The sequence below is a fragment of the Lytechinus variegatus genome, chromosome 15 (assembly GCF_018143015.1).
Source record: "Lytechinus variegatus isolate NC3 chromosome 15, Lvar_3.0, whole genome shotgun sequence".
Lineage (NCBI taxonomy): Eukaryota > Metazoa > Echinodermata > Echinoidea > Temnopleuroida > Toxopneustidae > Lytechinus > Lytechinus variegatus.
In genome coordinates, this window is record NC_054754.1 from 2,379,995 (window position 1) to 2,452,083 (window position 72,089).

General features: G+C 36.0%; 2 protein-coding genes across 6 annotated transcripts; both read left to right on the forward strand.

The window, feature by feature from the left end:
* Positions 1 to 5,550: 5,550 nt before the first annotated feature.
* LOC121428446 (neuronal calcium sensor 1-like) lies at positions 5,551 to 22,898 on the forward strand. Of its 2 annotated transcripts, none has more exons than XM_041625058.1 (8): positions 5,551 to 6,024; positions 11,174 to 11,252; positions 11,636 to 11,660; positions 12,163 to 12,211; positions 12,989 to 13,078; positions 15,367 to 15,445; positions 17,160 to 17,326; positions 19,260 to 22,898. In XM_041625058.1, the coding sequence occupies exons 2-8, from the start codon at positions 11,189 to 11,191 to the stop codon at positions 19,356 to 19,358; spliced, it is 573 nt and encodes a 190-aa protein (XP_041480992.1). In that variant the 5' UTR covers positions 5,551 to 6,024; positions 11,174 to 11,188; the 3' UTR covers positions 19,359 to 22,898. The 2 variants fall into 2 exon arrangements, with proteins under 2 accessions (XP_041480992.1, XP_041480991.1); XM_041625057.1 differs by lacking the exon at positions 5,551 to 6,024 and adding an exon at positions 10,297 to 10,631.
* A 1,827-nt stretch (positions 22,899 to 24,725) lies between these two features.
* On the forward strand, positions 24,726 to 48,756 carry LOC121428557. Of its 4 annotated transcripts, none has more exons than XM_041625262.1 (8): positions 24,726 to 24,807; positions 33,315 to 33,495; positions 37,806 to 37,988; positions 38,708 to 38,820; positions 39,347 to 39,547; positions 40,719 to 40,821; positions 43,287 to 43,388; positions 44,508 to 48,756. In XM_041625262.1, exons 1-8 carry the CDS (start codon positions 24,775 to 24,777, stop codon positions 46,631 to 46,633), a joined length of 3,042 nt encoding a protein of 1,013 aa, XP_041481196.1. In that variant the 5' UTR covers positions 24,726 to 24,774; the 3' UTR covers positions 46,634 to 48,756. The 4 variants fall into 4 exon arrangements, with proteins under 4 accessions (XP_041481196.1, XP_041481197.1, XP_041481195.1 ...); XM_041625263.1 differs by having other exon boundaries at positions 43,293 to 43,388; XM_041625261.1 differs by lacking the exon at positions 24,726 to 24,807 and adding an exon at positions 29,695 to 29,866 and having other exon boundaries at positions 43,293 to 43,388.
* Positions 48,757 to 72,089: the final 23,333 nt, after the last annotated feature.

A 72,089-nucleotide genomic window follows, 5' to 3' on the forward strand; every position in this document is an offset into this window, starting at 1 on the left:
CGTAAAAAATCTTCAAAATTATGTCCTGCCAAGCTAAGGCATTTGAGCAGAGTCACAGACCTTCAAACCAGCAACAGCTACCTATTCTTCTGTTCTTGTTCTGTGCAGGAACAACCCGCTTATACTTAGAGCTAATACAATATATACACTCCTACACTCGTCTTCCTCCTCTTATTGTTGCTCTTATTTTTTCTCCTTATTTTTTCCTTCGTCCCCGCGGGCCCCCTTTTGCTCCTTCCACAAAAAAGTGGGGGATATTGTGTCTACCCCATTTCAAATAGTGTGTGTGTGTGGGGGGGGGGGAGGGGGGATGCGTCTTTATTTTTATTTATATGAATTGTGATTGTCAACTTATTGTTTTGAAAGAGGAAGAAAATAAAATATTATTAAAAAAAAAAAAAAAAAAAATGCGTCTGCCTGTTCCCCGAGGGGATTTGCGTAGTGTGTGTGTGTGTGTATTTGAGTTTTGTCAGACGTGTATCAATCAGATATGATTATTTACGTCTGGGACCGACCTTTAACGTCACCATCCGAAAGACGTGACCAGGGCTCGAACCTCGAACCTCTGCATAATTTGTAACTTCCACACAGCTTGGATTACAGGCGCACGCCACAACGCCCAGTTGTGGATAGGTAGGCCTACCTATCCCCAATTAATATTAGAGAACATTGTATGAGTGTACGTGTGACCATAGGCGGCGGAAGCGGGGGGACGGGGGACAGATCCCCCTCTAAATTGTTAGCTGATAACCATTTTTTTTTGCTTGTCAATTTTGTTTCCTCGCTGCGTCCCCCTAAATTCATATGGACCCCCTAAAATGTGTTTGGTCCCCCCTTAAAATTCAGGTTGATGACCTTTTTTTACCTTTTTTTTGTTGACCTTTTTTTTTTTTTGCTTGCTTGTCAAATTTTTAACCTGTGTCCATCACCAAATTTCAGGTGGACCCCTCCTAATTTTGTTGGCTTCCGCCGCCAATGCGTGCATGTGGCTGTGCATCTCTCTAACGACTCTCTCTATATTTCTCTTTGGCAGCAGTTTAGGGCCATGGGGCACGCTCCGATCCTCTGACCAAAACTTGAACACACTTTGATTTATGACAAAAATGGTCAAATTGACCGGTTGCCAAATATAAAAAGACCCCCCCCATAATCTGAAGATCAAATGTAGCTTTTTTCCGGCAAATTACAAGAGCGCCATCTAAGGCAATAAAAGCAGAAGACAGGAGCTTTGTCTCGATTTTTCTTTTGACGAGGCCTGAAAATCGAAAAAGTTTAGGGTAAGAAATGCAAATTAAAGACTTTAATGAAGTTTCACAGCAATTGTGCAATTAACTGTTAACCATATTTTCGAAAGTGGCTAGATAATCTACCACAGATCGTCTCCAGCGCCGGCGTCTAGTGACGTAGTGTCGCGTCTGCTGCTGCAGGCTGCAGTGTGAAGGGTGATTGTAGTTGTCCTTGCCGCTGAGCTCCGGCAGGGTCGAGTCTGAGCGTCCCGTTTGATGTGCACTGTGCGTTGTCGCGATGTCTGAAAGTGAACAGAGAGAGAGAGCGGGGGGGGGGGGGGGGGGGGCTTGGAATGTGTCCAATGACCCAGTCTGCAGTCATTTTCTGGTTGAATGATGCCCTTTGTATGTGCAACCATTCACTTAACTCAAGGCTCCACATTAACTTTTTTTGGTGGTGGCCCGTTCGGGCCACCAAAACCTTCAAATAATTTTTTTGGTGGCCCGAAAAATATAGAGAAAAACATTAATTAAAAATGAATAAGACAAACTTCTGAAATATTCTGCAGTCACTACACTATTCTTTGTACATCTTGTATGTAAATCGTGCTTGCTGTTATTTTACTTTTCTTATTTTGTGGTAATATATGAATTGTTCTATCATTGTAAATATAAAATGATTGAAAGACAATAAAAGAATTGTATTGTTCTTAGGTTGTGTGAACTTTTAATCTTCGTAAAGGCACACACTCATAATTGTAAACTAAATAAATAGTGCATATAGCAAACTCAGATAGAATAGATTTACAAAACAATGATTTTTCCTTTCTTCCTTTTTGATCGTAAAACCTAGATTATGCAGGTCCCAAATCAAGTTTATTATCTCTCTTCCAGCATATTATAGCAGGAGAAAATCACAGAAAAATATGCTGCAGAATTAGAAAAATGTATAAAAGGGGGAAATAAACAAAAATAATTTTTAGAATAGTATATAGAAAAAAAAGAAAAAAAAAATGTAAAATGAATAAGTGAAATTAAACAAAAGAAAAAATGAAGAAAGAAAAAACAAAGAACAGGAAAAAAAATTGAGAAAAAAAAGAAAATGTAAGAAAAATGAATAAGACAAAATTATCAATAAAATGGGGAAAATTATTATTATTCAGTAGAAACATATTCTTTAATCAGGCATATTCAATGGGAAGGGGTATAAATGGTTTTATCACTGTAAAAAATGAAAGAAAAAACTAAGAAAATGGCAAAAGTTATCTGGAAAAAAACAGTGAGAAAATCCCTTCCCTATATTTGACAAAATGATGGAAAAAAATTCACATTTCATATCAATGAAATGCCTTCCCAAAGTATTTACTTCCTTAAGAGTGGTTTAAGAAGTCATTTGTAAACAAGAAAGAAGCTGTCTATTCATTTTTGGTTAGAAGAGACACAGTTTCGAAATAATCCAAATATCAACATACATGCAAAAGTACATGTGGGACTGTGATGTACTCATCTCCGTGTTTTATGTGCATTACTTTAATGCATTTGGAAATGGGTCTTTTTGAGTCAAAAGAGAGGTCATAATTCCTCCTTTTAATGCTTGCAAATAATCAGGTTCCAGTTATATGGACTGGATTGTAGAAGGGCATTTCATTGGTGTAAAATGTGACTGACGTAGATTTTCAAAGTTCTGAGGAAGACTTCTTAGCAGTAACATTTCGTATCGCAGCTCCCCGAGTCTGAATAGTCTGCTAGCGCACAGCTAGCTGCAGTGGTTTCATGCATGCCAAGCTCAGCCAGACAGCCAGCACGGTCGGCTGAATAATAGTTAAGTGTATGCTAGTGGTAGGCCTACATACTATCTTTGTGTGTGTGTATTTGTGTGTAGATTAACAAAAAAGGCGCATGACGAATTGGTTTGCAATTTGAACTGTAGAAAGTTGATAAATGCATGCAAAATCGGGAGAAAAATTGCGCTACTTTGAAAATTATTGGTTGCCCGATTCGGGCCACCAAAACTTAAATTTTTTCCAATAATGGTTGCCCGAGATGACTTTTTTGGTGGCCCAGGGCCACCGGGCCACCGCTAATGTCGAGCCTTGCTTACCTTTACACATGATATTCAGGGATTTTGAACATGCATTTAAATAAATGACTGGAATAACGAAATTCAATATTTTGTCCACCATTTAATCTAGACCTACATCATGTACCCTAGGCCTACATCGTTTTCATAAATGTTCAGGATCTATGTATTGCATGAAAAAAGTTTTCATTTTCAGTCTCACACATTAAATGCATGTAACTATTTCCCTTTCACACTTTACAGTCACCTTCCTAATTGAGATTTCTTTCACTTATCGCTCCTGCATTCATCACATTACAATTGAAGGGCAATCAAATCGTTATTATTATTTTTTATTCATAATTTTGTCCTTGCAATTTTAAAAACTGACCAGGGTCCCATAACACAAAGTTTAGCAATTTATAATCATAAGCTTGATTTTCATGATTTCTGGAAATGAGCAAAAACATGTTCTACGGTCATTGCTAAGTTTTGTGTTACGGACCCTAGGCCTTGATCAGCTCAACCTGTTCAGACAGTCTGTGTGGGACGAGAGAAGACAAATTGTAAGGCTTTGGGTAGTAATTCTAATTGATTTATCTTCAGTATTTTATCTTATCTGTTGACTGGTTCAGAAAAAACATTCTCTGAAAAAATTGTTTACAAAAACAGTTTAATTTGCTAAAGTAATAAAATATATTCATGCCAAGTTCTTTGCTCATTTAGTGTTGCATGCCAAGGGATTTCTGACCCATCATGAATACTATACCATGTCATGGCATGATAGGCCTACTCATAATACTTTTGTGTGTATTAAGAAGAAACCCGAAACGGAAGAAAAAAAATTCTTTGTCTTTTAGCAGTGGCCCGGGGCAACCAAAAATGAGAGTTGGGCTGCCAAAATTCTATAAATGCCAACACTTGGTTGCCCTGTTGGGCTACCAAAGTTTTGATAAATTGTAATGTTTTCTATTGTTTTAGGGCCAATAAATTTGCTTTGCGGGCTACCCAAAAAAAATGAAATTGATGTGTTTGGTGGACCGATTGGGCCACACACAAAAAAGTTAGTGTGGAGCCTTGGTTACTGCAGCCATCTCTAAAATCCATTATATCAAAACAAAGTGATCAGAGATTTTTAAAGATAATTTGAATTACTGTAAGCTAAATTGCAGATCAATAGAGAATGCAAAAGGCAATTGACACTGACAAAACAAAGGGAGAAAAAAAATCAAATTTCAGAAAGCAAACTCAATATGGTTGTATGCAGAAGTGAGTCACTACTGGTCACATGTGAATTTAAAGGACAAGTCCACCCCAACAAAAACTTGATTTGAATAAAAAGAGAAAAATTCAACAAGCATAACACTGAAAAATTCATCAAAATCGGATGTAAAATAAGAAAGTGATGACATTTTAAAGTTTCGCTTCATTTCACAAAACAGTTGCACATCTCGGTCGGTATGCAAATGAGGGAAATGATGACATGACTCACTATTTCTTTTGTATTTTATTATATGAAATATGAAATATTTTGAATTTCTCGTCATTGTCATGTGAAATGAAGTTTCATTCCTCCCTGAACACGTGGAATTTCATTATTTTAACATTTTGTGCTTCAGGCAAGGAGGTCTTAATCGTCAAATTCGTAAAAATTGAAATATTGTATAATTCAAGCAATAAAAAACAAAAGAAATAGTGAGTGAGTGACATCGTCGACTCTCTCATTTGGATGTAACTGGCTCGTTCATATTATTATTTTGTTAAAAATAAGCGAACGTTTGAAATGTCATAACTTTCTTATTTTACATCCGATTTTGATGAAATTTTTAGCATTGTGCTTGTCTGATTTTTCTCTATTGATTCAAATCAACATTTTTCTGAGGTGGACTTGACCTTTAAATCATACATGTATTTGATCGAAGCATGCAGTAGTCATTTGAGACTGAGGTTTTAAAAGTTAAAAAGTGTTTTACCAGCATTATAGTTGTAGATCATTTATCTTCTCTTTCTTGTCTTTCTCCAGTAGCATTATTGTGAGAGTGGATGAAGTAGACCTCTTCAAGACAGCTGCGGTCACCATGGGTAAGCATAAAGATCATCCTGAGACATTCAACCATGCTCTTCTTCACTTGCTAGACCAATTCCCTGGCTTCGCTGACATCTTTGACGAAGAGACCTTCTACTGGACATTCTTGGTCTTTGTGCTGTCAACGTTCCTTCTAGCTTACTACCTCTCCCGCAACATCACAATCAAGGCTGTTGACTAGTACGGGAACACTTCAGATTACATGAGCTCTTTTGCATATTGAATGTATTGAACGTGAGAACGTATTCAGGGATTGATTGCCGTCTGCCCTATTTTATTTTTGTGTAAATCATTAGGACATGTCAAGAGATACATGTTGTAGATTGCTGTCTGCCCCTAAATTGACAACTCATTAGGACATTTCCGAGGGACTGTTAACTATTTGCCCTTCAGTTTTATTCGCTTTTGTCGAGACATCATGGACAACCTTTCGTGCAAGGGAGGATGGAAGAGAAACTCTGACAGTTGACACTGTCCTGCTGGGACCATGATACAGCTGTGCAATAAAAGTGCTACAAAGACACATTTTCGAACAACTTATGAACTGGAACTATCTAAAAATAACAACAGAGCCCTTTGCAGAGGACGAGATGACCTGACATTAGATTGGTTGATTACTTTTCTACTAGTACTGACTAAAATAACAAAAGTTGGTAGGTACATGTATTTTTCTAGTGAATGTACATGTATCATAGACGTAAATATGTAGAACTTGAAATCGTACTATAGAATCATTTCTTAAAAGGGCAAGTTCCCCCATCAAAAATTGATGCTGAAAATTTCATTGGATGTGAAATATGATGAAAGTTATAACATTTTCAAGTTTTGCTCATTTTTCACGAAACAGTTACTGATGCACAACACATTTATCCAAATGTGCATGATACCACTCTCTCACTATTTAGTAAATGAAATTTGACAAAGTAGTAAATGAAATTTAAAAAAGGAGGATCTTTATGAATTATGATTGGTTGCTACAATCCCCTTAATTAGAATCAAACCATGTTTAATTTTAACATAAATATAATGAGGGATAAATTAATTTCATATACAAAAGGAGTAGTGAGTCAGTGACGTCATCGATTCTCTCATTTGCATTCCCATCAGGGAGCGTATTACAGCTGTTTTGTGAAGTTCAGCATTACTTTCATACATCATAACTTTCTTATTTTACACCCACTTTTGATGAAATTTTTGGTGTTATGCTAAGTTGATTTGTTTGTGTTATTGCCTTTTTCCTAGAGAGGACTTGCCCCTTGTATTGGTTGCATCTTTCGTGGAATCCATTTATTTGTAGCTGATCGCGAATACTTTTGAGCCATCCAAATTTTTTTTACAATCGTAATGATTGCCACGACTGACCTCAAGATCTGATTATGAAAAGTTGAAGACCACAGTCTCAATCTTGAATCAGGACAGTGGGAACTACCCTGCTTCTTTTAATGACATTATCTTGAGTCCTTACAAGCCTAATTTAATTTTAAATCCTCCTAAAAGTACGATTCGGTAATTCATTACTACAATAGATTATATGATTGTGTGTGGCTGTTTGCCCCAAATGATGGTGTGGATATACTGAATTTGATAAATTTAGTGATTTTATTGAAAATTTTCTGTGATTCGTTTTGGTGTCATTTTATTTTACAAACATGTTAATTCGCTTCTCAAGCATGTAATGGACAGACCATGCAGGTACAAGTTTGATAGATGAAGTGTTCAGAGGACCCTTTTTAAAGAAAACTGAAAATGTAATATAAAATATAATGATTTATTTATTTTTTCTTTATATTGGGGTAGGGGGTGGGATGGGTTTGGTTGGGTCTATCAAAATGCCTTGTTTATAGAACAAAGCCTTGGCAGAGTTTTTGTTTGATATATTTTACACAATATTAAGAGGCTTTTATCATTTAGCCATGCGGTGTAAATCAGAAATCGGAATAAGTCAATTGCAAATTAAGCTCTCCTCCCCCTACTATACATGTATCTAAAGCACAGAGTGTTCATGTAGCTTTGCATCTAGGGTCGAAGGTGCAGTGGGATGGAAATGCATTTTCTTTTCACAAGAGAGTAACTTAAAAGTGCAACCGGCCTCTTACCAGTTTTACATTATTATATGACAATTACACAACAAAGGCAAGAGTGAAGAAAGATGTGCTACTATGGCAACAGCAGTGTACTTGAAAAACAGAACCATGATTGTATAAACAAAGTTCAGTGTAAATTCAAACAAAGTTCAGTGTAAATTCTAGCAAAGTTCAGTGTAAATTCTACCAAAGTTCAGTGTAAATTCGAGCAAAGTTCAGTGTAAATTCGAGCAAAGTTCAGTGTAAATTCGAGCAAAGTTCAGTGTAAATTCGAGCAAAGTTCAGTGTAAATTCGAGCAAAGTTCAGTGTAAATTCTAGCAAAGTTCAGTGTAAATTCTACCAAAGTTCAGTGTAAATTCTACCAAAGTTCAGTGTAAATTCGAGCAAAGTTCAGTGTAAATTCTACCAAAGTTCAGTGTAAATTCTAGCAAAGTTCAGTGTAAATTCTAGCAAAGTTCTAATCTGAGGCTGATTCTATTGTCTTCCTTCATTTACTACCATGATAAAATTATTAATCAGTGGTTGTCACACGGTACAGTAAAACTGTTCTGTACGTGCAATATGAATGGAAAGTCAATGAAATTTGTTATTTTTATTTAAAGCTAAATGATGGTAGTTGCGGTAAAACACTAATTTCGTGAGAAAGTCTGTAAAACCAAGGTTAAGTATGACTATATCATCGTGGATCTAGATCTAGTACAGTTTCATTAACTGAACTTTGTGAAATCATAAAATCTTTCAGCTGAAATTCGATCACACTGGAGATCGCCAACACAGATAGGCACGTGTGGGACAGTGTAATATTATTGCTGGAATAAAGAGCCGACGGAAGTGACCGAATCCGCGCTTATTTTGCTTATTTCTCAGCAGTTACACAATTTCTTCCAGAATCTTTTGGCACATATTTTCTATTCATATAAACAAACACTTTGGTGGTCATTATATTAGATTCTGTAAAAGTCATTTTGAGATCGTTACCAGAACTGGAATTTATCTTTAAAGATTACATGTGCAGGCCTTCATGTACATGTTGGGTGAAATATAACCACTCTTGCTCTTTTCATAGGCAATAAATATAAATCTGGACTTTTGCCTACATGTAGGAAACACCAATCACTTAAACCCTATCTTAACGGGGCTATTTCAGACCAGTATATAGGGGGGGGCCCAATTTGACCCCCCTCAGATCTCGGCTGCTGATCAAGCGATTGCCACGAAAATTTGCACGCGCGTAGAGCTGGATGTAAACTACAAGACTGTATGGTAATATAAAAAAGAAATCAATTCTTTGTATTTGTAATTAATTAATTATGCAAATTATAAACGTATAAAATTTGCCCTGAATTATTATTTTTTTTTTATGTTTTTGCCTTTAACTCAATTTATATAGCTACCTGTAGTAGAATGCTAATTTTTGGTTGGAGTATCAATTATTATATTTCTGACAAATATCTTTAAAAAATTGCAAAAATATGATTAATTTCTTATATATTTTTGTGTTTTTGTCTCACCTGCATAGCAGAGTGAGACTATAGGCACCGCTTTTCCGACGGCGGCGGCGTCAACATCAAATCTTAACCTAAGGTTAAGTTTTTGAAATGACATCATAACTTAGAAAGTATGTGGTCCTACATGTAGTTCATGAAATTTGGCCATAAGGTTAATCAAGTATTACTGAACATCCCATTAGAGTTTCATGTCACATTACCAAGGTCAAAGGTCATTTAGGGTCAACGAACTTAGACCATGTTGGGGAATCAACATCAAAATCTTAACCTGAGGTTAAGTTTTTGAAATGTCATAACTTTATTATATGGACCTAGTTCATTAAACTTGGACATATAAAGGTTAATCAAGTATCACCAAACATCCTGCATGAGTTTCACGTCACATGAATTTTCATGAAAAGATATGAATTTAAAAAGGGACTTTTTGGATGGCCCTCCTGCCACTCCCCTGCCCTGCCCCCCCCTCCTCCGGCACCCACATGACCAAGGTAAAAGGTCAATGAACTTTGGCCGAATTGGGTGAATCTGTTGAATTACCATCATAACTTTGAAAGTTTATGGATCTGATTCATGAAAATTGGACATAAGAGTAATCAAGTATCACTGAACATCCTGTGCGAGTTTCAGGTCACATGATCAAGGTCAAAGGTCAATGAACTTTGGCTATGTTTGGTTTTTTTGTTGAATAACCATCATATCTCTGTAAGTTTATTGGTCTAGTTCATAAAAAGTGGACATAAGAGTAACCATGTATCACTGAACATCTTGTGCGAGTTAAAGTACATGTAGTTTTCAATGTCAACACTGCTATGTTGAATCACGTGATGCAGGTGAGACGGCCAGAGGCATTCCACTTGTTTCATTTTTTTCCACATTCAAAGGGTCTTTAAAACAAGGACATGATTACAACTGGAAACTTATTTTCACTAATTGTAAATTCTGAGCTTTAGATCATACTGGAATTCTCATCTTTAACTACGTGTAAATAAAAAAACAGGTTTTGATTCTGTGTGTTTGGTTCAGACCCCATTTATCCAAGCTGAACAATTCATGTATTTAAATGAGGACCTTTCTACAAAATATTGAACACATTATTTTTTAGATAGCCAGGATTCAGTCAAGCTATGAATTCATGGAAATAAGTCCCTCTTCCTCAAGATATCTGGAGCACAGTGTTGAGGTAAAAGCATACAGCCAAGCTACAGGGTATGAATAATTCATGTATGCAAATTAGGGCCTGCCCCTTCCTAAAGGCATTATCTTAGGTACACAAAGCAGGGTAGCCAGGCATCCAGCCAATCTCATCTCTCTATTCCCTGTACCCACATACTTGATAAGATCAATTATATTCCATGGAGCAGTCAGGAGCGACCATTGTCTGGCTTCTCATCCTTAACACAAACCGATTGATCGCAAGACAATTGTCTATCTCACTGCTACTGCAATACCAAGGAATCCCTATTGTGTAAACTTGTTCTATTGTACACAAGGCTTTACCCCTGCCTTTAGCGATCTGCAACAGACAACAGTTACATGTACATGTAGAAGTATCATACTTTGCAAAACGTGTGAAGAGTCTGTAGATGTTGCATCAAATAGCAACAAAGGGTAGAGATCTTGTTGTGTTTGATTTTTCTTAGTATGTGAGGACAGCTTTTGCAGATTTGGTGAGATATTACACTGTAGCTATAAAACGTTATTTGTTTAGTGCTTTGTTTTTGCTTGTTCGGTTATCTTCAAGGGTTGTCTTTTGGGAGGTTTAATTGTTTGTGAGTGGTCATGTATGTTTTCTTAAGAGTTAATGAGATTGCGTGTTTTATCGTATTATGGCAAGTCATTATACATGTACATGTAGCTTTGCAGTTTGCCTTGCAGTTTGTAAGACATTTCTATTCTGTTTTGTGTCTGCTTCAAAGATTAAAACCACAAAAATTATGTAGGAAATGATTTTGTTTAAGTGATTGCGCACATCAGCAATTAACCTTTTCCCGAGTTAATTTGAAAACCTAACTTGGGAAATAACTATATTTGCATACTGTGTAAAGCTTTTGTCTCTGAAAATCTCTCCTAAAACCTAACTTTGTGACCTTGTTCTCTTCTCTTTTTTCTTGTTAAGAATTATTTATTATAAATTGATACTTTTGTCTGTATTTATTTCCATGTGACATGTAATCATTGAAAATGTTTTATATTTTCTCTAAAATTCCAGCTGGACTCTTTGAGCATGGGGAAGCAGACCAGTAAACTAGCAAAAACTAATCTAGATAACTTGGCAGAAACAACACATTGTAAGTCAACTTTTGCCCACTTTCAATATTTGTATTTGTTTCATTGCTACCATTGGAGAGTGACGTTCCAACAAAAAATTTTAGCTTGTAAATTTGGATTGCTTGGATTTCTTAGTGAAAACCTTTTTTTTTTTGCTTTTCAAATTTTTCCTCTGCGAAAATGGCCCACCCGGGCCCCCTTTTAGAAAATCTTGGATCTGTCCCTGATAGAAATGAGACAATTCTTCATTACTTTATTTTTTGTCTTTAATTTGTAATTTAAGGTAATGGTAAAAATGTACTTACTTTAATATGACCCAAGTAAATTTGAATACCCACCCAGGGTAATTTATAATCGTGAGAATTACAGATTAATATTTATGCTTTCCTCTTTATTTCTACAGTCAGTGAGAAAGAGATCAGACAATGGTGAGTAAATAGTTATTGAACAAATTTTAAAAATGTTATTTACTCAGTATTAATAGTTTATCATTGCACTATTTTTTTTCCTTTTAGCAATGGGCCCTAGTTCAAAGATTTAAGATTTTCAAGATCTTAAGACTTTGAGATACAGATGTGACATTTTTGGCATATTCAAATCAAGATTTGGGGAGCTTACATGTACATGTATTTACTAAAAAAAAAAACCCACAATGATACCAGCAACAAAACATAGAATTTGATGAATTGAATTTGCTTGGTTATGGTATATTCTGGCAGAGGTTCATCAAGTGATAAGATCAGATTGTTAGCTATTGTTTCCAAGCTTCAAATTTGCTGAGATTATGATTTAGCAATTCTTTCCCTATATACATCTATTACCATCTGAGACATTTCCATTACCAGAATGAGTGTTTTTATTTCAATAATGCCACCCAATAATTTCGCTTGCATTTTTTCAAAATTCTTAATTTTTTTATTCATATTGTAGGCATGAAGGGTTTACCAGAGATTGTCCAAATGGAACCCTGAATAGACAGGTCAGTAGTATATTCAAGAAATATAAACTTAGTAGTGGATATAATTAGAATGTGGCAGACTGAGTCACAATTCACATTGGAATCTGCAAGTTTGTTTGGTGTGCCAATGCCTAATCGATGAAAAATGAATTTATGTTTCTGCTTGTTTTATCCTGATTCATATACAAAAATTAATAATGATATTAATAACAGTATATTTACCCAGGGAAGCCACTTCAGTTCCGAAAACTTTTCTCCCAGCGGGTCCTGCTATTATTCTTTACTCGGCTAAGCTAGGCTACCTATTCAGGTGCACACAGCTTTTTGAGGAACTACTACCTGCCGGTGAAACTTAGCCTGTGAATATAAAATTAAATAACATCACATATGAATTCTTAATCTTCTTTACCATATTCTTTTTCAAAAGCTTTAAAGCAGAATGGGAATAGAATTCATTTGATATTCCCTCAAAAAAATGATGGCTGTTTCCCCAGAAAGAAATACAGTATATAGAGAATCAACCTTTCTTATATCACAGATAAATTCTTGGTCTTCTTGATCTCTGCACCCTTGTACTGTAGCTTTGATACTGATTTTTTTATCATCTAAGGTTAGCAGGTATGCATACATGTATGAATTGCATATTGTACAGGTACATTGTATATTCTTGCTTATTTATTGTATCTAATTTTTTGTTTGAATTAACTAAAACCTTTTTGTTGAACATCATGTACATGTAGTGAGCACTGTTTAATTACAATATATTTTATTTATTATGTTTGCTTTTATTTTCCTCAGGAATTCCTTGAGATATACAAGCAGTTCTTTCCATTTGGGGATGCCACCAAGTTTGCTTCATACGTCTTTGATGTCTTTGACGAAAATGGGGTATGTCTTTATCCACAATACAAGTCTGAAATTTTTGAAGAAGTTGTTCCCATGAAGTAAAGTTGGTTTAGGAAGAAAAATATTCAAAAGCGAATCTGTGTAAAAGTCACTAATTAATCAGACAGCAATTCTGATACAAAAACTAACAGACAACCCTCTTGTGATTTCGATTGAATGTGGTTATGAACCATTCATTCAATTTTTACTATTCCTTTTGTTAATAAAAGCTTATGAAAATGGATTAAAAACACATTTTTGGGGAAAAAGTTTTGCTTTTTGAAATTGAAAAATTTTGTGCATACTTTTGGTGAATTTTGTGAATATTTGCAGGAAAAATTGTAAGTTTTCAAAATAACGGAGGGGGGGGGGGGAACTGGCCCCTGCCACCCCCCCCCCCCCCCCCCGTTGTATATGGCCATGTACATGTATTCCCTCATAGCCATTTGGGGCTTTATTTGATTTTGTGATAGTATACATGAAGATGTACATGTATGCATAATTAAGCATGGGTTAGAGGTAGTTCAAAGAGATATTGTTCAAAGAAATTGATCTCTTTGGTTGTGTAGATAACATATTTGTAAATTATATTCCAAATGCACATGGGATGGTTAAGATCTTGGTGGGGGGAGTCTGCATATAATTTTTACTCTGCTCTGTGTTTTTATTAACAGCAGAGTTATGCTTTGTTTTTTTTTTAAGCCTTTATTCCACTTCGTTGAATTGCAATATCCACATCTTTACCTGTATAGAGTTTTTAAAAAATTGTGCTGAATTGATCGTATCTGGAATGGTATAACATGACCTTGGCAATTTTCCCCCCTGAAATGCTGAAAAGATCCCTAGAAAATGGAAAATATCCATTCGCTGCAATGTTACAGCTCTTCCAATGACACAGATTTAGGCAGTACATGTAGGTTGGGGAAAAGTCGTCCAGAAAAAAAGATACTTGACAGAACCCTGAGTGTTAACTCCATCATACATGTACATGTAGTTGTCTAATTACAGGTGCACTGCACTTAGATTTTATCGAAAACTGGGGCCTGGCATGATATCATAATAGTATATCAACCTTCATCCAAAGATTAATTATTTTCCCGAGGTCACTAGTGTCATTAAAGATGGATATACATGTATTTCATGAAGGACATTCATATTGTGTTAATACTACATTGTATGTTTCCAAAAAAAAATTTAAGCAAGGGGCTATTAAAGGGTAATTTGTCCCCTTCAAATAGCCACTACATGTACATGCATATATGAGAAAAGAGCCACCAACCCAGTATCAAATGATATTTCTGCCCTTAAATCATGCTGCATATTGAGTCTCTTAACACAATACATGTAGGTGGACTTCTAAGCATGTTCCATGAAGTAGATAATTTTTGCACTTTTTAATGTTTCAATCCCCCCCCCCCCCCCCCCCCCCCCCCCCGGAAACAAAACCCAGCCACTGAAAACTGCCTTGAATTTAATAATTGTCACACAAACAAAGTACTTCAGAGACACACAAACGACACTAACAGAGTCTTCGGTTGAGCTGGAGATAATAAGATTGTGTCTTTACGGACAATTAAAGTGGTTGCTAGGCAACCAAGGTTTATTGAAAATCTTTCCAAGGGAAAGCTTGTATAAGGGAAACATTTATCATCTTGAGTGGTAATTTTCTTTTGAGGCTGTGTATAGATTATAAAGCCAATCATAATGTTACACAAGGATCTCTTTGTGGTATGCGTGGGTGTGGTTGCGTTTCCAAAGGTTAACGGAAGTATAATTTTCTCTGGACATTGTGTGTTGAAATAAACTCTGTTGCATCATATGAAAATTTATATTTTCACATAATGTTGGCATTAGGCAACATGGAAATTTCTCATTTATTAATGCAAGAAAATATACATGTAACTCATCCACAAGCTACATGTATAGAATATTTGAGTTTCTACATAAAAATGAAATTCAAAAGAAACAGCGAGTGACACCAATTGTTGCATGTCAGCTTCGTACGCTTATAACTGTCATGTGAAAAATAAGCAAAGCTTTGCATTGTCATGCAAATTTCTAACATGTACATGTACTTTAATCAGATTTTAATAAAACTTTCATCATTTCATGTACATGTTCATTTGTTAGATTTTTTCTCTCTTGATTCAAATTGATATTTTGTCGGCAGACTTGCCTTTTATTAAAGTTAATAAAGTATTTAAAATATTCAATGTTTTTATCAAATTTTTCCTGACTACACAGTGTTTTTTTGGTTGTGATGTAATTTTTCTTTTGTTTGTCATGCTCAGGATGAGGAGATTGAATTTGAGGAATTTATTCAAGCTCTGTCTGTCACATCCAGAGGGAACATTGATGAAAAGCTAAATTGTAAGTTCATATTCAAATTTTGATTATAATTACTTTCATCACATTCTTCCTTTTATTTATTTAAATTCCACCGTTTTACTTTAAGATGCTTGATATGAAATAATATTAACTAAAAATGACTCTGATAATGTATCTCCTTTAGTGCATGCACAGTAGAAATAGAAAACCTAATTAATTTTTGACTACCGGTAATTTTTTTAATTCTTACTGCAAGATTAAAATGTTATTTTTTTAAAACTAATGAATGAGTTGGCAACACTCATACTCTACAAAAATGTGGTTAACTTCAGGTTAAATTCAGTAACACATTTTACTAGAATCATGTTGCAAATAATATATCAAGGGCTTAAGAACAATTTATTTTGAAGGGGGGGGGAGCTGAGCCAAAAGTTGAAGGCTGAGCATGCATAAAATCACAAATTGATGGTCATTGTCATTATTTTATACAAAACTGAGTAAATCCCCTCTCGTTTTCCTAGCCTTTGTTTATTAAAGGGGATGAATCATTTGGAACAAGTAGGCTTGTGTCGAAACAGAAAAATCAAAGAATAATGTGAACAACTTTCCCTTTGATGGACTATAACATAGCCCCAAAATGTCTCTTTGCTTTTTCTTATGGTGATACAAACTCTTTATCCATTAATGTATTCTTTAAAAATCTGTATTACATGCCATCCTATAGAATATGCAGAATACATGATCTAATGAAAGATGTGATAAAAGAGACAGTTTAAGTGTAATATATACTAAAGTAATGGGGAGAGTTGTTCACAAGTAACATCATAAATCTTTGTTACATTGCCAATGTGAGGATCTCCATAGCATTAGTGATCGCAATATTCAAATGCTCATAACTTTCTAATTATTTGTCCAATTTTTCTCAAACTTTTGTTGATCAGTTTCTTTGATTTTTCTGTTTTCACACAAGTTAACTTGTTCCAAAGGTTTCATTCTCCTTTAACACTTGAGTGGTCATTGGAATGAATGATGTTCTTCACTACACCACCAGGTGAGTGTTTCATAAAGCTGTTCGTAAGTTAAGAGCGACTTTAAGAACGACTGGTGATCCTTTCTTGTGGTAAGTGGTATATACATGTACATTGGCGATGGTTAAGCGCGTAAGAAAGGTTCACCAGTCGTTCTTAAAGTCACTCTTATCTTACGAACAGCTTTATGAAACGGCCCCCTGGTGGGTGTTTCATAAAGCTGTTCGTAAAGTTACGCACAACTTTACGCACGACTGGAGCATGTTCTTAGGTCATAAATCAATTACTTTAATACCCCTGGGGGTGTTTCACAAAGATTTAAGTATGACTTAGAGTCGCACTTAAATACCGAGTTGCGTACAGTATGAAAGGCTTGACCGCATTGGTCAGATCGTGTCATGAGGTCGCGCACTAATGCGTATCTATCAATAAGATCGCGCGTTGCATATCATGTACGCGTCCGCATTTAAGTGCGACTTAAGTCATGCTTAAATCTTTGTGAAACACCCCCCTGGTGTGTGTTTCATAAGGCTGTTTATAAGTTACCAATGACTTAAATTGTGACTGGTGACCCTTTTTTGCACTAAACGATATATCCCTGTGTATCTGACTTTAGCACCTAAGAATATGTTCCAGTTGTGCGTAAAGTCGTGCATAACTTTATGAACAGTTTTATGAATCATCGCACCTGGCATCATGGCTTTAATTGATAACCTCTCTCTACCCAGGGGCTTTTCGTCTGTATGACCTTGACGGCGATGGCAAGATCACGAGACGAGAGATGCTCTGTATCGTAGAGTCCATCTATCAGATGGTGGGCAATATGGTCCAGCTTCCTGAAGATGAGAATACACCCGAGAAGAGAGTCGACAAGATGTTTGCTCTCATGGACAAGGTAAAAAAAGTGATTTTATGCAGTGGTTTTCAGTTTGCATCCTTTTTCCATCAATACAATGATCTTGAATCAATTACGGTATTCATTTTGATATACCAGGGGAAACGATTATGCTGCGGCACGGTGATTTTTCCCCCAATATTATCAAACGAGCCCTGGAAAATGAAGAAACAGCCCCGGAAAATTTCTATTCACTGTACTGTAATAGCTTATCCAAATGTTGCAGATTTTGAGAGTAGATTATAAGGAGTAGCCCCTGAAAACAAGAGAAAAAGTGTTTGCCTGCCCACTTTAATAAACGATTGCAAATAAACATCTTGCAGCGAACAAATACATATCAAGCATAATAGCAGTGGGATTACAAAAAACACAAAATAATGGCTTATCAAAAATTGAACCTTGGATTGTGTGTATTTGAAGGGGGAAAAGCACATCATAATAAAAGAGTTGCAGAAGATTCAAGGGAGGATGGGCAAATATATAAAAACTGAAGTATATTCTCATCAAAATGTTAAAGGGGAATGAAACCTTTGGAACAAATAGGCTTGTGTAGAAACAGAAAAATCAAAGAATAAGAATAAAGAAAGTTTGAGAAAAATCGGACAAATAATGAGAAAGTTATGAGCATTTTAATATTGCAATCACTAATGCTATGGAGATCGTCCCATTGGCAATGCGACAAGGATGTGTGATGTCACTGATGAACAACTTTCCCTTTGGCGGACTATAAAATACCCTCAAAATGTCTCTTTTTGCTTTTTCTTATGGTGATACAAACTCTCTATCCATCATGTATTCTTAAAAAATATGTATTACATGCCCTCATGTAGAAAGAACACATGATCTATGGATAGATGTGATAAAAGAAGCAATTCAAGTGAAATATATACTAAAGTAATGGGGAGAGTTGTTCACAAGTGACATCACACATCTTTGTCGCATTGCCAATTTGCTATCTCCATAGCATTAGTGATCGCAATATTCAAATGCTCATAACTTTCTCATTATTTGTCCGATTTTTCTCAAACTTTTGTTGATCTGTTTCTTTGATTTTTCTGTTTTCACACAAGCTATCTTGTTCCAATGGTTTCATTCTCCTTTAAATATCTTTATTAAACAAGGCAGAGCTTGAAGAATTTTAAATGCGTTCATTCTGTGGTGGGGCTCACTACTTTTTATGCACCACTGTGTATGCAATCAAATTGCAAATTTCTGTTGTAAGTGTACCATTTATAGATCAAATTTAGCTGTAGCAAAAAGGATTAGACTCCTTGCCTGGAGAAGCATATCTTGAACCCGTCTTTAATACAAAGAGTTACGATTGATCCAATCAACCGCAACTATGGAAAGCTACTGACGTCAACATCTAAAATACATGTTTGTACAAAATATTTTCTAGATCAGAGCCCTGTCTTACAAAGAGTTGCGATTGATCCGATCAATCACAACTATGGGAAGCCAGTAACATCAACATCTAAAATTACATGTTTGTTCAAAATATTTTCTAGAAATGATGTATATTTAATACACTCACTCTTTTTTTGATAATATGCTTCTCTTTGTATTCAAAGGACATTGAGCAAATTTTCTAAGGAACAATTATGACATTGATGGATTTCCATATACTTAAGATTGATGGGATCAATGGTAACACTTTGTAAGAAGGGGCCATGATGTATATTCATACATGTACATTCACTGTTTTCTTGAAAATTCAGTATGCTTCTTTCTTTTCTAAGGACATTGCACAAATTTCCTGTAGTAGAAATTATGACATTGATGGATTTCCATATACTTACCATATACTCTTTGTAAGAAAGGGCCCAGAAATCAATTGCAAGACTGATTCAGAATCCCAATTGATTGTGATTATCTTGTAACACTCTACTAGTAGTACTAATAGTATCATTCATTTAAAAAAAATCATTTGCAGAATCATGACAGTCAGATATCTAAAGAGGAGTTTTTAGATGGCTCCAGGAAAGATCCATCCATCGTTCAAGCTCTATCGCTCTACGACGGCCTTGTGTGAACCAACCCTGACCTGTACCATCATTCGTCACGTGAGGGCGTCTTACATAGTGTGCTAACATTCCTTGTTCATCAAGATCAGCGGAAATCACAAGGTGCTATCATATTTCAAAAGCATAATCGTCACTTTTAAGTGCTGCGCTACTCGTCTAAAGTCACTGAATTGTTTTATACGGTGCATCCCGCATACAGAGGATACCCAGGTTTTCAGTTTTCTTCAACATAGTCTTTCATTTATATCATCATGAGATATATATATTTTTTTCTTCTGCATTTGGATGCGTGATATGATATGAATACATGTAGTTCATACATAGATAAGCAAAAACAAGCTTGGAATTTCAATGCCAAAAGCCCCAAACCAAGTTGCATGGAAAAAAAGGTCAAAATTTTTATAGGATTCAGTGACCTTGTATAAGAAATGGATGGCTCATTACCCTACATTTTTGTATCCCATTGTAAAGTTTTTTGAATTAATGAGATCAGATTCAGATTCACGTCTTAGTTTCTGCCTAGCCGTGTCTGGTATGATTCAGAATTTATTATTTGTAGTCTGTCATGCAAAGAATTTTGGTTAAAGCATATTTAATGATTGTGATATCTATTTGTAAAGACAGGTTTCCTTTTTGCAGAACCCACTATATATTGTATTATGAAACAAGGCGGTGGCTTTGGAATAACACTGGTCCAAGTTTTGGTAAAATCTTCAATGCAGGATCTTGTTTAATATAGAGTAGAATGAGGTTCAACATATTTTTTTTAGCTGAAAATTATCATGATGACATATGATCTTGAAGGGTATGCAACTGCATTATTATGACTATTACAGAGCTACCAAGTCTCATGCATTATGCGTGAGACTCAAGCATTTTGGACTCTTGTTCATCCCCTCAAATCTCTGTCTCACGCAACTATCACAGCCTATCCCCATATACATTGTACACAATGTCTGTGATCTCACTCAGATTCACAGAAAATCTCACGCATAGCTGGTCTTTGAACTTGGCATCTCTGCTATTATCATGCAGTTTCAATTTTAGGTCCCAAGATCATATAAACCTTGCAATTAGTTGCAATATAAAGAAAAATATTTGCTGAAAATACAACTGATATTTCACTTGTAAATTTCAATTTGAGAATGATACTTGCAGTTCATTGCAAATAAGTCAGAAATTTTTAGTAACGGATATTTTTGTGTGATGATATAAATAAAAGTAAGATTTGTAGAAATTACAGTCATATCCTTACCTGATAGTTTTTTTTTTTAGTCTCAAATTTAAACTTATATTTGGTGATTTGGAAATTATACTAATAGTAACACTGATAACAATATGCAGCATTTCTAAATTTTAACTTTTCCATTATGGCAACTTCCATGGTAACCTTCATTTTGATTGGCTGCAGAGCCCTGTTGCCATGGTAGTTGCCATTCTGGCAAAGTTACAACAGTTGCAACTCTTAATGAAATGGACCCCGAGTGTTTGAGCATTCTTACCTGGTAACCATGTTATGCAACAGGTAGGGAGTGGCAAATGTAGAGAAACATCTAGCAGCAGGACGCGAGATGTGCTGATAGGATTTGAACCCCAGACCTTGTGATTCAAAGTCCAGAGACTGACCCACTTAGCCACAGCCATTACATGTAGGAGATAAGCTGTAAAGATAATCCTTACTCAAAACTGACATTCATATACATGTACATAAATAACTTATTATATTGTATATCAAAGTATTCACAGACTTGCACAAATCATATACACAAATGCATGTAAGTTATTGATATCTATTGTCAAATTGTATTTTGTCTGCATTCCTTTTGCAATGATGAATTGTATTCTTGTCATTTTATTCCCCTCCTCTTCTTATGATGGTCATCATTTCCCCTTCCAACAATCTGCTGATTGAATATTCTGGAGGATTTATGTGAAGCAAGTGCCTTGGAAGTACTATTGTCATGTCAGTCAGTACTTTTGTTTTCTGTACTGTTCAATAGTAATATTATTTACTGGTTAGTTATGTAATAGATACATCTACCCACTCTAAAAATGCAGTTTAATGCATTTCTATATTGCCCCTACTCAGCCTTTCTGCCAATGTTTTGCCCTCTTTTAGACTAGTCTGCAGGCACAGACCCTGATTGAAACTTTGATCAGCAAGTGTGCCTCCACACAAAGACTAGCACATACCAAACTTGCTGTTTCAATTCAAGGGCCTTCAGTACACAAGGCACGAGTAGGCTGCACATTCAGACCCTTAATTCAAGTGAAGGGTTTGCCCAGCAGACTACTTGTAGACTATCAGTTTTTGATAATCGTACGTATTTCCCCAAAAGTTCTTATTTTGTCGACTGTTTTCATACATGCCATGATATTTGTATGCCATTTTGATACATTTAAATACGATATGTTCATTTCTAATGCCAGAATGTGATAGTCATGAAAATCAATTTCACTCCCATCAACATTCCGACGACCTTCAACTTTTGTTGTATTGAAGTGTTTTTTGCAGACATGGGCCCTATTTTATATAAATTGGATATGATAGCAACTTGCAGGAATATCAGCTTCCATTGGAAGAGCCAATCAAAGAGCAGACTCTTTGCTGTTGTCATGGTAATTGTCATTCCAGCAAGTTTTGCTATCATAGCAACTTTTAATGAAATGGGGCTCGGGGTGATTTCCCCACAGGAGGGGTGCTTGTATCTCTGGATAGATTTGGTTATTTGACAAAAAGGGGTATTTCTTTCCAAAAATTCATATATATTGCATCCCTCAATTCAAGGGAGCAGGGCACTGTCACTTTGAAAAGGATAATACTTCACATAAAAAGGGAATATTCAATGAACTGTTCTTGAGGGGGGGTGCCTATTGCGCCCGATCCATACGTCATGCCCTAAAAATAGACACTTGTGACATTTATCTTACTTTGAAGTGAGATTGGTATTTTTGCTCTCAAGAAATTCATAGCTGGCCTGTTGCATAAAAGTTACCATTATGGCACTTAGCAATGCAATGGTAACTTGCATGGAATCCTTGATTTTGATTGGCTGTTAAGTGTCGTTACCATGGTAGTTACCATTGGATGGCAAAGTTACCATAATAGTAACTTTTATGCAAAGGGCCCCTTATCTTGCCTCTTTTTATTATTTCAAACTCTCAACAATATGTTGTAGACTTTTCTGCATGCATTTGACTTTGATCATTCAGTGTCGTTTCGAATTTTCCAATTTATCCATAGATAAATTATTATTGCATCTTGTATTTTATGTTTTCAACTGTAAATGTAGATTTTGACAAAATCACTTTTTGATAGTAGCACCCACAGTGGATGGCTAAGATGTATAACAGTATGATCTTAGTATTCTTTTTTCTTTTTAAATCATATGTTCTATGAATGTGAATTCATTAACCTCATGTATTGTTATTATGCATAATTATGTGTAGTTTACATTAGCAAAATGACTTGTGTGTAATAACAGTGTGAAATTTGTGTGCAATTTACTGTTTATTGTTTATTAATAAATGACAAAGTATGACACTTACATGCAGTTGGTCACAGAAGTTTGTATTGATCAATTATTATAATAATAGCTGGATTTATAAAGCGCTTTTTGCCTGAGGATACAAAGCGCTGCTATTATTACCCTGGCTTAAGCTCGAGCTACCATCACTGGCGCTCGGTGCATTCAAGGAAATAATCCTGCTGGGTACCCATTCACCTCACCTGGGTCGAGTGTGGTACATTTTGGATAAACTTCTTGCTGAAGGAAAACACGCCATGACGAGGATTCTAACCCATGACCCTCTGAAAGGCGAGTGTCAGAACCACTAAACCACAGCGCGCCCACACGCCATTATGAATAATGGCTTTATTTATAGAGTAAGTTGATGGTGATGATGGTGGTGATTATGGTGATAATGATGACTATTATAATATCAAGAAGAATGGCGATGTTAAAGTTAAAGAAAATGTTGATGGGTCATGATGCTGAAATGATATACAAGAGTAGCATGCCGGTGAAGATTAAAATGATGGTGATGACAGTGGAAGTGATGAGACTGATGGTGATGATATGATGATGATGATGATGGTAATGATAGTGATGATGAGGAGGATGATAATAGTAATGATGGAAGAGATGATATTTGTGATGATGATAGTGATGAGAATGATGTTGGTGATGGTAATGATGATTAGGATGATAAATGTGATGGTGATGATGATATGATGATGATGATAATGATTATGGGGTTAATGAGGATGATAATGGTAATGATGATTGGGGTGATTAATTTTATGGTGATGATGATGTATTGGAGTAATGGAGCAAAAAAAAGTTGAGGAGGCAAACGACACAGCATATCGCACAAATTTATAAAAAGTTGTGAGAGAGCAAAACTGTTCAACATCATATACAAAGATCCAATATTGTGATAGGATTTGACATAATATTCAGAAAAAAATCATATTTTTCCCTTCTCTCTTTGCCTTTCTTTATTTTTTCTTGGTTGTGAAAAATTGGGGAGGGAGGGGGGGGGGGCAAGCGCTCTAATGCCCCCATCTATACGGCTGCTAAAATATTCACTGATATCTAATTTTATGGCTTGCCTTTGACTACCTGCACTCCCCCCTGCTTCCCATTTTTTTCTTTTCTTTCTTTCTTTCAATTCGGTCCTTTTCCCCCCAAGTTTCTTATTAATCATGACAATTAAAAGTGATGGTGGTGATGATGATGATCGACGTGACAACGATAACGCTAATGATCAGGGCCGGATCCAGGATCTTCCAGGGGGGGGGGGGGGGCAAAATTTTGACAAAAAAGTCTTTATTTTTAATGGGGGGCACACTTCTATTTTAACAGAATTAAAATTTAATTGTTCCTCTCAAAGGGAGGGAGGGGGGGGGGCATGGGCCGGCTTTAATTGCCCCCCCCCCTGGATCTGCCAGTGCATGCTAATGCTTATAAAATGATGTTGGTGATATTGAAGATAGCACTGTCCATGATGATGATGAACACTGTGTTCACTGCCTATACATATTTACTAATTTCTTTCTTTATGTTTTGTTCTTCATAACTTTCTGCCTTTTCCTTCATTTGTTTCTTGTTCCTTTAGTTTTTATATTCCTCTTTCATATTCCCTTTATATATTTTATTATATTATATGTTTTCTCTCTAGTTCTCATTTTTCCCTATTCATTATTTTTACTGATAGATTTGCTAGTCTCATACTCCATGCAAAAAAATTTTGATCCGTTGAAAATAGTCAAACAAACCGCTGCCTAACTTATAAGACCCCCCCCCCCCCGACGTACCGTGCACTGAAAATTTAGGTAGATTTTTCTTTTTCTCAACGATACCATGAATAGTGTGGCATGCGATTCCAACCGTCTATGCTCAACCCGATGAAACATAAACAATGGCGTCAGCCCAGCCGGAGGTCATTTACAAGGTGATTTTCACTTAATTTTTTAATGTGATTAAGTTATCGCTTTATCTGTAGCTATTATCATTATATTAATATGACATATTTTCTACGGATATCTTAAACTGCAAGTCCTTTGCAAGAAAAGAATCATGTGAAATAAGTGTGAAATGCGTGTTGTTTACGTTCGGAGATCGTGAGATGTGTGTGAGGGTGTTTGTGCATGGAAGTGCACCCAGAGCGCCGGGCGAGTGCAATTGTTGGGATACGGTGCTTGCGTACTAGTCGCGCGGTGAAAACAAGCCCCCGGAAGTGAGTCAAACAAGACGTACCGTAAGGGCACTAGTATTCAACCCGGCATAATTCAAAGATTTTGACATATTGCCAAAAATATTTAGAAATATGGAAACTGTCTTAATTTCATACCTTTGTTATTTCCAGGGTAATCTGTTGTCGGTATTTTTTTTATCAATCTGTCGACTGTATGCGCGTAGGATCGAATTATGCGCCGATGGCCTTTTGCACTGAATTGCACTAGTATTCAACCTAGTGAGGATAGATAGCAAATCTCAAAAGGGTTTATATTGCTAAATTAGATCTAGATCTATGTAAGTCTCTGGCTTTGATTAATTCCCTGTTTGGTCTCATCTCAAATGGTCTAGTCCATAGTCGATTGGGACAAGGGCAAATTGAGAGACAGGGCCATCTTTTATTGCTAGGTTGAATACTAGTGCAGACAGGTTGAATACTAGTGCAAAAACCCGTCGCTATGTAATTCGATCGTCCGTGCACACAGTCGACTGGTTAAAGAAAAAAATAACGGATAAAGAAGCACCAGCATTTGCGCTTGGAAATAAGACAGGTCTGAAATTCAGGTAAATTCCATATTTCTGTATATTTGAAGAAACTCTAAAAACGGGTTGAATACTAGTGCCCTTACGGTAGTGGTGATTAGGTTTTAGTGGAAATGAGGGTTTTTGTTGTAACTTTAACATGCTCAATGCTTACAGTCACACTCACTATTTCGCTTGTGCCTGGGCGGCCCAGGCAGTAGACAGGAATAACATGAATAACCGTCTTTTCTGGGGATTTATTCAACAATTTCTGACATTTTACTATCCATGGCATGAGTGAGCCAAGGCATTTCAGCGGAACAACCAAAATACAGAGACTGAATGAAGCTTTTGGTCTACCCAGGCATTGCCAGGCAGTTGCCCTGATGATGGAACTGACACTGCAATTAAAATCAAAGACTTTGTCTTTGTCCTACTACTATACTAGCCTAGGTTATTTTAGCAATAACAATTTACTTCATCTTCATTTGCATGTACTTACAGTTGGCCGCCGCGCCATCTGTTTCGAGGAGTTTTAAAACATTTTGATTTTTTTTCCTGGTACACATGCAGCCGCCAATACAAGCTGATTAGGGGTTAACATTAAATTGATGCAAAATCCCCCCGATGGGGCTTGTCGAATTTTTCTTTTATTTCATAAAAATATATAAAAAGAACTGGACCAATATTAGGGATTATTTTTGGCCTGAAATGCACCAAAAGGGGTAAAATAAACTTAAGAGAAAAAAAACAGTGACTTACTTCGGCTGTCACGCAACTCCCACTTCCGTGGTTCATCCAAACTTATAATACATATGGCCATTGAGTCCCCTGTACAGATTGAGCTAGAACTTTGGTCTCTTTAATTGGTGAATGGAGCCAACGGAGTTCAGCAAAACAACCAATAAAACAGAGACCGAAGATTTTAGTCTAGTTTAGCAGGGGCTGTGTCTGTGAATAGGTGATGTGTTGTCTGTTGAATGGGTTTGTCAAAGTGCGGGGGAGGGGCCAGGAGCTGAACATGTTTAGGATCTAAGTACGTTACAATGTTTCACATTTTTGTTCACATAAATATCTACTGAAAAAGTGTGTGTGTGGAGGGGGCGGGGGCTCTCTATAATAAAATAGCCTAAATGTGAATGATCTTAAAGCCAATCGTAATATTAAGAACTTTTGATTTCAGTTCTGACTGTTGATGTTCTATCCCGATGTATGACATCATGACCACGTCCATGGTATGATCCATGATTGATAAACATGCACAATGGCACAAAATATATTTTCATTACTCTTTTTAATCTACTAACCCTATTAAACAATAAGGACCGATTAAAGCATAGAGAAGGGTGATCATGAGGTGAAACTCAACTGAATACTTATGAGAACTAAAGGCCATGTGGAATGGAAAGTTACTTGTAAGAAGCATGACTGAAGGGAAAATGAATGAGAGAATGGAATGCAATGAAACTGGTGAAGTGCTCTTTCTATGAGATTAAGACAATGTATGGGGATTAGTGGAGATGGAATGAAGGATGAGATTAAGGCAATGTATGAGGATTAGTGGAGATGGAATGAAGGATGAGATTAAGGCAATGTATGAGGATTAGTGGAGATGGAATGAAGGAAGAGATTAAGACAATGTATGGGGATAGTGGAGATGGAATGAAGGATGAGATTAAGACAATGTATGGGGATTAGTGGAGATGGAATGAAGGATGAGATTCAGACAATATATGGGGATTAGTGGAGATGGAATGAAGGATGAGATTAAGACAATGTATGGGGATTAGTGGAGATGGAATGAAGGATGAGATTAAGACAATGTATGGGATTAGTGGAGATGGAATGAAGGATGAGATTCAGACAATGTATGGGGATTAGTGGAGATGGAATGAAGGATGAGATTAAGACAATGTATGGGGATTAGTGGAGATGGAATGAAGGATGAGATTAAGACAATGTATGGGGATTAGTGGAGATGTAATGAAGGATGAGATTAAGACAAATTACATGTCAATCAATTGTGAAGATGGAATCAAGGATGAGCCCATTAGGATTTAAATAAACAAATTTAATGGTGTAAGCGATGAGGAAAGCAAAATGTTAAGGCTCATATTAAACTAAATAGAGCAAATTAGGTTCTTTGTTTTAATAAGTAATGCATCTAAACATATATTGTCATTTTCCTAATACCGATTTTGATTTTTGTATATATTCTGGTTGTCTTGCCTGGAAATGAAATAAATAAACAAATTTGACCATTACACTAGTACTTATCAGTAGATCTACATGTACAAAGAAAGCACTTTTAGTTACCGTAGTAATGATTTTAAATTCCAATGACGAAGCAAACCAGATCTACATGTATTAAAAAGCTATTAAGCTTTTTATTAAAAAAATACCTTTACTTTGTTAATCTATTCAATTTAAAAAGCCAAATTTTGCAAAGCCAAAATTTGATTAATAGTTCAGGGAGTCTTTTTTTATTCTCTCATATTTTTAAAATCTACATTTAAAAAAATAGTTATGGTGGTGGCACTGACTTTGGCCAAGTAATAAACCAAACAAAATATTTCCTTGTCCTAAAAGGGAATATGAAGCATTCTGTCACTGATAAGTCAGTATGGGATTGGTTTGGTGTATTTTTTGGGATGTATCCACACTTGCCAAAGCCAGAAAGATGACCTTGCAGTGGTATTTTTTTTTAATTTGCAAGTTTAATACCCCTAAAATTATATACTGATACTGTGCCTCTAGTTTTGTAGGAATTTCTCCAGATTACAGACTGTCAGTGATGCGAGAAGAACTCTTGCGAAAAGTGTTCTGTCACATTAAAAAACTAAAAATCTTGGTCAGGCTAAAGTGAATTCATGAAAAAAAATAAGATATTTTTATTTGAAAAAAAAATAATTGCAGGCATTTTTTTCTGAATGGGCAGATGTTAATATGGTCTAGTCTACATGTATCCTGGATCCTATAACAGTTTTTCAAGGCCAGAGACCAAGGTTTTGATGAGTTCATAAGAAATAATTAGGTCATAAGAAACAATGCAACCACAGAGACCAAGGTTTTGATGAGTTCACACATGGAAATATTTGAAGATAATTTTGTTTTGGTATTTTCACATTTGTTTTCATTTTGAATATATTGAGCACCCCCTTCCAAAGTTTTCTTGAGAGTGGGTACTATTAGTGAAGGAGATGATTTCTGTAAAAGTAACAATTTTGTTTCAAACTTGGTCAACCCTATAGTAGGCTAATGTACATGTAAGCATCTGTGCATGTAGTTCAGTGGTTCTCACTCTTGCTTTACACTGTAACCGCCAGTGTTCAAATTCCACTGCGTTACTAGCATCAAGATGTCAATCTAGCTGTACATACTTGGCCAATCCCCAATCAGGATATGAAGTTTGTGAATGACTTGACTATGCATTGTCGCAACACTTCCCAGGGGGTAGAGACACATGTACATATAGATCATGTGTAGGCAAACCTGAATCCAAAGAATGGGGTCATACAAATCTGTGAAGCACCTTCAAAATTCGTTCCAACGTTAGGAGGAATTTTTATAGTCCTTATCCATATGATAATGAATACATTACATGACTTTCAATATCATCCATGTTTTGAAGCTTTAAAGTTAATGTTTTTTAATGTAAAGAAGCAAAGAAATGTAAGCATTTGGTTATTTCCCATCGGTCATTCTTCACAAATTTTAGATAATTTACTCTTTTAAATAAGGTAATATTTTTATAATTCCTGCATGTGTGAACAGGAGCTATAAAAATGTCAACCAATTTTTGTTTTTCTGTGTGTAAATGGGTCTACTGACTCACTGTATGACCTGCATTGTACTACCAATAAACAGGAAAGGCAGGAAAGAGATCACAAACTTACGTCCCACTATACAGTTTCCGATTGTCAATTTCCAGATAATTCTGAATTAACCTTGATCGCCACTTGCATGCAGTAAAGAAAGAATAAAGAAAACAATAAACAAGTGAACAAAGTACTATCTTTAGACTAATTACTACCAGGTTGGGTGGTGAAACACATTCTATATTGGCAGTTATCAAATGGTTCCCATCGAGCCAGCTTCACACGAGTTTTGGTGGAGGATTTATTTAGGATTTTTATTCAAAATAATTATTGTGCAAGATGAAATTGAAACTGAGGAGTAGTACTATGTCGCCACATCAGAGGGATGGTGAATATGAACCGTGTAATTGCTATCCGAATTGCTTTTACTTCAAGGTAATCAACTTTTGGTCTATAATTTTGTGTGCACATCTTCACTGGTTCACATGTAGTGTTGCAAACAAAGCAGTAAGGAACAAGGGCGGCAGAGTTATTATTGGGGGGGGGGGGGGGGGCTGGTGACACGACACTTCTCTGACAATTGCTTTTGGCTGTATTTTGTCTAAAGCCCCAGTCACATATAAACACGGATCCTCACGGATCAACACGGCAATGCCGGCATGATCCGGGGAGGTCCGGGATAGTTTTGCCCCGGATGACTGTAAACACGGCATCAACACGGCAGCTTCACACGGATCAACACGGACCATGCCGGCAGAGCACGTCGTCAACACGGACCAACACGTCAGCAACACGGACCTACACGTCAGCAACACGGACCAACACGTCAGCTACACGGACCAACACGTCAGCAACACGGACCAACACGTCAGCGACAAGGACCAACACGGACCAACACGTCAGCAACACGGACCTACACGTCAGCAACACGGACCAACACGTCAGCTACACGGATCAACACGTCAGCTACACGGACCAACACGTCAGCTCAAGGATCAACACGGCAGCTTTATTGACCAGCACGGCAAATTAAATCTGCTCATAATAATGAGCTGATATTTATTCATTTTTTGTCATCCTTGTCGCAACATTATATTATGATGTTTTTAAAAAAGATATCAAAACTCAAAACTTCCTTAACCAGTAAAAACGCTGTTTTTTAATACAACACAGTTTACGGTTTTAACAGTAGTGTTAAGTACTTCAAATCTTGAACGACAAATTTAATTTCGATTCGATTCACTCGCATACCTACGGGGGCAGAGGGAGGGGGCAGTTTGCCCCCCCCCCCCCCCCCCCGACGAGCCACCACCCATATTTGTGATTGAAAACTTTTTTTTGCTTGTCAATTTTTTTTCGGGTACGAAATCCTTTATTTGTGATTGAAAACCGTTTTTTTTTTATTTTTTTTTTGGCTTGTCAAATTTTTTGGAGAACGATTTTGCCCCCCCGTGGAAAATCCTAGGTAAGCCACTGATTTGATATTTTATTTGATATCACTTTATTGAAATCACAATAAAGGAAAGAAATTTACAAAGTCAATAGAAAACATAATCAAAATTAAGATAGGCCCAGGTCCTGACACATAACTATCGATGAAGGGCAGTAGTATAAAACTTAATGTACAATTTCGATGTAACAGGTACATAACATATACATATAACATATTAAAAAATGAAATGTGAAATAATAATAACAGACAAAGTTGGGGTAAATATTAGAAAAAATAGAAGAAATTATTCATACATGCACTAAGTTTACAAATATTAGGTTGGGGCCAATCTCCAAAGCGTAAGAAAATATCCTGAATTATTTAATCATCCATTTAATCATAAATAAATTAAGCATGTTTGTGTCAACTATTTAACAACTACTGAAAAGTTCATAAAGTAAATAGCATTGTAATGATTTTGATGGGAAAAAAGAACACGGACTGCCAAGGATACTCCAGGCAGCCACACGGACCTACACGGCAGCTACACGGACCTACACGGCAGCCACACGGACTTACACGGACCATCCCGGATGGCTTTGCCAACCCGGCAGTCCACGGATGACGCCGGATGTTTTTGACAGTCAAAAACTGCCGTGTTGGCCTCCCGGACGTTCAAGGACCAACACGGACCACCCCGGACCTCCAAGGATGCCCAAGGCGCCAACACGGATCTCTCCCCGGACCACCCCGGATCAGATCCGGGATGGTCCGGGGTGGTCCGGGCTCTATATGTGACTGGGGCTTAAGATGTACATGTAGGGTTAGGGTAGGGTGTAGTGTTGAACCCAGGGTTGGAGTTCACTGGAGCAAATGTCATGGAAACGGGGGGGGGGGGAGGGGGAGCTTAGCTGAAGTGTGGGGGTTTATCTATGCCTGTGAGCAAGGCATTTAATTGACAACATGCTCTTTTATTCTGCATTCAAATAAATGGAAATGCTCTATAGATGCATTCTTGGTAACTAGGTGTGCTCTTGTTAAAAAAGATTTAACATATTGTGCAGTCAGAGGGTAAATTTCATGTTTTTGTACACTTTTTATTAAAAAAGTGGGGTCACATATTACATGCACTGTGCTAACTTTCACTACTTATTTGAATAGAATAGTAGCTACATTACTGTGCAATGTATGCCTGAACCTATTGTGACTTTGTAAGCTGATGAATTCATCAACTCCAATAATTGTAGAGATCTTGTTTTTTAATTTTGTACACTTGTACAAACAAATATATGTACAGATGTAAGAGCTTGCTCTTACAATGTATTCAACCATATATTCCTTGCTATCATAGATTAGTCCTTCATACATGTTTGACTTACACCTTACATTGTTTGATAAAATCCTTGGTTTATTTGTGTGTACTTTACCGGTATTCCTTTCAATGTTTCTTGTCAGCATGCTTTAAGCTTGAATGGAAGTTCTTTTCATTCACCGGCTTCTTTTTGAATCGGTATTTATTGAACTGTAGCAGTGTCAATAGCAGCTCGCTACACGACTTCTCAAATGTACATATTTTTGTTGCATTTATGCATAGAGCTCCATGATTTGTGAAAGGTATAATAATAATACATGTAGTTGGACCATGGAGCTATTGGACATTGCAACTTGCAAAATATAATTTCTTGCAAGTAAAGATACTATACAGGTGTACATTGTAGGTTTAAAAAAATCAATATTAATTCTTATTCTTGCCTGAATAGAATCTGTTGGGAAATTAGATATCTCTTAGGCATTAATATTTTCAATTGTGGGTAAATAATATATGCTTTGCACTTTCAGGGCATTTTGCATTAATGTTACTTTTATGATGAGCTTAACATCTAGAGAAGATCAACCTTTAAAACAGATTAGTTTGCTGTACATAGCATAATTTAATTTACTTTCTCTTTATTATTACTCTTTTTTAAGGGCTGCTGACCATGCTAGATGTTAGAACCATCTGTTGTGTATTATTTAAAGACCACGCCCTTGATTGAATGCTCCTCTGGGAGTGGAGAAAGGGGATGCATTTTTATGGAGAAATTTTGGCAAGCCGGGGAAAGAATGACAAAGAAAGCACCTAAACCAGACTTCACTTTGAAAGTGCTCGATATCAAAGTGGAGAAATGGTATTAGATTTTAACTTTATTTCCTTTGGATTCCATTCCCAATATACATGTATAGAAGCATAACAAGAACAAGAACCTGTCCGTATTGCCCCGGGGACCCCGACACGTCTTCACACAGTACGTGTTCGGGCTGCCGCAGTAACTGTCCGTAGGGACCACTTCCTCACATAGATCGCTTTTCTTGTCCTGTTTGGGAGGTCTTCTCTCATAGTACAAGCACTTGTGAGATATGTAACAAAGTGTTTTAATTTCTATAATCCATAATATCTTGGTCCAACTGCAGGGCTGGCTGAAAAAAGCTGCTGAAGCAGAGACTAACGCCAAGAAGAAGAATTTCTTAAACCGCTCGCCAAGTTGGAAGAAACGATATGTTGTCTTACTGAAGGAAACCGAAGACAACCATGATGTTGCTGTTTTGGCCGTCTTCGACAAGGATGTGGCATGTAACTTCCACAAACCTCGAGGTATGGTGGCTTTTATTTCTTACATGTAATTAAGCTGTATTGAAATTTGCTTTATTATTTGTTCGATTATGGCCTTTAAATAGTGCATTTTTTGTGTTCTGGATTTTGTGTCCTAAAATTTTTAAGATTGCCAATATACATACAACTTATGATTGATAAATTTCAATATTAATTAGAAAAATAAAAGAAAATAAAAAAATGATAATCTACCAGCCATATTTTTTTCTATTATTTCATTGGAAAAAAGTGCTGTTCAAGTTTGATGGTGGGGGGAATTCTGGTATTCAGTGATATTCAAAATGTTAATCTTGCAATGAAAACTAAAGTGCAGTACGTAAGAAAACCTGAGATTTTTTTTATCCTATAAATTGTAAACTCAATATAGACCAAGAAATCGATAATTGAATATGAAAGCAAAGTATGCAAAAATACAATTCTGCCAAAAACGTGTCTAGAATCTTTACATTTTTGCACTGCTTTCAAGATAATATTAAAGCCTGTGTATAGCTTTGGTAAAGGGTCAATAATGTGATTGATAATCGAATATCATCTAATATGACAGTCTTACTGAAGCGTAGAGACCTTTAGATATTTTTCCAACTGCACTTCTCTGAGAAAATTTCAAATATTCAAATCTTGGATATATAGCGCCCTCTCTCGGCGATGCTTGTTTTAAATTAAAAAAATGGGCATTCAAGCACTATCTTATAAATTTAGTGATTAGATATCCAAAAGTTACAGACAAAGAACATATCTTGAAAGTTTCAGCCCATTCCATGATTTGGAATAGGATTTAATTGAAAGACAAAAACACACAGATAATTTAATTTGATCGGGTGACCCGATCAAGTTAAATTTCCATGTAAAATCGCAAAATTTATCCTGTAAAACACATTTTCATTTCATATCCTCCACATCATAACTATTATAGGGCATATCCATTCATATTAGCTAGCAATGAATTGGAATAGTGATAGGTGCATTTTGGTGGATTTACCAAAACTATACACAAGCTTTAAATATAACCTCCCACAGATACATGTATAAGCTCAACAAATTATTTTGAAAACTTTAAATCTATGTTTCTTCTTTTATGCTTGAAACAAAATTACATCATTCACAATCTCCTGTTTCCATGATGTGTTTTGTACATGTAATAGATCCTCTTTAAAATGGTACGTTTATCTTTTTAACCGTTTCAATAAGAAAATCAAAACTTCCATTGTTATCTGTGTACACACAAAGTCACTCCCATATCAATTTCTATATAAGCATTGTAATCAACAATATGTGGTCATATGATGCATACATACATGTGTGTTTTTAACATGCCATGTGATTACAAAAGAAAGGAAATATTTTCTTGACATTGGAGCCTATTCTTATCTTTGAATTCTTGAAAAAAAACATGACACCCGGTGGCTTCTGTTCTCTTTCATTTGTCTGTTTTTGTTTTCTGCTGTCTGGCTTAAAGGGGAAGTTCAGCCTAAAGAAATGTTTGTTGTAAATATAGCAGAAAAAAATAATAAAAATATATTGGTGAAGGTTTGAGGAAAATCTGTTTAAAGGTCAAGTCCACCCAAGAAAATGGTTGATTTAAGTAAATAGAGAAAATTTAAACATGAATAATGCTGAAAACTTCATCAAAATCTGATGTTTTAAATATGAATTTCTGAAAGTTATGACATTTCAAATTTTTGGTGATATGCTAATGAGAGTGATGATGATGTCACTCACTCACTATTTCTTTTGTTTTTTATTGTTTGAATTATACAACATTTCAAGTTTTACGAATTTGACAATTAGGACCCCTTGCTTGAACCACAAAATGTTATTGGAATTTCATGTGTTCGGGAAAGAATGAAACTTTACATGACAATGACGAGAAAATCCAAATATTTCATGTAAATATAAAAAAATACAAAATAAACATGTAGTGAGTGAGTGATGTCATCAGTTCCCTCATTTGCATACTGAACAGGATGTGCATTATAACTGTTTTGTGAAATTAAGCAAAACTTTAAAATGTCAGTTCTTATTAAAAGGGGAATGAAACCTTTGGAACAAGTATGCCTGTGTCAAAACAGAAAAATCAAAGAATAAGAACCAAGAAAGTTTGAGAAAAATCTGACAAATAATGAGAAAGTTATGAGCATTTGAATATTGCAATCACTTAAATGCTATGGAGGTCCTCCTATTGGCAATGCGACAAGGATGTGTGATGTCACATGTGAACAACTTTCCCTTTGAATGACTATAAAATACCCTCAAAATGTCTCTCTTTGCTTTGTCTTATTGTGATACAAACACTTTATCCATGATGTATCCTTTAATACATGCCCTCCTATATAAAGAATACATGATCTACTGATAGATGTAATAAGAAGCAATTTAATTAATGTAATGGGGAGAGTTGTTCACAAGTGACATCGCACATCTTTGTCGCCTTGCCAATGTGAGGATCTACATAACATTAGTGATCACAATATTAAAATGCTCATAACCTCATTTTTTGTCTGATTCTTTGCAAACTTTTGTTGATCTGCTTCTTTATTTTTCTGTTTTCACACAAGCTTTCTTGTTCCAAAGGTTTCATTCTCCTTTAACATCCGATTTTGATGAAATTTTCAGTGTTCTGCTTAGTTGATTTTTCTCTTTCTATTCAAATCAGCTTTTTGCTGGGGTGGACTTGTCCTTTCAAAATGAAGAAACTTATTAGAATTTAAAATTTTGGATTTGTGACATCATAAACAAGCAGCTACTCCATATGCTATGTAGTATAAAAAGCATGAATTTAATTTTTTTTAATGGTTCCTGATGATTTATGTTTGTTTTCTTTTCATGATCGGGTGTGAAATGATTTGTCTATTGATAAACAAAAGGTACAGTAAAAACCATTTTCAGTTTTCTCAGAATATGACATTTTATTGATTTTTTTACCATTCGCTATGTAAGAATACTTCTTGCATACTGTATTTGATGTCACATATCAAGTAGTAAAATTCTATCTTTTCGATTCTTTGAATCTTTGATGGATATTTCTCAAACCTTCAGCAGTATTCTTTTTTTCTGCTATTTTTACAATAAACTTTTTGTCAGGGTGAACTTCAATACACATTAGCCTCCATTCTCAAAAGAGGTTTCAATTGCACAATGGCGTAAAACAATGGATTGTGTAGATCTCTCATTATCCTGCTTCCCTTTTAGTGCCCTTTGCCAAAAGCGCACTTTAAATTGAATTTAACGAAGTGTATGTGATGATATAAAGCTATTAATATCAGTACGTAAAAAAAAGTCTGCATAGTCCATGAGCCTGTACCATGGTACCATTGAAACCTCATTCGAGAATATTGGCCTCAGTGTTTTACCTTTAATGATGTTCAGGAAATAACAAAAATCAGGTAAAATGGAAATATGCAGTGTAATTGAATAAAATGATAATACACATTGTCTGAGTGTCTCTGTGCTCTTAGGGACTTAGACAAAGAGAGAAAGGAAGATGAAATAGAACTTATAGGAGTCATACGCTCTATGACAGCGCATACATTCGTATTTCAGAAGCTTCGTTATTCTGAAGGTTTGGATATTCCGAAGGTTCGTTATTCCAAAGGTTCATAAGTCCGAAACGAAATGAGGTTCGTAATTCCGCAGGTTCGTTAGTCCGAAAACAAAGTGAGGTTCATAATTCCGAAGGTTCGTTAATCCGAAAACGAAATGAGGTTTCTAATTCCGAAGGTCTGTTAGTTCAAAAAGGTAATGATTAACAAACCTTATTTCGTTTTCAGATTAACGAACCTTCGGAACAACGGATCTTATTTCGTTTTCGGACTAACAAACATTCGGAACATTGAACCTTCTGAATATCGCCACAAATGTTCGGATTGACGAACCCTTTTACGTTTTCGAACATTAACGAACATCGAGGTATTGGCAATTTACGTGTTTCAGAATTACGAAGCTTCGGAATAAAGAACCTTCGGAATTATGAAGTGTAACTGTATGACAGCTGTCTCAATCTAGATACTCTTTGAATATGAGACCTTTATCTTTAAAAAAATGAATGCTATACACCTGTACCTTGGCTTGTAAAAAGGCATAGTGCATTCAACTTTACACAATAATTGCAAACTTACACAGAGTATTATTAGTATTATATACTGCTGGTTTGGGACTTTGGGTATAAATATGGTTGAGTTAGCCTTGAGGACTTAGGACTTTCATGAGTTGTGATTTTTTTTACAATTACATTTAGAATTGCACCTTCTCTACTATAATGATATTTGATTTTATGTAAATTCTAACCCATCCAGCGAGCCTCAAGCTATCACCCTGGTACCGAGTAGATAAGAAGTATGATCCGACGGGCAAGCAACACGTCTTTGAGGTCAGGACTTCCAAATCAACATGGCGGTTCTTGGCGGACAGTCAGACGGTCATGGACCTCTGGGTCTTTTACTTACAGATCCAGACTGAGCTTAGGACAAATTTTCCAGGTACTGTTTAACTATAAATTCAAGTTAAATTGCCTTTTGGATACATCCCTTTGTCTTCTTTCTTACCAATCCCACATTGTCTAATCTTAGTTGTCCACAACTAGTTTGTACAGTATACATCCAAGTGGTCTAATTGCTTTTTTAGCCCATTTACCATAATTTGTTTAATTTCTAGTTAAGCTATGTTTAGTCCAACGCCATAGGCCAAATGATTTGAACTTTTATTTTTCTTTTGAAATAGTGCAAAATTCTATAAAAATACACAAAGTGGAAATTAGACCATCTTAACATGATTAAGACTAAGTGATAGTTTAAGCAAAATCAATAGGAGACTAAAACAACTTTTGGTTGGGCTATTGATTTCGCAAAAAAAAACAACACTATGATTTCACCTTCTCCTTTATTTCCTCTTCCTTGTATAATTTTAATTGCTTCCTGAGAGTAAAACAGAGTATTAACATACATTTTGTGAAGAAAACATGGTAGTATCTTTCCTTTGCTGCGTAAGCAATAAACTGCTTTATCGCCAATCATTGTCATTCATAAAGTCACTTGTAAGTTACAAACAGCTTTATGAAACACCCATCTGCGCTTCTTTGCCAAGCAACTCCATGGAAAGTTGTCAAATCTGTTAGCTCTTCAGATGATAAATGTTAATCAATCCCCCTTCTATTGCAACATTACCTTTTAAATTGTACCTCTCAATCTCTTTTATACAGGAAGGTGTTTCGAGGTGACTCCCGACGACTCAGAATCAATGAGACGGATTGGAGCAAGGGCCTCCACCTGCCTGCTTCATCTATCAAAATGGGGGCTTACGCTAGCTCTAAAGGTAAAGTATTCTGTAGTTTGTAGTATCTATTGCATGGGTGGCTCAGGGTATTTTAAAGTGGGGGGGGGGGGGAGAGCAAGACCACCTTGATTCTCAATTGAATAACAGGTAATGTAGACTCTATGACCCAGACATCTCTTTTTATACTCATTTCTCCCTTTTTAAAAACCTTTTCCTCCTTTTTTTGCTTGTCTTTTCCCTTGTTTTTTCATAAAGAGCTACCAGCCAGGGCCAATATTTATGAAAAAACCTTTAACATGCCTAATTTTACCTACACATATAACTGTATGTACTACATCTTTGTTCAATGTGATAAGCTAACAAAAATGTGTATTTTGATCAAGGTTTGTATATGGGGCTTGGTATATATATATATTGCATTCATATTGTTTTTATATCATTGTGTCACTTTCCTCCTTTATCTCTCCCTCTCTCTCTTTCTCACTCACACACTCGTAAACCCTCGAATACCCTTTATAAATACATTTTTAATCTTCCATCCTCAATTATCCTTTACTCGCCACAGCGTACCAGATCCCTGGTGGGGCAGTGGCCTCTGAAATCCATACGAGAGTTTGAGAGCTCAGAGACTGGCCGTTTTTCCTTCAAGGCTGGACGAAGCTCACCAATGGGGGCAGCAGAGTATGTCTTTGCCACGGTGCCAGGTCAGGATGGGGAGATATACGATCTCCTGGATACCTATACAACAGAGGATCTGAGTGCTCAGGTAGCTTTGCTTATTTCTTTGCTTTTCCCTCTAATTTTGTAAGATAATATGTACATAATTGTGAGTTTTATGGTAAAAAGCACAATGAAGTTATTAACAAATAGTTATACTGAGTTCTTACATGTAGATATTAGATATCCAAGATTTCAAGTTATACCAATAATTGATTGTATCTGTCTTCACTTCTTTGTTTTTCTTAATAGTTCATTCCTATTTATTTTTTGTATCCTCTAAATCAAGGTATTTACAAGTGTATTCACTATAACATATTAATATAAATGTATGCTTTATTATAAAAAATCAAAATCAAATTACATATGATCAGAATTAATATTTAAGGACAACTTATTCGAATGATTTTGAAAAGCAGCAGAATTATGTATAGAGTATTTTAATGAGACCTTACATTCTTCTTCCTTTAATAATTCTTCCATGATCTTTGTTATGATATGTGCCTAATATGTAAGATACACTGTATATTTCTCCCAAAACCATTAACCTACTTCCAAAACCTGTTTTTCTTTTTTGGGGGGGGAGGGGTTAACCTATTCTGAATTATGACAGTAATGATATGTATCATTTTCATGAAATAAACGCCAGTGTTAAGTTATTTTTTGTTACAGGGTAATCAAGTTAAATGATACAGGCCTTGAATTAATCAAAGGCCATGACTATGCATGCCATATTGGCTGACCTTGATATTGGCATTGGAAATTTTGACGTGCTTTTGTCATTTTCCCCTTTTCTACTGTAATATAGAAATGTGCCCCCATGGAAAAGTTTCCCTGCCTTTGAAATATTCAAATTTAAAGGCCACCACACACCTTACGACTGTTTGCGATCCGATTTTGGAACAAATCGCATTTTGCTAATTTTCTGAAAATGTGAGTTGAGGTTAAAATTAATTGAAAGAATACTAATATAACCATTTTGAAAGATTGCAAGCCTTCATTTTGGAATCAAAGGCCAAATTAGCTTCAAATAGTCACATATTTGATCATAGGTATTCGTGCGATGATTTAAAACATTACACAGTAAGATATTCCATGTTTTGATATTAGCATTGAATTCTACTACGTTTTATTCCAAAATCAGGTCGCAGACCCATCGTAAGGTGTGCAGTCTGCTTAAGACCTGTAAAGCCAAACAATTTATTATCATTATCTTGCAGCCACAAAACCAGTCCGGTCCAGCAGTAGCTGAAGTTGTCAACCAGGATTACGAGAGGCTGAGGTTAGCAACCTTTGGTCTCCTTCCAAGAAGGGGTTCAGTAGGTAAGAGAAGATTAGGTCCTTTTGGTTGGCATGGCAAAAATGTAGAGGTGTTGTGGTGCAGTGAATAAGCCTTTGGACTTTGAACCACAAGCTCTGGGGTTCAAATCCCACCATGGCAGTGGCATTGTTTGGCAGGGCATTTATCTACATTTGCCACTCTCGACCCAGGTGTAGTAAATGGGTACCCTGTAAGAAGGAATTCCTTGAATGCTTGAGCGTCCGATCAGGGTAGCCGTGCTAAAGCCAGGGTAATAGTATGCAGCGCTTAGACCAGTGTATGTATGACCAGTGGCATATCAAGGAACAAAGCTCCCAAGACAAGTGTTACACTGTAGATTCCCCCCTCCCCTCTTCACCTTTGAAAATCCAATGTGGGGGTAAACTCTGGGGAGCAGTTCATCAACATTGTTGACTGACAAGTTGTCTGATCTCACAGCTTTCCTGGTTTGTGATTAGCTTAGGAGCACATACATGTATGTGTGGGACTACTCCTGCAGTATCTGTATGATTTGGTATTTTATTACTAAATACAGAAAATCTGTACTACTTGGCATCTCTGGAGCCCCTCACTTTAAAGTTATGGTGGTTCTTTCATTTATATTTTCATTGGCACTGTGTCATGAAATGTTCCAATGAATATTAGATATCAAAATTATATGAAGAATAAGTAGTGGATGCTATGTAGGGTGGATGCCATGTAGAGAACAGGCATGGAGGTTCATCAAGTAATTTATTCTTTGGGCCCTCGTGATTCATTTGATGACTGCAGCAGGTGGGAATCCACTTGAAATACAAATTGATTTGAATTAAAATAGTAAAATTAACAAGTATATGAGTAGATAATTTCATCAAATTGGATGCAAATTGAAGGTTTTGTTCTTAAGAAAGAACTGTCAGTAACTTTTGATTTAATAAGTAAAGGGACTTCAAGGAAGGAAATGTTAGGCTTATTTATTTTATTTCCAGGCAAGATAATAACAGACATGACAGATTTAATAGAAACATTTCAAGATAAATATAAAATTGAGCAACAGCCAATGCCTGGGGATTGCCTTAAAGAATTTAAAAATTCTGTCAAGAGGTTTTCCACATTGGCTGGTGCCTATACAGAATAACGTAAAATAGAAATATACGTAAACATGTGATTATAATCAAACTTCTGAATAAATTGATATAAAGAAGAGAAACAAAATAAAAACTTGATTATAACGTATCATGACAAGAAATACTACAAATTATATCAAACCAGCATTAATGTGTTAGGTCAGTTGGTTTGAATTTTAGAAGTTTGGATGAATTGAAAGACATGATGTTGTTCATTTTCATGTGCGAGCATAACACAAACACAGGTTGTCACAGATACTTCATAGCTCACCAACATTGGAAGTCAATGAGATTTACATTGCACATTCATGAACAAAATGTCAGTATTGGTGATCTTATCTTGCAACCCTTAGGGAAATCGGGAAGGAACTCTCATCAGTAGTCAGGAAAGATTTCCTAATACCTTTCCTGGTTTAGCAGATCTACATGTATGTCAATAACACTGGGATAAAAATAGAACATGCATTGTTTAAATATCTGTGACAACTCTAAAAATAAGTGATTATTATGTAACTGGTGTATAACTACATCTGATTTTCTCTTTTATTTTATATCTTGGTAGTGGTTCCATGACATTAGCTCCAGCGACAATTGCTCCTCTCTAAATTTCACACACTAATCGAATGACCAACTTCTACCATGGGTTTGACATTATACATTATCCTAAACCTATATCATAAAACCCTATTGCAACCATAACCCTACAACTTAGATGAAATTTAGCCTGGGGGTGTTTCACAAAGATTTAAAAATGACTTAAGTTGCACTTAAATACCGACGCATAAATGATATGCAACGCGCGATCTTATTGATAGACACGCAGTAGTGCTTGCCTCATGACACGATCTGACCAATGCGGTCAAGCCTTTCATACCGTACGCAACTCGGTATTTAAGTGCGATTCTAAGTCATACTTAAATCTTTGTGAAACACCCCCCTGGAGAAATGGTCAAATGTTGTGTTACCCTTTAAGATTATTATTCTTGGGCGACTTGCCACTTTGTCTATTATTATGCTTGAAAGAAATGAATCTGATTGGTTACTTGTCCATCTTTTGGACAAAATGTGCATATAACATTGCTCTTGATTGAATGATACCATTTTGCTATTCATTGCACAAAAGAAAATATGCTAACTTTGCTATCCAATGGTAACTAGTATATGTAACTACAGTACCAAGGTAACATATATGTTTCACAGCATGTCAGAATCAAGAATATCATTGGATGGCAACAATGTCATGATAGTAACTTTAATGCAACAGAGACTAGTTTTATTTAATAGCATATCACTCTCCAAATTGTCTGCATATTACATCATTTGACCTGTGCACATTTCATGTTGTTTGTTCCTCCATGTAGATGTAGGTCGGCCAATCTCTCCGAACCACACCCAGCACAGCCAGGCCGTACCTGTCCCCGGACGAATTAAGAATTATGATCGGCTGGACCGATCTAGAGATGGTGAGATTCAAATTCTCTTAATAATAATAATACATACTATGTAGGATTTATGTAGTGCGCTTTCCATCTTAATTGGATGCTCAAGACGCTTAAGAGCAAATAAGAGTAAAATTTCATTACAGGTTTAAAACATACAAGGATAGCCTCCTCTGTTGACAATCACAGTACTACAGGTATGTCTTTAAGTTGCCCCAGAAGGTGGACACTGAAGTTTTGGTTTTCAACTCTGTGGAAGAGAATCCCACAGGGTCAGGCCTGCATGAGCAAAGGCCTGTTCCTCAACCATGATATCTTTGAAAATTGAACTTGTAATAGATTACAAGGTGAGGATCATAAAGTTTGAGTAGGTTGGTACATGTAGTTATGAATCAAGGATTTATTATACTTTGCAGAAGTTCCATTGACAATATGTGGAGCGTTGTGGCCCAGTGGATTAGTCTTCGTACTTTGAAACAGAGGGTCGTGGGTTCGAATCCCAGCCATGGCGTAATTTCCTTCAGCAAGAAACTGATCCACAATGTGCTGCACTCAACCCAGGTGAAGTAAATGGGTACCGGTAGGAAGTAATTCCTTAAAAAGCTGCGTGCGCTATGAACACCTAGCTTAGCCGGGTAATATAGGAGTGCCTTGAGCACCTAACAAGGTGGATATGTGCGCATAATAAATACCCTATATTATATTATTATCAAAGACCAAAAGATAAATCAGATGAATTTTATCAGTGGAAAGCCAGTGAAACCGTAACTATCTGCAAATCAAATCCTGGATACACTTCCATTTCCTTAGTCAATTACAAAAATAATTTCCGTAATCTTTTTTTTTTTATTTGAAGAGATGATGAATTAAAACAATATGGCATTATTTCTGATGTGAGTTTTATTCTCTTTTTTGCAGAACGTTTCCTTGTTAAGGCCAAAATGGACAGAATCAATTAATACTTGTTAGATCACCATACATGTATGATTGAGCGCTACTATTTGCGTGGATTGACATGCTTTGTACATGTAGGTTGTGAAAAATTAATGATGGAATTAGTAGAATCTGAGCAGACATGTTTTCATTGGCATGTTGTTTTACTCTCCCTTGATAATACCATTGATTTTCCTTTGAATTCTTCAGGATCCAACCGCAGAATTGACCGAAGCAAGAGCGACAATGTCAAGAAAACCCAGGCAGCACCACCAGTACCGGCCCGTACCCCATCCTTGCCCATGAAGACATCCCGGCCTCCAAGTGCAGCTTCCTCTGCTAATGCAGAACCAGACTATAACCTTCCCTATGCAGACATGGGCGGAAGACCAGCAGATGAGGAGAATCTACCTTACACCGAGATGGCAGCTGGATCTGCGGTCAACACACTCACCAGACAAGGGCTGGGACGCGACAGCAAGGACAGGATGAGTTGGGATGTACCCATTCCTCGTACACTGACACAGAGCACTGCAGCCAGTGACAGATCTAGTTACCAGTTCATGGAGTATACGCCCCAGTCTTACCGAAACACCCTGACGGATAGCTATGAGAACACACCTCTGATTGCTGCAAGTCCTGCAGCAAGGGGCTTGTCCAACGGTGGTTTTGTGAACTCCCCGTTGCAAAACACGATGAAGGAGTTGAACATTCAGGATCATGAGTATCACATGGTGGAAACAACTAAAGGTGCTACAGGAGGGGATGGATCAGGTCCTCCAAGTCCTCTGGTGCACACCTACTTTGAAGGAGAGTTTGCAGGAAGCAAGGGCTCCTCAGGAGAGAGGGAGCATCAGTATCAAGGAGTGGATTATGAGGGCATCGGCAGGGAAGGTGCCCATCCCTACTCCCGTTCACTTTCCCGTTCATTCTCCCTAGAAAACATCCGCAGCCCGACCTCCATCACAGACTCTTACATTGACCGCTCGCCAAACCTTGGGTCTTTGGACCTAGCTTTTTTCTCATCAACAAACATGCCAAACTGGATGAGCGATAGGCAGTTACCATCCCTACCTCGCGATGAAGTGCCACCAACCGAAGAAAACCCTTATGTCACTTCCCCCAAGAAGTCAAGGTATGCCTATGAGGAAGTGAACAATATTTTCCCGCCCACCCCTGCGCAGGGTGCCCAACAAACTGAATATGAATCTGTAAGCAACACATCAGCTGAAGAAATCAATGTACAGAACCATGTAATGCGAAATAGCACCTTTTCAGAGGGATACGTAGACTCCAACCTTGCTGCGGTGAGACCAACAGACAGTTTTCATCCCAATACTGCGACAATAGTCATGCAAGAATCTGCTAATGTTGCACATCACTCAGCCATTGTTGAGCCAAGTGTGACTTACACGCAAGTTGTAGCAACCGTGCCCGCGGCAGAACTTGAGCCAAAGGAGAGACGGAAATCATTTAAAGAAAGGACACTAGAACGAGTCAAAATGAAAAAAGCAAAATCTCTCGTCAATCTCTCCGATACAGCAAGACCGCAAGGGACAAAATCAGTTGCACTTGAAGATCTGGATAATAAGAGGCTGTTCAATAGTTTAGGACGACCAAAGAAAATGAAGAAATCACAATCAAATCCAAACTTGCTGTCAGAGCCAGATCCTTCAGCTCCCGAGGCTGCTCCTCATTTTATCTCACCAAAGAAAGATTCGGACAAACAGTCCCCAGTGACAGGAGTCCGCAGGAAATTTGGTCTTGGACTGAAGATGATGAGGCAGAAGAGCCGGAGTCAAGATGAGGAGGGTGGGGAGAATGCAGGAAAACCCAAAGTTCTGCCAAAATCCACAGTGAAGAAAATTGATGTCAAAGGCATCTCTACAACAGACAAGACAAAGTCTTACACCCGAAGGTCTCAGGGTCAGCTCAGTGATCTACCCCTTGACAGTGCTGTCGATGCAAAGATCAAACAAGCAAAGGACAAAGGGGCAACGGGGAAGAGGCAAAGAGCAGTATCAGCTGGGTCTGCAGTGTCTGTTCAGGCCATGTTGAATGAGCAAACAAACTCTACCGGAATGATCGCCAATCCACTTGCGTACAGTTCCCAGTCAATCGGCGGGTCTTCAGAAGGACCTGAGCTGGATGAGCAGGGCTACCTCTCACCGACAGAGATTGGGTCTCCAGTCAAGAGGATATCTGACCCTCTTGAGGCGGATATGAGTGATAGACCACTCCCAGAGCGCCCTCTACCTAGTCCTCCATCACATTCCCAGAGTGCACCACTCATGAAGGTCAGAAATGCCAAGGTCACACAGGTTTGGGAGCTTTGATATCAGGTTCTTACAATATCATGCCCTAATTTTTTGTACCTTCAATTGTAAATATGTATTGTTTATGTACTAGTTTTGATATAGATCTAATTTCAAATTGTTATGTATCGTGATATTAATTATATTTTTTCAATTAACCAATTGACTTCATTTTGTCTTCTGTTATCATGCATTAGAATAGTTATGGGATAGGGGTTATGAATCTCGCCATGACATCAGATGGCCTTTTGTGGTGTAAAATAGCATCTTTTGGCACATGGTCAATGTACACTTTGGCACTATTTTTCCAGGCATTAAATGTATCTATTTGATGGGATATAAAAGTTTGTTTTATCAAACACTTTAATAGTGACAGTCTGATATCTGTGCTAAGCCAATCATAATCGGGAAGTTGTCAACTTTTCATCAGAAAAAACCTGTTGATGAAATGATGCTTTCTTGAAGACAACTTGCAAGATAGGGGGGTTGTTTGGATCCCCCAAACAGTATGGATAGAATAGTCTAGTTGATCCAGTCTCAGCAGGCAAAGACTTATGGTGAGCTGCTAAACCTTGCTCCACTCAGAAGTAGACTTACTTAGCTTCCAATAGTTTATTTGACTATGAGATGGTACTGGATGTGTTGTGGTCTAGTGGTTCTGACTCTCGCCTTTAAAACAGAGGGTCGTGGGTTTGAATCCTAGCCATAGCATGTTTCCCTTCAGCAAGAAATGTATCCACACTGTGCTGCACTCAACCCAGGTGGGGTGAATGTGTACCCATCAGAATCAATTCCTTGCATGAACTGAGCGCCTATGATGGTAACTCGAGCTAAAGCCAGGGTTTTAATAGCAGCGCTTTATAAATCCAGCTATTTATATTACTGCTGAAATTGAGGCTTGTCAATTAAAGCCATACAATAACAAATCTCAAAACGTTTCAAGCATTTTGAGCATAGAGTTGTACTCCAAATCATGAAAGCATTGATTTTAATAGTGAGACTTGATCTCTGACAATTAGACAGCAAAATTGTAGAGATAAAATGATGATTCATATTTTGTCTTTCTGTATAAACATCCAGCAAACAACAGGGTATATATTTTCGGTTTTACATGTCTACATACTAAATGAATGGCATGGAGTATGAGTGTTTTGCCATAAACATACTCTTGCCTTCCAGACTCCTCATCTGGAGCTGCTATTTTCAAAGGGTTGCAATGATCAAAATCACTCTCAGTTTGGGTTTGATTTTTAAATCCATTGCAACTCTTAGCGAGACAGGGCCCAAGCCCTCGTTAACACAAAGGTGAGCGATTAATCAGTAATTGAAATGGCCTATCAAGATCATCGTTGCATGTGCATCTTGTTCCTTAGACTGACTAGGAACCAATCAGAATTGTTCTTTCAAATTTGTGATTGATCACTTACCTTTGTGTTACTGGGCCCTGAGTTGACCTTGAAAAATTAGTAATATTTTTCCAGCAGCTTTTATATATCTCTATTCCCCCCAAAGATATGATTTTCCACTAATGTTAGTATTTCCAAGCCCCTGCTATCTTTCTTCATCAAAATCAAACAATGAATATAATGAGAAAAATTCTGAAAATGTCTGGATGAGCTATCTTGTTCATCTCATTGCTTATTCTTCAATTTGTGTGAATTTTACGAGGCTGAAATTTCATTTCCAGGTTACCTTTGCCTTTTAATTTAACTTTTTGCCAATTTTGAAGGTTCACTGCGTCATAAACTGCCAAATGTGTGCAAAAGAAAAATTATATTGAATTGTTTAAAGAGAAATGCATCTACTTACTGAATTTCACTGCTTCAATATATTTTGATTGTATTTCATTGAAACTTTTAGTGAATGTATACCGGTAGCCAAGATTTCAGATATTGGAAAACTATTCACCTCATAATTGTACATGTGACATAAATATTTATTGTATGAAAATGAAACAAATGAATAAGAGTTTATCAGACAGACGTACAGTCTTAAAGTTTTGATGAAATTAGAAGATTTAACTTTCAACTATTATGCTTTTCTCAGTCATTTAATTTGCATACATTTACCTGCAGCATGTTATTGCCATGGGCATCGGTACACAGGATTATCTTTTGGGGGGGCATCTTTTGTTGTGCCCTCCCCCCCAAAAAAAGAAAGAAAGATAATCCTCTGCTTTGATACCCAGTTGTATTGCACCAAAAGCTATATCCTGCAAAATATAGTTTGATTTTTTAATGTAGATTCTAATCATTCTATACATTTGTCCAAACTCAACTCATTTGATAATTGGTCAGTCTTCCAAGTCTATTATTCGAGATCCTCCCTTAACTCATTTAGAAATGAAAAAGTGTGTGATTTTTTTCACCTTAATAATCCCTTATACCTAGATCCCACTTCCATGATTCGCACCACGATTAAATATGTGCTTTTAATTGTGGCGTAATTGTAATGATCATATCAAGTCATATCAGATCAGTTGTGGCAATCGTATTGATTGTAGAAAAAATTTTAATGGTCCAAAAATTTTGCGATAAGTTACGAAAGGCTAATCATGGCGTCTGCATCTGATCGCACGAATGTGAAAACAAGGTATTCCAAAGACATGATCATTGTAAAATTGTAATAAAATCAAGTCAAAGTGCATGTGTATGCAGACACACTACAAGTTTGAGCTCATTGTGTTTGTTTGTTTTGTTTATTGAAACAAATAAAGGCCTACACATTGACATAAAATAGAGTTACATGTACAGATAATAACACATAGTAGGAACTTAGCAGTCCCTAATGTAACATTGTAGGTAAGTAATTCTTTTAGTAAAATATGGCTCGAAGTCCTTTGGAAGCGCATAGAGACATTATTCATAATTGTGATATGCACTAAACAAGAACTGTTTATTATTATTATTATTATCATTATTATTAAGGACACTTTTTTAAAGACAAATGCACTAACAATGTCATTATTTTGCTTTGACTCTTGATACAAGATATGAATATTTCATCATGAGGATTTCAGGAATGTCTATAAAAAAATAGAATTATGTTTTTTAAAGACTTACAATTTTATTTATATTTTGTACAAATTGTTTATAGATTGTAGGTTAATGTTGTGTCATTTTGTTTCAATAATTTGTCTTTTTTTAATTCCACAATGAACAATCTTATTACTTAATCTCTACATAATTATGTATATCATGTTTTTATTATTGCACCTTTCTCTTGTATGCAAGAAAGGTTTCTTTTTATATAATTACTGCCATTAATATTCATTCTTGTTTTATAATCATACATCTTGATATATGCTGTATATATGAATTTATATGAGTATGAAATGCAATAAGTGACAAATTACAGGTACTTAAGACTATACAATGATACATGTACATGCATGTGTATGAATTGATAAATGTATTTCATTTACATGTCTTTCCGTTGCTCCGTTGCAAGATAAATTATTTGTGTAGTATGCACTATACTTAAAGGTTAAGTCCACCTCAGAAAAAAATTGATTTAAATCAATAGAGAAAAATCAGACAAGCACAATGCTGAAAATTTCATCAAAATCGGACGTAAAGTAAGAAAGTTATGAAATTTCAAAGTTTCGCTTATTTTTAACAAAATAGTTATATGAACAAGCCAGTTACATCCAAATGATAGAGTCGATGATGTCACTCACTCACTATTTCTTTGGTTTTTTATTGTTTGAATTATACAATATTTCAATTTTTACGAATTTGATGATTAGGACCTCCTTGCCTGAAGCACAAAATGTTAAAGTAATGGAATTCCACGTGTTCAGGGAGGAATGAAACTTCATTTCACATGACAATGACGAGAAAATCAAAATATTTCATATAATAAAATACAAAAGAAATAGTGAGTGAGTGATGCCATTAGTTCCCTCATTTGCATACCAACGAAGATGTGCATATAACTGTTTTGTGAAATGAAGTGAAACTTTATTACGTCATAACTTTCTTATTTTACATCCGATTTTGATGAAATTTTCAGTGTTATGCTTGTTGAATTTTTCTCCTTTTATTCAAATCAATTTTTTGTTGGGGTGGGCTTGTCCTTTAACAAAGTGAGTGAAATATCTATAAATCAGCCTCTTCGCTAAGAACATTGTTTAATGTTTGAATGGGATATTTTCCTGCTATTGTTGTTGTTTTTAATCATTACTTGAAATGTTATGGTAGCTTACAAGTTTCCTAAATACAGGATTGAATTCTGAACTGTGGTTGAAATTAACTGTGCTCTAAAGTGGTACTTTACATGTATCAATGCAATGAATTCTAAATTTCTATCTTCTTCCTCTTCTCCTTTCTCCTTTATTTCTACTCTTCTTTTTGCCCTTAGTCTCTCTGATTTTCTCTCTATGTTATTTGATGGGAATTTGGATTATGTCCCCCAAATTATGTCTGGCATTTTTAACCCGTTGACAAGTGAATTCTGTGATTCACATAGACTATGTACAAACATCACCCGGTTCTAGTTTGCAATGAGTTAATTGCAAATCAAAAGTACCAAAGATAGATATTTGTCAATTTCGTGTTGATAGATTGAATAAATATCACTCTGCATGGATGTAGTGTACAAATATATGTGTAAATGATGTATAAATCTTTAACAGTGACTTACTTTGTAATGTATGTGTAGGTTGAGATTGTAAACTATGATGAAATGACACTTACTATATTCTGTCATTAGATGTACTTCATATCAAACACTGTTTATGCCTGTTTATGTCTGACAAGTTCTGTATCAATTACAAATGATAATCACTCTATTGTATGCAGGTACTAATATTTAGAAAAATAGCACATCAACTCAGTACTCAACACATGTAGTATCTATAAAACTTATATATTATCACGTACTAGATTACAATAGTTCTAGATTGGGAAATTATAGTTGTATATTATATCTTACAGTGCTTTATGTGTGCTAGGAGTATGGTCAAATCAAGTGGTGTCTTGCATGAAAGCTCATTTCACCACATGTTTGTGTATTATATTGATAAAGGCAAATTTATACATGTAAATGTTATTGATGAGGGTACATGTATGCATCGATAATTGTGAAATCAAGTCAGAAAGATACATACAAGGAGAACAGTTTTCGGAACTGTAGGGGCTACTCTAGGTAAACAATGTTATCATCATCACCATCATCATCATCATCACCACCACCACCACCATCATCATCACCACCACCACCACCACCATCATCATCACCACCACCACCACAATCACCATCACCACCATCATCATCATCATCACCACCACCACCACCACCATCACCAACATCACCACCACCATCATCATCACCACCACCACAACCACCATCATCATCATCACCACCATACTACCATCATCATCATCATTATTATTACTATTATTTTATTATTCTTATCATCATTAATATCATCATCATCGTCATTAATTTTAAAGATACTGTACATACAAAGACTCAACACATACAGTACTTAAACAGGTCATTTGCCTCTTTGTCTTCATCGGCTTTCCATTTGGCCAATATCTTATTCGTCTACCAGTTCATCTACTAACAGTTAAGGGAAAGGTCACCCTGAGTATAAGTTTTAATAAAAAATAGACAAATATAAAAAAAATATTGATGAAGGTTAGATGAAGACCAATTAAGGAATAAGACAGTTATGTAGAGATATCATATATTTTTTTCAGTTGCCATAAACTGGTAATGTATAGATAGATGATTCTGATCTCTCATTTCCCTCTTTATTCTGTCCTCTTTTTTTCTTCTATTAAAAATATTCACTACACTTAGAAAAAGATTTTAAAAAGATTTTACTGAAAAAAAATATATATAACAGAATTTTCGTCATCATAAACGTAAATATTCTTTCATATAGTTATAGAAAACATTTATAGGCCTAATTATCTACCAGCACTAGTCACAATCGTTGAAGCTGCATAGTACGTTTTGCAAATATTACTTAAATATCTTGTTCATTGGATGATGTTTGTATATTTTTCAGTAGAAAACAGGACAAATCATGTTTATACATGGTACTGCCTCGTACATGTAACTAGCTGACATTTGTACATTTTATTTTTATGATGATAATGCTGAACATCTCGTGATTATGTTATCTGAAATTAAAGAGTCTTCTATATATATATATCATGCACCATAAAATCTTTGAATACTGTCAGATTTCTCATTTTGTCATCTACCTGTTGTTATTTTGAGAGTAACCAATTAATGTAGATATAGTGGAGTAAATATGTTAGAATTTCACCATGCATGTCATGAGTGTGATGAGAATGACTTTTTCTGCCAACTTTGAACAAATTTACTCAAATATATATGACCCCATTTCAGTTCCGCATGGCTTTTCTCATGCTGGCCATTATTCCTCCAAACATGATTTTAGAGAGCATAACAGGTGATATGATATTTGAGAGAAGTTTTCGAGTGTATTTTAATTGAGGAGAATGGAGAGTGAATTTCAGTGCCAGACCCAGCTCACCCCCCCCCCCCTCACCCTGGAAAGTACCCCCTTCATGGGTGAAGGAGTGAGTTTTTACCTTTAAACAATCGAAGTATGTGATGTGAGGGGACGGTGGTGAAAGATAGAAAAATGAAAATTACAGTAGAGAAGAGAGCTAAGAGGCTGAGAAGGGGGGGGGGGGGGGTGAGAGAAAGAGATTGGGGGTAAGAGAGAGAGGGTAAATAGGATATTGATCGAGAAAAGAGGGGGTGCATATGGGAAGGAAAAAGGTGTAGAACTTACTTACAAATTCATAGTTAAAATGGGGAAGGGAATTGATCCTTCTTGTATTATGGTTGGAACTGTTGTATTAAGAAATCATTCTTTATCAGAAGTGCACCACATTCTAAATTTCTGGCTTTCTGGGCCCCGTTGCATACCTTTTTGGTAACTTTTATGGAATCATTGATTGGCTGTTGATCAGTGTTACCATGGTAGTCACCATTGGATGGCAAAGTTACCATAATAGTAACTATATGCAACGGGGCCCAGGACAAGATTGCATTTGAAAACAGTCTGTATGCGAGATAATTGTCTAACTATTCCCCATCTGTCCCTGTTTGTGAAATAGCGCCCTCATAATTCTAAAAAGGAATGCATTTTTATTTCACATGATTATTTTTTTTAAAAGTGTAAACTGCCTAAAAATGTCCCAAAATGTAAGCTTGTGTAGGCCTAGCTACTTTTTCTATAGGAAAAAATTGGAGTATGTATCTGGGTGCGTGAGGCGAATGTGAGCGGGTATAATACACGGCCCCTTTGGATGGCGTCACTTATTGTAGTGTTGAACTACAGCTATATACAACAGACTGACCACTGGCGGATCCAGGGTGGGGGGGGGGGGGCAAACCAACCCGTGCCCCCCCCCCCTTTTGAGAGGCACAAGTAAAATTTGTAATCCAAAAATGCCTTTAAAACAGAAATGTGCCCTAGGAAATCCTGGATTCGCCCTACCACTGGCGTACAGATGGGCGGGGGGGGGGGGTGGGGGTCGGGGCTCCAAAAAGTTCCATCATCGAGAAAGAAATGAGGAATAAAAAATGGAAATAAAAATAAAAAGGAAACAGAAATGCAAAATGTGATATCATTTTCGAAATATACTGTGAAAATCTATCACAAAATAAGTTTTTTAATTTAACAGGGGCATTTTTTTTGCTCACTCGCTGCCAATTTTTGAGAAATATTCCTCAGTACACCATTTTTTCCGCAAATGATTAAGCTCGTTACGGCAATGGTAGTTACTGTATACATTTTTATTCATTTATTTAGAGAGGTAAATGTTGCTGGAACCCTGACCCAAGGGGGTCGGAAACAAGGGCAACTGAGGGAAAATTATTCGAAGGGTCGTCTTAAATTCCCTCAACGTCCATTTAATGATTCGTTGAAAATTGCATTTCAAATAATTTGTTAATGATATTAAAATTGTAGTTGTTCCGCGAAAATGCTTTATTTATTTTATTTTTTTTATTTTCTTGATTTTTTTTTAGAACGGACATAAAACTTTTTAAAATACCGTATGCCTGCTTAAAACACGTTAATAGCCTGTGAATATCGTCCTTCGTCTCGCGTTCAAAAACCAATGCCATTGTCTCAAAAAAGTATTTTCAAAAGTTTACAATTCATGGCATGCTCTTGATAAACCTGAAACTATAAAACTGTAAGCAAAATATCAATCACGGCCACCACGATCACTAAAAATAAGATTTAGAGCAAACTTTATCAAGATCACCTCTGCCGGTGCTCTAGTTAATAAGATCCACTAAACGAAACCTTTGACAAGCAGAGTGACTGCACTTTTCAGAGTATATCGTTTAATAACAACGATAGTCGAGCGATGAATAATAGAAATATGAAAAAAATATCGTCAGGGGTGTAATGCCTAAAGGGAACTGTCGGAAAACAATTCATTTTTTTTAGTTTACGTACATGAATAGGGTTGTAATCCTCTGGCGTTTCTTACGAACTTGTACTTTTAATTCCACCACAGAGGCAAAATTGAGGATGTTTTTATTCATTTAGGGATTAAAATTTCGTTTCCAGGTTTTAAATTGCTAACATTAACTAAATAGCGCGGTTCATGCAGTGATTATAGACATATCTGTTCAAGCATTTTGGTGTCTTGTGATTTATTTAAGTAGAGTAGAGTTATAATAATTTTAGACGATGCTGTTCAGTTTTAGAAGATCGCGAGCTTGGTCAAAATCAGAATGATATCGTCATCATCTCAACGTGGTTCGTTTACTACCAAGGCATTACTCCCTGGCAAGGCTTTAAAGCACAATGTGCCATTCTCGACCCAGGTGTAGGCCTAATTCTGTTGAAACAGTGTCAGATGAAATGGAAGAAAGAAGAAAAGAAAAAGACAGAAAGACATAAAGAAAGAAACCCTCCACCTTCCCCCATCAACATATACCCAGTGCGCATGCTACCGATATTTGCTGGCCCGTAATCTATAGGGAATAGTTAGGACACGCCGGGGGGGGGGCAGGGGCGATCACCCAAATCAGTTTTGCAAGAATTAACAGACATTTGAAATCGAAAAGAGACAAACATGCAGAGGAAGAATAGAAGAATGAACAATGAGGAGTATTGAGACTTTATGAGGGATGAGTCCAAGACATGTTATAGCTGAAGGCCTATAACATACCCATATAATTTCAATTTTGAAGAGTGATTTCAACTGTAAGTACTACCCACTCTCCCATATACCCAGGCCCCGCCATAATTAATGCACTTTATTATTATCACATTTGTTTAGTCTGAGAGATAAAGAAATGACATAAGCTATACCATCCACAAAATAACTATGATATGATTTCTATAATAACTGCTTCTTGGCAAAGACGGCGAGGACTATTCATACTTTTAGGGGGGGAAAGGTGATTGAAATGGATTACTTAGAACTGCAACTGGCAGCCAAGCAGCTGAATTACATAGATTTACAGATGTATACAAATAAAAGTTTGGAATGCAGTAACACAATTACACACACAATGTGTTTAAAGATTGCAATTCAAAATGTAAGATAATCGGTATTCATAATATAGTCCTATAAAATAGGATTGGTTGCTCTTAAAAGGGTTCATATCCAAGTGGATGAAAAATGGTATCGCTACTAATGACGTGCCTGTCATGTTTTTCATAACTGATTCCACATTATATATAATTTTTGTACATATTATGATACCAGTCATAATTTTACTTTGAACGCCCATTTGTGATGCTTCATTGCACACGACAGAAACCAAACTTCATATTCCAATGGCCAGGTCCCCAAAACACCGGCAACACCTGTTATTCCGTGCGCGTCAAAACTTCCTACTCTGAATGAAACTTGAAAAGAAAGGTAACTATTTGAAGGTAATAAGCGGAAAATGGGTCTAAAGCGTCAGCTAAATAGGTCCAAATTGTCCCCAATAGAAGAGGTATGCGGTTTATCACAAAGGCGTTTAATCTTCGAACCAGTAGTCATAATAGCAAACAATCATTTTCATCGGTATATCACATCTTATAAGAGATATAATAGGTGATTATGAAAAAATAGCGATGTTGTGGTTTCGATCTGTTAGAACTGGTTTTCTAAAATTCTTGAAATGTGGGAGAATATAATAGGGGAAGGTGGGCTTTATAAACAACCTATTTTTGTCTCTGTAAATTATTGTGATTAACCATTCCTTAATGATGGTTAAAGTATGTTATTTCAGGATTCGCCGAGTTTTACCACGGTTTACCTTAATTCTTAATCACCATTTTCTTTTGCACAGTTGACAGTAATTTTACATCAATTCGCCTAATCTATAATTCATAAAGTTAGGGGGATTTAAAAATCTCTAATTGATGACTCACGGTGAGACCTAGCTCCCAATATGTCAAGTAACAAAACATGAAAGAAAATAATTATTGATATTTTACCGTCTTTTCCATGAAATACAATGCGCTTTCAGTGGCGTAAATAGGCCCAAAAATAATAATGAAAAAAAGAATCTGCGCGGGAGCGAAGCGAGCAAGCAAAACTTCTTATCGTAATATCAAAAGTCTAATTTTAGGATTTTTACATAATATTTACAATTATTATTTCATTTCTCTCTTTTTTGTTTTCATTTTTTTTCTTGGTCGTGATTTTTTTTCGTTTGCTGCTTTCTTACATTTGCTATCGTTTCTTTTCTTTAAAAAAAAACCAAGTACACACCTAGTTACCAACAATGTGTATAGCATTTTCATTTACTAGAATACAGGATAAGAGAGCATTGTCGATTGAATGCTTTGCTCACAGGCATAGGTGCCGCGGCCGGGGATCGAATCCCAGACTTCCCATGTATAGTCACTCGCCACGACAGTTAATAGACCACTAGGCCATGGAACCTATATTCCTTTTTGGTAGCTCAGTGGATCCCCAAATCGGCAAGCCTCCCCCACCCCACACGATATGTACGCCAGGGATCCCTGGTCAGCAGAGGAAATAGAATATAATATACAAATTACCAGGTGAAAAGAGAGTATTGGTCTAAGTCTAGTGCATATGTATAGGTCTTCTCAAATGATGTTTTTTTTCTTAACAAGTGCACACCAAGTTACCAATAGCATATCCATTTATTTGAAAGAAGGATAAAAGCACATTGTACATTAAATGTTTTGCATAGGTGCCGCGGCCGGGGATCGAACCCCGGACTTTCTATGTATAGCCAGGCACCTTAGACCACTCGGCCACGACACCTCCACTGATGCAATGTTGATGACGATTTTAGATGAGGAAGGAGTTTCTCTCACAGTCGAGGAAATCAGAAGTGCGTAGTACACTGAATATTACTGACCATAAAAGAGGAGAAGGTTATGGGAAACAAGAAAAAGCAGAAAAAAAAGAAATTGGAAAAAGTGTGTTTTCCTTTAGTTTTCCCCTATTTGGTCTATGGAAAAAAAAATCAAAATTTTAGAACCCCCTTTCAAAATACCCTGACGCCGCCCTGAATATTTTATTTTATGTTATGGTACTGAATTAGTGGAATTTTGCTTTTAAAATGGGTATTGATATTTTTTCCACACAGTCAGTGACGTAATGAATTGAAAATGAGGGTGGAGGGCAAAATATGGCATAACGGAAAAAATATCTAAGTAGTCGCAAGCGAGTAAAAAAAGTGACGTTTTTACAATAGAAATCTATTTCCGCGACAGATTTTAATATATTCATATAAAATAATCATATTAATCCATTTCCCTTTCATTTTATTTCAGTTTTTTATGGGGTCCTGAGCAACGGACCCAACCCTTTTTCATCTGTATACACAATCCCACTTATTTTATTTTCCTTGGCGGGCAAAGTATTGCTTTTCATAATTATACGAGGAGCTACTCCTCTATTATTTTTCAATCTTAAATTTCTCACATAAGGGCCTATGAATGACTACAACCTAGCTGGGACATTTCACAGTTTTCTGCTCGAAATATGAGTCGAGTTTGACACCCCTTATTTTGCGGGGGTGCGAAAAACAGCATGAAACTTGGCTTCGAAGTTTGATTCGGGAACAATGCTCACCAAAAGTCGGTTCGAGCGTAATTAATTATCACCTTTTCCTCGCTTTCAAAAGCTCACTGTTTTCTCAAACACACACCTTCTTTAATCTAACCAGCCTTGCGCTGATAAACTTTGCTTGTTGTTGCAAATTATTGGCTATAAATCCACTGGCAAAGCAAGATAATAATGAAACCGTTATGATCCCGATGTGGGGCACGAATTTGATGACCATTGTCAAGCCTTTCCATCGGGGCGACGGCCCGTGAAAACCGGTCCTAGCTGCGGGTGCACCGATAATCCCCTTCCGACAATTTTTACACCTTTTCATGATTCAGATAACTTTTTTTGCGACGAGGTAGGCCTACATGATGAAATTAAATAATTGAATAGAATACTTTTCGACTCTGAGAAGTAAGTGAACCTCGACATCAATTTTTAGGACTGTTCCACTTTTGAGACCTAATCAGAATGAACATTCAAACAATATTTTGTGTCGACTGAGAATATGATAGCAAAAATATAAAGTGTAATATGAACTATTTAATTTTTTATGTCTTGATATGTTTTTGAAATGTTCTATTTGTAATTGGAGCTCCTATTTTGATCAGCCTGTGAACTGGATCGTTCGACCAAATGACTCTATACACTGTTAGAAAAAATAAAAGAAGTTCCTGCAGCAGAGTCTCGAGAACACCTGTAATCTTACCGAATTGCGTATTGATCTTACAGGAAATTGGTATTTGATGTATGGAATCTTACAAATTTCCTTGAATAAAACACCCTTTCCCCCTTTTTAAACAGACCTGTTCCGTTAAATTGCAGAAAAATTCTTGTTTTATGAATTTACAGAATGATTATTACGCAATTCGGTAAGATTACAGGTGTTCTCGAGACTCTGCTGCAGGAATTTTTTCTAACAGTGTAGGGGCCGCGGGACCGGAGGGGTGGGGGGGGGCTGGGTGTGCTTTAACCCCCCCTACTTTTTCCAAAACCGTGTTCAATAACGTAAAAAATTCCATCTGATTGTGATTTTTGCATGGTCAGTCCCCCCCCACACACAATTTCAAAACTGTTCCGTGGCCTCTGTACATACTCAGGGATAGGTCAAAATTGGTAAAATCTGTAATTTCTTGAGATAGAATGCATTGAAAAGAAAGAGGACAAAATAAAACATGATATAACTTTCCCTGATTTTGATTGGCCGAGATTTGTCGTTACTATGGTAACTGTCGGGTAATGTAAATTTGTTTAGCATTGAAAATCTATGATGAAATCGACCCCAGAATCTCGAAGAATGAATGAACTCAAAAACAAATTTCAAAATCCTAGATTGCACTTCATGGTACATATTTTAGAAGATGACAGAATATAACATTTTTCACTCAAAAATTAAATGATTACCCCCCCCCAAAAAAAAAGAAATCTACCATGCACAATATGGTCGGTGTTCATCCGAGCCGTCATATCAGTCAAATTTAGTCAAAATATATTTTGAGTTTTTTGCAGAAAATTAAAATACAATTGTCCGTTTAATCTTGGCCCTGGTCTTGGCAAATGTGTGGTTCTATCACTCGAGGTTTTGGCATTAACACGAAATTTGTTTGGGACGATAAAGCAATACCTATAGAGACCTATCTCCAGTATTAACAAGGAATGAAAATCAACTTGAACTTGCAATTAGCCGTGAAATTTTTTGACAAACATTTTATATTTATCCAAATTCCACCAGGTTCGAGTGTAAAAGAAGATGAAGAATAAAAAAGAACGAAGCGATCTAAAGGCATCACGTGGAGAATAGGACTAATCTTTTGTTGTGGTTGCCAAATTACTCAGCTTTTTAAATAATAATTCCTCTTTTAAACAGCTCATTTTTCGTCTGAGTTCATTCGTTTCCGGATTTGAATGAATCCCCGTTTGAAGCGAAACCGTCGGAAAGGAGCCAACAAAGGCTTAGCTAAAAGGTGTCGAAATTATTGTCGGGCGATCGCTTTTGGATGAGTTGCTCTGCATAAAGTTGCCTAAATATTAAAGTGGGCGAGTTTAATCCCCTTGAAAATTATAGATGATAGCATTTTGGAATTATAAAATCAGCTGTTACCTCAGCCGTTCTGAGACTATTCAGATAAAGTAAAAGTCAACTTGCAAATTTGCGAATTGCGGTTATCCGTCGCATCGATGACGAACCGATCCATTTCGAAATGTAGAATACCGCCCCCATCGATCATAATTATTTTCAATGCTAACTTGTTATACAGTGTAAATGGAATAATATGAATCATATATAATTCTTTGATAGGTGTACAAGTAGGGCGTATGGTAAAAGTTTCTGCAATAGTTTATTTGAAACACCAGCATGACATTGATCGTGGCAGTTTTTTATAATGAATTTTCTGAAATCACAATGAGGCGAGTCATTGCTAGTAAACTTTCTTGGAAAAATCATATTGAAAACATTTCCAAAATAATTTCACGAAATATCGTTATTATTAATAGACCAAAATTTTGCATTCCCTCCACATCATTAATCATGCTCTACTCATCCTTAATCTTGCCTTATTTAAACTATGGGATTCTTATTTGGGGTGATACCCATCAATATTTATTAGATAAATTATTGCTTTTGCAAAAGAAATATTCTTTAGGGGTTCAAACACATTTTATACTACGTTTTAATATTTACAAATCAATATCAAATCTCTAATATGAACAGGTTTTCGAAATTAAACATTGCCTTTTTGGGTTTAAATAAAGAAAGACACTTCATCAATTTATATAGTAACCCAACTGGACGACAATGCACCTTCTGTCCAATATATATTGCATCTTAATATTCTTTCAAAAGAAAAATCGGTTTGATGTACAGAGTGGGGAGATCATCACGATATGATTTTTCGGTCAATTTGGAGAAAGTTAAGTTACGAACTTATCATAAAGGTAATATCTTACAATGAAATTTATCTTTCAGTTTAGGAATGAAATAAAACGAAGATGACAATGTTTTCGTAATATCAAGTTGTTTTCGAAACTCGTCTATTTTGACAAGGGATTTGACCGAGCCAGGTGTAAATAAGCCCATCATTCGCCTGATAGCTCGAGTTAATTCCTATTCAAATATGACAATCATAACAAAAATGATAGCTTCATATGCGATGGGGTAAATAATACCTGCTGATTCATTGTATTTGATTCGACTAATATTTCTTTTGATATTCAGTTTAGTATGAAATGACTCGACTAATCTCTCTGTGGGCGTGAATTAGATCATTAGAAAGGGGAAGGGAGGATTCGGAGGACTGTATTTTGGCAAAGAACCAGATAAACAGAAATTGATCGGGGACGCAATCGATGATTTAGTCAAGCAAAATGGTATCTGGTGTCTTAAACCGGAGCCCCTGTTTTGGATAATGACAATGGTAATAACATTTTATATATTTGCCCATGCAGGGTATAGTGATATCAGTCTGAACAGTTAATATAATTATGATTTTGTAATTATAATCAATACATCAAAATTGCCGTTTGGTCAGATAATTATCATTCCTCATGATTTCACATTTAGTATGTTAGGGTGTTTGGCTATAGGCCCATGCTTGTATCAATCAGATATGATTATTTACGTCTGGGACCGACATTTACTATTACCATCCAGAGTAAGTGACCAGGGGCCCGTTGCAGAAAGAGTTGCGTTTAAACGCAAGCCAAAAAATCACGCGCAAGTCCCAAATGCGCCCTGTTGATTGGTTGAAATTCAAGTTGCGCATGATTTTTAGAGTTGCGATTGATTGCAACTCTTTCTGCAACGGGCCCCAGGACTAGTAAGGTGGGCCTAAAAATGTGTAAAAGCCCACTGATCACCAACTAAATTGAAACCTTTAACAATAAAATTATATTTGCTTGTAGCTGGATTGGTTCCTTCCTATTCTTGTACCAACATAATGGATCACATTTCTTTGTCCAAAAGTTCACCTTTTCTCTATACTGCATGACGACAGAACCTGCATTTCTCTTGGTTCTTTTATTATTATTATTATTATCATATCTGTTCATTTTCTTTTTAACTAGAGCAGAGTGTGAATACAGCGAATTGTTTTTTCTAGCGAAATCTGACCAGGAATTCGGAATTTTGTGTGATTGGTATTGATTTATTACCTCGTTTGGTTTTATATTTCAATACCACTTATGAGAATAAGAAATCACGGAATATTTTTCATTAACATATGACAGAAAGATTCAGTCACAATAGGACACTGGCGTGCAGATGGGGAAGCATAGGAGCTACCCCCCCCCCCCCTCCAAAAAAAGGAGAATAGGAGAAAAACAATTGAAAGGGACAGATACAACTATAAGCTTAAAACCACATTTGCGCCATCTACGTCATGATCAGGCATCCCTGATCTGTATGTATTTACTATACAGATCAGCAAATTATTAACCTCACACAAAAGCAAACTTTTCAATATTATAAATTGAATATGACATGATAGCAACTTTTTTCAACAACACAATAGAATGTATGTAATTTACGCCATATTACTCTCTTTTTTGTGATAAGACAGAAGAACCATAATTTGCAAAAAATAATTGAACTTTACATGCTTATTTATCTGAGAATTTTAATACGACTGTGTCATAATTGATGTGTCTGCATTCCAATGAAAGAGTTTAAAATTTACCAACTACATTCTTGACCAAGATTTAAGAGAATGAGAAGAAGAGAAGTGAGAAATCATTCCGACATCCCTCCCCCGTATATATTAAAACCTCGTTAATCTGCTTCTCCTCCTCCTCTTCTTTTTTCATATTTTTTCTTTATTCATTTTCATCTTTCTTCTTCTTTTTCTTGTTGTTGTTGTTGTTCTTCTTCTTCTTTTACTTCCCCAGTTCTCCTCCTCCCTTCCCCTCCTCCTCTTCTTTTTCTTTTCCTTGTTCTTCTTTCTTTCTTTCGTTCTTTCTTTCTTTCTTTCTTTCTTTCGTTCTTTCTTTCTTTCATTCATTCTTTCTTTCTTTCTTTCTATTTTCCTCTTTCTTCTCCTTGCGTTTAAACATAAGATATAGACCACCCATTCAAACAACATGCAAAAATAAGTAAGTCCGAGGAAATTGTGGAATCAATGGACAAGATAGAAATCATCAGACGGATTTGAAATTCGCTGAAATTCGTAAATACAACGAAGAGAACTTCTGATGCAGAAATATAATCTATAGTCCAATATAAAAATCAAACTGAAAATCCCATTTAAGCATGAAAATTAGGATCTTTTTATTGCTCCCCTCAATAAGGTGTCCTTCATCTAAAAAAATCACAAAATCAAGCTAATTTGGTTAACATTCCAAAAGTTACCAATCTTTTAAGTATCTGTATTAGAAAGCAATTTCATCACCAGTAATAAACCCACACTATGTGAGTTTTCGAATAAAGTAGAATTATACCTCATTGCTTTTGCATCAAAATCAGGCATTGTAAATATAATTTCCTTGTAAACAAAATTTCCACCCAATTCTCACTTTAAAGTTGGTAATTCCACCGCAAGCATTCTTCATGTCAAATTACAAGTATTTGAAAAGGACAAAAAGGCAATTCAGAAGATCTTTTGTAAAGCGAAAACCTGAAAGTTAATCGTTTCTAACACAAAGAAAAAGAGGTATATACGTGAGTATATCATTCTAACATTCTACACGTTTCTTGTGTTGTATTTCACTACACCCAGACATCAATGCGATTTAGATAGAAAGAAGATTAAGTCGGTCAGCTAGTAGTTGACGAAAGATAATTCTCCAATGATAGTTTTAAAAGAAAAAATAAGTTCGTATTAACTTTTTCATTTCCAATTAAATCAATAATGGATATGTCATTGGGGGTAGACCCCATCGCACATGATGCTTCTTAAAGTATAACAGTCTGGCTATTTGGTGGTAACAATGCTCTATCAATTACGAGCAACGTTTAATTTTCTTTTTATAGTTTCTTGGAGTGTTGTTTTTTGAGGGGTTGACGAGACGGCTTACATTCGTACGTGCCTAAGTCGCCAAGCAATTAGTTTAAGGGACAAAACGAGTCACGAATGAGCGATTCAAATGAAATATAACGGGGAGGAAAGAGAAGGGGTCTAAAGAAAGGCTTGTTGAAAGAGAGAATAGAAGATGTAAACGATCTTTTAGTTTGAATGACCTTCGGGATACAACACCGTATTAGATTGATCCGATCAATGGTTCAATAATTGTTACTTCAATACGCTCTATTCTTAAAAAAAGTACATCCCTTGCAGTCGTCAAACCTCCACAAATATTCGATTTATTTCCTTTCTCTTCGTTTACTTTTTTTCTGGGATAGTTTTCTTTAGGTGTGCATGATATTCTGTGTAGTCAATCGAGCAGATAACGGACAACCCTCGCCCAAGGACCCCCGAAAAGAAACCCCCTGAAGATGCTGAAAGGGTTTGGTCGGGAGGGGGTGACAAAATATCGAGTGGTTGTATTTGAGTGCACAAAGATTGAACGATGAGCGTGTCCTGCGGGAATTCGAACCCTATAATTAAACCAAATTGGAAGGCTATTCAGTTTAAACTCCCCGTTAAATGTTGTCGCTAATCCCCCCTCCCGCAAGTTGCGCTTTTGTTCCTATTTTCACACTTGAGTTAGGTATCGGATTGCTTTCTTTCCACTTTGTAAACATGTGAAACGAGGAGGAAAACTCGGGAAGTTATCATTGTTCTTTTCTTTTCTTTAAAGTTTAATGATAACGATCATTGCAGAGATCTTGTGGATTTACAACGATGATGATTTAAAGGATTTTCCTCTTTTTTTCGTTAATAATCTTCAACTTTCAAATTCAATTCAAATTTATTTATTTTACTTCCATCAGACAAAAACAAATTGTATACCATATGTAAACATAAATATTTGTATCCGTTGCAAAAAAAATAATAATGATACATATGTTGTGAAAAAACAATTAAACAATTTGGGCAACACATTGTATAGGTTTTAGATATGTATACTATTTTTCAATAGAAATTAAATTAAGATGGAAATGGAGGGACACACTAAAAAGCAATGCTTGTACAATGTGAGCCCCTCAAAAATAGATAACACATCAAATAACAAAATAACAAAGTATAAATACAGATAATCAAATGAGAAAAAAATAATAAATGAGAGGGAAATACTCACAAAATGAATACAAAGTTATCAAAAATATATAGTTTGATAAAGGACAAAACAACCCGCCCTAAAATATATCCACCCTTCCCCATCCCGTGCACCACCCCCCTAAATTATTATTGTTTATTATTTTGTTTCCTACATGTTTTAATGATTTACTACACATTCTTTTATTTTGTTATAGATGAAGAGACAGCAGAGACAAAGGGTACATCTTCGCGAGATAATGCATTAAGATGATTAATGACTGTAAGTTTCGTATCCTTCGTTGGGTTGCGTCGAACATTCGAATATACATTGGAATAAACTTTTTGTCAGAACTTAATGCATTATCTCGCAACAAGGATGTACTCTTTGGATGTGTGTGTGGATGTGTGTATATGTATACATTAAATTCAAAGTCATGGGCAATTTCACTTAATGAAATGTCACACATTTATTAAAACGAGATTGAATATAGTTGTGCACAATAAAGCAGTATGGTAAATAAATGCAAATAATCGAATAATATTAAATGAATTTGAAGATAGAATTCAATTTGATAATGACAATCATTTATCTTTATATACCATCGTTTGCCAAAAACCTTAGACCAGATTAAAAATTTGCAAGCAAAAAAAAAAGAAATAAGAAGAAATTTCCGATTTACTGTGATTTTTGTAGATCCGGAATAACTTTAGTTAGACTCAAGCCAAAATTAGAAAAGATTATACTGGTTATAATTAAAGTATAAATCATTTTACTCCATAGCATTGAAAACTGTTCAAGATTTTTTTTTTCTATGAAAACATAATGAACAGTTAAAATGAGAATGAAATGAATGACAATTGAATCTTGTAAACCTTACTTTTATCTAGAATGTTGAATAAGAAATAAGGATTGTATAGTATTCGAAAGAAGTGTATATAGATTTCTTGTTTAGGCTAGAAAAAAATAATGTAGAGAATACAAACATCATGCTTATTTCTACTACTGTCATCATTCACCATTTGATAATGGATTAATATACCTTCTTACGCAAAGCCCCGGCGCAAAGCTAACACAATACATTAAGAAAAGTCTCTTTTTTTATGAAAGATTAATAATAAATATAGGTCGACCTTTAAACTTACAATAATCAGATGATTTGAATTCATTAACATACATTTGTACATGTCACTCTCTATGTTATACAGTCACATAAAACAACAGACTTCACACCAATCGATAGCTTGCCATTCAAAATAATGTAATAACTTTGATCGGTCTAATATCGAATTCGTTGATGTGACTTGCTACATTAAACACCACTCCAAAATTTTCTCGGGGTGGAGGGAATTAATGTCCAAAATTTGTCAAGCATAAAAATAATTAACTTCGCTCCAGAGATATGAATGATCGCTGTTGATCGATACTCAGGGTGGTATCGCATTCATATCGTCGTCTGGCAATGACAAATGGATTATTTCCATTCTTCAATCTAAGTCATCCTTATAATCTTCTTCTAGTTTTTCTTTCCCACATTTTGATCCTCACGACAATAGCGTAGCAAGTGATAGGTATGAAATATCTCTTTTTCGGCCGCCCCAATCGCTGACTCGTCGGCCAGAAGAAAAAAAAGAAGAAGAATCCTTGTTTAGTCCCTATATCCTTCTACATTTACCTTCTCAAAGAAGATGGAAATCCTACATAAACCCTCGTAAAGCCAATCAAGTCTTTGGCTTCCGTATGTGCTCCTTGAATGCGATATGAAACACCTTTGTGAATCGTTCGATACTCTTAACAAAACACCTTGCCGTCTGCATGTCTGAGCCTATTCGTGCTCAGTGACAGAAATACCGTAATTTAGCCGCGCTTTTGTCCCATCACAAAAGGAGACAATCGAACGCTTCATGATAACTTTTGTCAGTAAATCGTAGATTTTTTTCTTCTCTTTTCTTGTCCCTTACCGAAGCTCGTGCTGGAGAGTCTGGGCGTTTGTTCAAAAGAGACCGTTTACTGGATTATCTTCGTTACTTACGGTGCCCGGGAAAGCATGAACAAAATTAATGATGTTGACTCTACATGGCTTCGATCGACTGCACTTTTTTTTTAAAGCGATCGACTCGAGATAACCTCGCAGCGAACTTCTTCACATAATCCTATCGCTTCACAAGTCTCATGTCGTTTCTGGTTCGAATCTGAGTCAGGTCTCTTATTTGTGACATTCATATGGACAGGGGCGGCTCCAAGGAGGAGGGGGTAGCCGCCCTTTATTTTTTTAAGCAACATACAATTATGAAAACATAAGGTGAAACAAAAACAAATATGAAAGAGCAATTGCGCTTTGTCCTGTTCCGTATTTTGTCTTTGAGAACAAAATGACATCATTTTTATCATAGGTCATCTACTTCGTCTATCAAAATATCCTGTTTAAAAAACACTATTTTGGTAAGTTTGCCAATGATGTGTAGTAACCTTGATTTTGGTAAGGAGTTTTGAAAAATTGAAGTGTTTTGGAATATTTCACGTTGGAATCATACTATTCAAAGTAATGCCTCCAAAGCATTCCACGCCGATTGTCTTTTTCAAAACTCTTGGTAAGGATTTATTAATGTGTTCCGGGCAGGCATTTTATCCTCGTTCAAAAAATAAAACAGGAAATAATAATGATGATGATGATAACAATAATAATGATAATAATGACGATTATACTAATAATAACAATAATAATGATAATGTTAATAATGATAATAGGGGAAATAAATAAACAATAAATGTAGGAAAGACAATAAACAACAATATAGTAATAGGAAAAATATAATAAATCGTAAATTTAGTATTGAATATAAAATCACGAAAGCAAGCCAATATTAACCCAGCATTACTTGCGAATGCACCCATAATGATCTTTATAATATTTCCGAGGATTTAGCTGAAAACAACTTGTTGTTCATTGTGATGTATACTGCGGGATCCGTCAGAATATCGGGGGAAGCTACTTAAATGTGAAACATTCGTGTGAAGATACATCTACGGCTTCTAAGAGGTGACGAAATTCGGATGATAAGAGGGGGAACGGAAGTCACAGTTTTTTCTATGATAAATGGCGGATTTGGCTCAGTCATACCCATGCCTGATAGAATAACAACGAACAATACAGATGGCATGTGATATATTTGAGCAATGTTCATTTTCACACCTTTCATCTATTTTCCTCTTATCCCTCATTTTTTAACGAGAGGTTACCCCCCCCCCCCTTTCCACAGATACTCTATTCCTATTTCAGTTATGTATTAGAAATTGCCTGCAAAGAATATTCTATCTTATGTAAAATTCCCTTGTATGGTAATCACTGATTGTAATTATGAATTATGAAATTACCTTTTATTTTCTGTTCTGTTCGAATATAATAATATGAATGTGAGCAAGTGATTAATTTGATTGGAGTTTATTTTCGTTTAATAAAGTAACAATACAAATAAAATGATACATTCGAAATGAGCAAAGTGAAAACGGGAGGGTATCTCTACTCAGCAGCATCAATCGTGGTGCTGCTTGTATACCGAGGGGTCCTCGATACCTATATAGTATTTTTTATTAATTTTGTAACATTTCGAAAGAAAATTTCATAAATTTCGTTGCTATCTTTATTTTGTTTGTAAATGAGAATAGAATAAGAAAATAAAAGAATATGATATAGAACAGAAGTATAATACTCAAATGAACTGGCTCAGTGGCGTAATGAGCCAAGAATTCCAAAGGGCTATACATGGCGTACTGGGGGATCTAAAAAGCTGAGAGGGAGTGAAGCGAGCGATCAAAATTGACCTTTTCAGTAAAAAATCCAAATTTGTGATAGATATTGAGAAGATATTAAGAAAATGATTTCATATTCCGACCGTTTTTCTTTTCTTTTCGTTTCTCTTCCCTTTTTTCTTGGTCGCAATCTTTTGAGGGGCCCTTGACCCCAAGCCCCCATAGACTGCACGCCGCATACAGTTCTGGGTGAAGGGAGGGGGGGGGTAATGTGAGGTCATTATGGTAGAGGCCTGTCATATTAATTGCAGTGGTTTGTATACCCGAGGCCGATCGAACAACATTAAACTATCTCCTATTTACACAGTATTTCCCTTCCAAAATAGAAATCGATTTCAATTTATCTGATCACAAAAACCTCCACCCATCAGCTGCTCAATGATGATGGCATGATGCCGTGAGGTAACTGGCCTCATAAAATTACAAGTTTACTCAAGTATTATGGGATCATGTATCGTTTCATTTACTTTATTGTTGGATGCCCGGCCTATATGTAAGTAAATCCGGGAGGGGGGGGGTCATATGATTTTGACACTCATTTTTGCTGCTTGTCATTGTTTGCCAGCTATCCGTTGCCCTAGCTCTTAATTCATGAAATCGAATTTAAATTTGAAATTAATGTGTTAATGGGATTCCTTTATGTAAATCAATACTGGGTTGGGGGTTTCTGTGTTGAAATGGGCTTTACCGGGTGTTGTAATGTAGCAAAAAAAAATCATGGGCAACCTTTTTTTAAACTGTGAAGTTTCCTGACAATTTCGAGCGAGCGAAACTAGCAAGCAAAATATTAAATCGGCATTTTGAATACTCTGTTACAGATTTGATATTATAAAAGTCGAATCAATCAGATTTCAAGGGGGATATAATGACAATATTGATGTTGAAAATCATATCAAAGTTGCTGTCAACATGAAATTATTGTTATTGTTAAAAATGATATAAAATAATTGTCTTTTTTGTTGGGGGGGGGGGGGGGGGTCGGTGGTCGACTATCCAGTACGCAAAATCAAACATTCTTGAAGTCATTGAACCTCTTTTAAATATTTCGTTAGGACTACCGATCATCATCATTACATTGAACGCCAATCAGTATTCATCAAGTAATTATCAATTATATTGATTTTGCATAAAACGGTTGATTATTCTGTAGCTTTTCAAACCGTGCTAACGATGTCTGTGCAAAATACCCAAAGAGGACCTTATCTTCTCATTTTTACGGAATAGCAGGTCATTGAACGTATTTCAGGCATATCTAGTAGACATGGTAGACATGACAAGTTAATCTAGATCCTAACAAGCATGGCAAGGGACGGGTTGCTACTTAATTACCCAGTGTAATATTGTTCGATTCAAATATCAATAACCAAGAATAACATGTCATATTACATCACCATGATCATTGTTTATAGGGTTTAAGAAAGGGCAACACAAGATTAGAAAAGACAAGATAAATTAGGTATATTTTTGGTTTTGTAATAGTATTTATTCAATTCATTCAGTTCAAATCATGCAAGTAATGGTACACTCTAAAAAATGAAGTGCTAATTTAGCTCTTAAAGAGCGTGTATAATATAGTGACTGCACTTCGGAGTGCTAATTTGTCTAGTTCAAATTTGAACTAGACAAGTCAGCACTCCGGAGTGCAGTCACTATACACGCTCTTTAAGAGCTAAATTAACACTTCATTTTTTAGAGTGTACATTGCAAATGTCATAATGTATATAAAAACAAAACACTGTTCCTTTAAACAATTATTATTCATAACACAGAAAATTGTTCAGAAATCATAATATATTAGAAGCGGCTAATTTATTAAAATCGGCCAATCATAACAAATAAAAGTCAAAATGTTATGTTTCACCACTCCATGTAAAAAATCATATTCCATTGCTGATAAAGGTTGCATAAGAAAATTAGACAAGAAAGGATATATACATGATGTACGATACGAAAGGGTAAATCGAGACGAAAGAAGATATAAGATCAATTCGTTCACTTTAAATACTAATTATCTTACGTTTTCACAAAACTTAATATTCGACATAATCTCCATAAACACACTCTTGTTGGAATGCTCCCCATGGAGTGGAGAAAGTGCATACATTGTGTGCAGGCATGTCAGGATGCGATGACCGGAGTAATAATAATTGCGATGTAAAGCGCTCAGAAACAAACTATAAAATCAAAGCAAGAAAAGATAAGATATAAACGAATTAAGATAAGACTAACATAATATTACACGGAGTGGGGTACGATGGCGCACAGTATATAAGATATAGATAAACGATATATTTTTTATCATCCCTGGGAAGCGGGAGTTTCCCAATGCTGGGTGCTGCGTATATTATTATCCATAGCAACACCCCCTGGAATGCCGGTAGGTGCGTAAAATTGGAGAAATGGAAAATGACCAATATTTTGTGTTGACCCCTTTTTTTGCTTGCTTGTCAAATTTCTTGGAACCAAAATTTTGGAGTGAACACCCCCTTTTT

Bases quoted from the DNA above. Each gene is read 5' to 3' on its own strand.
- LOC121428557 (XM_041625260.1), top strand. From the start codon at position 29,771: ATGAAATTGAAACTGAGGAGTAGTACTATGTCGCCACATCAGAGGGAT. The intron at 37,989-38,707 runs GTACTGTTTAAC...TCTTTTATACAG, and splicing joins GCTTAGGACAAATTTTCCAG to GAAGGTGTTTCGAGGTGACT. The intron at 40,822-43,286 runs GTAAGAGAAGAT...TCCTCCATGTAG, and splicing joins TCCAAGAAGGGGTTCAGTAG to ATGTAGGTCGGCCAATCTCT.
- LOC121428446 (XM_041625058.1), top strand. From the start codon at position 11,189: ATGGGGAAGCAGACCAGTAAACTAGCAAAAACTAATCTAGATAACTTG. The intron at 11,661-12,162 runs GTGAGTAAATAG...TTCATATTGTAG, and splicing joins GAGAAAGAGATCAGACAATG to GCATGAAGGGTTTACCAGAG. The intron at 15,446-17,159 runs GTAAGTTCATAT...CTCTCTACCCAG, and splicing joins CATTGATGAAAAGCTAAATT to GGGCTTTTCGTCTGTATGAC.